Source organism: Primulina eburnea, chromosome 3, assembly GCF_022965805.1.
Source record: "Primulina eburnea isolate SZY01 chromosome 3, ASM2296580v1, whole genome shotgun sequence".
NCBI classification, from domain to species: domain Eukaryota; kingdom Viridiplantae; phylum Streptophyta; class Magnoliopsida; order Lamiales; family Gesneriaceae; genus Primulina; species Primulina eburnea.
The window spans coordinates 38,550,261-38,622,349 of NC_133103.1; the positions used below are offsets into that span (position 1 = coordinate 38,550,261).

A 72,089-nucleotide genomic window follows, 5' to 3' on the forward strand; every position below is an offset into this window, starting at 1 on the left:
ATCCTGCACAAGCACGATCGACAAACGACACAAAGTTATAAACTTTGATAAGTTTGATTTAATTTGACAAAGCTAAAACCTTGAAAAGTTGAGAGAAAAATCTCACAAGTTTGATAAAACTCAAAATAATATGTATATTGTGTGTAAATTTTCGTCCAATATATGTCTTATATCAAAAAGATAACAAGGATCTAGTTTCCTAACAAAATAAAACTCTAAATAAGGTAAATTTTCTCGGCCAAAACTCTAGGACACGGACCCCGTGCTCACCTCCGCGTACGGGTCCGTGTAGACACTGTCTTCGCCAATATAGTAGGGCATGGACCCCGTGCCTGGGTCCGTCTTCATGTCCGTGTAGGCTTTGTAGTTGCTCATCTCGGAGTGTAAAGGGCACGGACCCTGTGTGCAGGTCCGTGTCGGGGTCCGTGCAGACTCGGCCGATGCACACAATGCTTGAATCATGTTCCTTTGGCCTCCACACGCACTCCCATGCATCACGATCCCTTCATGCTTGCTCATGACTCCCTGTAGTGCCTCCTTGAACTTCTTTAGTCGTCCCCTCGTGACTGGTCCTTCCGGCAACTGCATCGGATCCCATGCTTTCCTTTGAGCTTGACCGTCCGTGTTTGCATCAAAATGGGAGAGGAAGGTTGGTGTTGGCTGATAGGAGGATTAGGTTTAGGTTAAGGTTAGCTTAGGGTGCTAATTAAATAGTTAGGAAAATGCTAATGGGCCAAGAGTTGGGTTTAAAGGGGGATAAAATGAATTTAGGATCCATTAAGCTTAAAAATAGGCTCATTAAGTCCAAACACTCCCTAAAAAATATTTCGAGTCGGCAAGTTCTTGAAAATATTATCCGAACTCTCAAAAAGTCCTCCGATTTGATAAAATTCGCGTACTGCTAAAAATTAAAATCCTGCGGGTAAAAATAACCAAAAATTCCCATTTTCGAAAAATACACTTAAAATGCTTTAAGTTAATTTATAAAAAATTAAATCGTATAATAAAATAATTTTCCTGAAAATTCTCCGGTCTCCGATCCTCGTTTGAACGTGAAATGCATCTAGAAATTCTAATGCATGAATTTCATGAATTAAATCCTATCATGCATGAATTATGCCTAAAATGCATAAAAATAATTAAACATAAATTAATGAAATAAACATGCATTTAATGCTTTAAAAACAATTAAATAAAATACCAAAGAAGTTTAATAACTTGCATGCATGCCAACTTTTTTTTAAAATATATTTACTAACATGCTAAATTACCACTTCTTAAATAAGTCTTTATTAACTTATCTCAATATTCCATCTCCGGTCCGGCCTCACTTATTTTACTGAAAAGATAACAATTAAACTACTGCGTAAAATAAATAAATTTAAAGAAAAGAATTTAAATACTCATACAATAAAAATCATTTTTAATTTTAAATTCTAGAATTATGCATGGCTTATACGCAGTCCAATTTACGAGTTCTACAATCCTTCCCCCCTTAAAAGAAATTCGTCCTCGAAATTCGCTTATCCTTGATAAACAAAAAGTTTAAACTCTTAATTCTAGTATCCTAATAATCCACGCTTCTGTTGTGCTACTCTGATAAAATAAGTGTTAACTCGTCCTTTTGTCTCTCCAATCCTAATTAAATTTGCCTACCAAAATTCTCGTTTGCGGATCGCAACTTAAAACGATCCATGGTGACTTAGTTCTATTTTTCTATAACCTCGAATTTTGACTTATCTCACAATTCCTCCTTCTAGAAATGGATGTCCAAACTTATCGCACCTTACTTTTCTTATACTATACTCGTAATATTCATCGACCTATTATATTAGCATTTATGCAGTTAGACTTAAGAAACATTTGTACCAAAATTTACTGATCGACTTCTATTCTCAGTAGAACGCTTAAAGGTTAAACCTTATTTCAACCTCATAGTAGTATTAGCCTAAGATCCTTGAATCGAATCTTTATCTTACGGCACCAAACTTACGTAACTTATTATTTATAAGTGCATCCCGGATGTGAAATTGTTGTAAATCTTAAACCTCGAATAACGTCAATTCATAAAACTCAATTATACAACATCGACCTTCTACCTGAATAACAACACTTCTAGCATCAAATACCTGCTCAAACTATTCTCTTCCCAATTACAATATTGTTGAGGCCTAGAACTCTGGACTTCCTCATTGGAACAAGTGTCTCATTCTTATGTGTCCTTAATGCTTATTTAATTCTAGCATATAAACTTAATAGGTTAGCTAATGGTAGCATTAGACTAACTTTACTAAATCAATTTCACTTATAACCCATAGAATTCTAGAATCTCCATATCAAGCTTTTAGATTTCTTACTTGGTAGAAATCTTAATATTCATCAATTGATAACTTATATTGAACACCGCTAATAATCCCTTTTATTTTTATTTCACCCAAAATTATCGTATGAACGCATATCCCCTAAATTTGAAATTCAGACTTACCTAATCCAAATAGCTTTGAATAAAATAATTCCAATACACATATCCGTTTAGTCTCAAGTTTGTTAATGACTTCCAAAATTCCTCAAGACAAGGTGTCTACCTCACCTCTTACGTGCGTCTACCAATTAAACTAACTATCATCGTACCCAACTTTCTTAAAAATTTTAATTTCTCACAAGGTATAATCTTAACTGTTAAAATCATGACTACAACTTGTGACACATCAAACTTATGTTCCCAAAAATTTACTAACTCAATGTTTATCCTTTTAACTTAACTAACCGATCAAATTTACCTTAAATCGACATCACTTTAAATTCTTAATTTGCCACAACATTATTTCACTAACGCTTAAATTTTCACGCCTAAGATTGATTCCTCCTACAATGTCTTGGGTTACCATTCATTATAACCTTATAACTCATATATCTAAATATTCTATATTTCCTTCGCGCCTAAATAACCGAAAATTCCTAAAATTTAAACCGTTCAATTCTCACTTACTACTAAATAAGTTCTTAAATTTCTTAAAATTATAAATTAATTCTTACTTTCCTCGAATATCGTCCAATTTTTCTCTAAATCTCGAAAATTTCACAATTAATCATGAGTCCTCAGTATTCTCAATTTCATTTTATAGATTTTCCCGTATCATAAGGTTCAATAGTCTTAAGTTTATTAAACCCAAAATTAATTCCCATAACACGTCTTACATTTCTATAAATACTTAAAATCCCAAGTGTTTCTCAAAAGCTCGCAATTACATCCTTAAAATTTTGAAACTTGCAATCTGGCCCTTATAGTTCTCCAAATTTACATTTTGGCCCTACAACTCTTCGAAATTTGCATCATTGTCCCCATAAAATTTTCCATCTTTACCTCATCAAAATTTTAAATTCTCGAACTCAAAATTAAATACCAAAATTTGGTAAATTCAAAAATAGTCCCTTAGAATTTTTGTTTTGCACTTAGGTCCTCAAATTATTAGTTATTACAATTAGGTCCATAAAATTCTCAATTCATGCAATTCCATCCTTAAATAGGTAGACATGTATCCTAAATAAATTCTACGTTTTATACTTTCAAATATCGTCGTAGTCTTCGAATCATTAATCCTTGCATGGAATCCTCAAAAATTTAATTCAACTAGCAACCACAAACCATCATTAATTTCTTACAACTTCTACAAGTCCCGAAAACATTCATAATTTTAAAGTTTAACTTATGGCCCAGAAGTATAACATCAGTACTACTAACCCAAAAATTAATATAGTCAAATAATTTATGACCTCTCCTAATCCCCAATAGCAAAATTCTTATTTATGTCCGGTGGGGGTGGAGGTGCATTTCCCTCTTACTTCTGATGCTCACCGTCCTCATGACGGCGCTCATCATCCCTCGCATGCTAAACAAGGCGTCTAGGAGGCATATTGTTCCATACATAACCCATACGTAACCAACATGCATAATTCCATAATTTATTTAAATTTAAATACTGAACAATAAAAATCTGGACGTAAAATATTTCATGAAAACATGCTGATAAAATAATTTATGTTTTAAATAAAATGCGTAAATGTAAAACTTACAGACCGAAGACGTGACTTTGTGAGCTTCTCGAGGTCAGTAGTAGTACAACCCTTTACAGAATCATTGCTCTGATACCACTTGTAACGCCCCAGATTTGACGACTATGCTCACTGTACCAAGACGTGTCTTTCCAGCGTGCTTATGTCCTCACTCACACGCACCCTGAGAAACTTCCCAGGAGGTCACCCATCCCAAAATTGCCCCAAGTCAAGCACGCTTAACTTTAGAGTTCTTATGTGATGAGCTACCGAAAAGAAGATGCACCTTCGTGATATGAGTAGTACCAATCAAATCTTTTAAGCCCTCTTCAACTGTACATTCCATTACATTGAATAGTCTCGGAATCCCTCTCATTCCCATGTGGGTCGGTTCATTCATGTTCCCTCCACCTAGAAACCTGCCAAGAACCGCTCATTGTCCGTGCAACTGGTGGCACCGACGATCACCCCCCGCCCTCTTCGGTCCCGAGCCTCACATGCCCACCAGCTTCCGCTTGGTTCGTCCCCGAACCACACCGTACTAAGAGAGGTCGGCTCTGATACCACTTGTAACGCCCCAGATTTTTTTGTAATGCACATGGGCTGTTCCCTGATTGGGCTTGAGTCCCCTCACGGTTATCCCATTACCCATTACTCATAGAACTTCTCCAGCCCAGGCACTGGAGCTTTTGCCTTCCCCAGGATTAGAACCCAAGACCTCCTGGACTTATATAGATCTTGGTAGCAATCCTGAAATTCAAGAGAACCTTCAAAGAACTCGTCTTTGACAATCCGAGTGAAGAACAATCGACAAACACCACAAAGTATTAAACTTTGATAAGTTTGATTTGAGAAACACACAAAGGTGTAAACAAAACCAAGCTTTGAAATTGAGAGAAAAACTCTATCAATATTATTAAACTCAATGAATAATTAATTTACAATGATCAATTTTCGAGTATATATTGTTTACAAACCCAAAAATATATCAAATCTAGTTGCAAAAATAATTAAAACTCTAAAATAGGAAAAAATCTCGCCAAAAAGTATAGGACACGGACCCCGTGTACAGGTCTGGAGTGAGGTCCTTGTAGGCACTGTAATTCGTTATTCTCAAATGTAATGGACACAGACCTCGTGTACAGGTCCATTCTCGGGTCCGTGTAGGCTCTGGATTTCTCATGCTCGAGTGTAGGGGACACGGACCCCGTGTACAGGTCCGTGTAGCCTTGGTAGTTCAAAAAAGTGCTTGAAGAATGTTCCTTTGTCCTCCAAACGTACTCCCATGCATCACAAGCCCCTCTTTCTTGATCATAAACCCTTGCAATGCATCCTTGAATCTTCTTCCAACCATTAGCATGTCATGCCCGGCTAGATTCATATCACTAGGACTTGTGTATCAGGCTGGGGAGGAGTCCACAAAAACTAGGACTCGCACCAAGCTTTTCAGTGATCGGCTGCTGTACAGGGGCTGCGGCTCAGTTTGGGGCTGGATTTGGTTGTCTGGACGATGGCTTAGAATGGTTCAAGAAGGGGTAGGAAGGGACATTGCTCGTGGTGGCTTTGGCAAGAGCCCACGCGAAGGAAACGCATGCACGCAAGGGGGGAGGGGGGACGCATAGGCTGTTGATCTCTTCAGGTTGCTTGTGCGCTGGTTCAAGGGCTTGAGCTAGGCTTGTTGGGTATGGGCGTGGTCTAGGGTTGGTTAGGGTCACGTGGGCTCAGTGGGGGCTCGGCTGGAAGTGTCCTAGGTTGGCTAGGAGTCTTGGATGAGAAGGGAACCTTGTGCGCAGGCTGCTACCTTCGTTTCTGGGGGTTCATGCGTGGGTTCAAGGGTCTAGGCTAGGCTTGGTTTGGGTCTGAGCATGGTCTAGTGTTGGTAAAGGTCATGGGTGGTCAGTGGGTAGATGGCTTGATGAGTCCTAATGTAGTAGCCCGAATTCCAAATTGGGTAATTAACGGAGTAATGGTGATTAAGAAGGTTTAAGATGTAATTTTGGCTATGGTCATGATCGGACGGACCGAAGAGGGTTCGGAAGCACCGAAGAGTTCGGACGATCCGAAGTGTAGTTCGGTGAATCCGATCATAGGTGTCAAGTGTTGATCGACACGTCATTTTCCATGCATGTTCGGACGGTCCGAAGTGTATGATCGGAGGATCCGATCATGAGCTGTCAAGAGCCAATGGACACGTAGCGTTCGGACGTTCCGAAGTGTTGTTCGGAGGATCCGAACATGGCCTATAAATAGTGCTCGGATTTCCTCATTTTGACTTGCCAATTTCTTGAGTTTTCTCTCATTTTGGAGAGTTTGGAAGGTTTCTAGGGTTAGTTGTTGGTCGAGCGATAGCCAAGAGCTGCCAGGAGTAGTAGCGTAGCGGCGCCTGAGTTTCAAGGCAATCGACATCAAAGGGCTGTCGACGGACGAAGGTAAACCCTAAACCTTTGGTAGTACTAGGGAGTACTGGTTTTGCTAGTCGAGCATGGTAGTATTGATTGAGTATGCTTTTGATGCGTAGGCTTGTGCTAAACCTGATTAGCGGTGTTGCGTAAGACTAGGCTTGCTGTGATAGAGGTACGAAAGTACTATCCGAGATATCCTGGTTGAGTATACATTCATATATGTGTTGCATGAGTATTTGCTGCATTGTTATATGTCATATGATGCATGCTATTATGTCACGAGTTATGATTCATATTGCATATCATGTTGAGCCGTATCTCCTTCGAGATAGCCTTTACTGTTGAGCTGTATCTCTTTCGAGATAAGCTATATCTTGGGGCCGCTCAGCCCTGTCTTGTGGACGCATGGACACCGAGAGTACACAGTGGCCGACGGGTCGGGAGGGCTTCGGTGGTCCGGGACATTTTAGGTCCACGTCTGTCTTGTAGTGGATGCAGTGACCCAGAGGTTGGACCGCGCGGCACTATCCACTTGGCGCCTCTAGACTGAGCATTTTGAGATCCTTTGTGATTCCTGTTTCTTGACTACCCTGGTATCATATCATAGCATGTGCATTTCATATAGGTTTGTATACTCATATTTTTGTACTGGGCGTTCTTATCGCTCACGTCCTCGGTTTTGTTTATTCTTGGACACCCCATTCCCACGGGGCAGGCCTCAGGTTGGATGGCTCAGGAGGAGCAGGAGGAGGGCGTTGAGTAGCTGGTTGGTTTAGTTTTCAGTGTTTTCCATTTGATTCGATATGGTTGTACTGGATATTTCATTTTGAGTTAGTCTAGACTTCGATTTCGATTGGGTTGTATAACTATTGTTGTTGGCCATATTTCCGCTGTTATCTCTGATTATAATTAATTAAGTTAGTTGCATGCTTATTTCTTGACTAGTAGGTGATTCTGGAACGGGTCACTACATTTATGGTATCAGAGCATGCGTATGATTTTGGGATATAGATTCTGTTTTGGGATTTCCGTTGACCATTTTACCATTTTCCCTATTCTATCTTGTAGCGATGGCTGACCATTTTGATGACGGGAGTAGTCAGGTGAGTGTAGGTCGATGGGGTGACCAGGACGATCATAGACGTCATCGTGAGCATCGTCATCGTCGGGATGGTCCTAGGCGTTTCGATATGCATCGTTTCATGCAGATGGGGCCTAAGCCTTTAGTTGGCGGTGAGACTCCCGATGATGCGGAGGATTGGTTAGAGCGCATGGAGAGTTGTTTCCGCGCATTCCAGTGCACCGATGAGCAGAAGATGGAGACCCTTAGTTTTCTTCTCGAGGGCCGTGCTCGCAGGTGGTGGCGATCGACTTCTGCGCCGATAGTTCAGTCGCAGGGTAGAGCGACTTGGGTCGATTTCCGTGCAGCGTTCATGCAGCTGTACTTTCCTCCAGCCCTTCGCCAGGCCAAGACGATTGAGCTCCTGAACCTTAAGCAGGGGAGTATGTCTGTTGATGAGTATCAGCAGAAATTCTTTGAGTTGTTACCCTTCGCTCCTCATATCAGTGGCAGTTCTGAGGCCAAGTATGATCATTTCCTCCAGGGCCTTAATCAGGAGATCTTTGATCGAGTCACTGTCTGTGATAATCCTACTTCTTATGATGGGTTAGTGAACCGGTGTCGCCAGGCAGAGATCAGTCTCCAGCGTGGTAGGGCTATTCTTTCTTCTTCTAGACCTCCGAGTACTTTGAGGCCTCGATCTCAGTCATTCAAGAAATCTGGTTCATCTTCTTCTGGATCTGGATCTCGATCTAGTGGTGTTTTCCGCTTTGGTAAGAAGAAGGAGTCTTGTGCGCATTGTGGGAAGAACCATCCATCGGAGCAATGCCGAGTAGCCGCAGGAGCTTGTTATCAGTGCGGAGAGATGGGGCATATTAAGAAGAATTGTCCTCAGTTGCGAGGTGGAGCAGGATCCGGTTCTGGATCTCAGACGACTGTTCAGCAGAGGAGGCAGGGTCAGGCAGTGGGTAGTTCGAATCTTCGACCTCGTGCCCAAGGTCAGGTTTTTGCGCTGAACCAGGATCAGGCTGCAGATGAGACGGAGAGAGTCATAGCAGGTACTTTTCATTTATGCGGTATTCCTGCTTTTGTTCTTATTGATACAGGAGCCTCTCATTCCTTCATTTCTGCACGATTTGTTAAGCGTCATAGGTTACCCTATGTTTCTCTAGACGTCATTCTTTCTGTTTCTACTCCGATGGGTCATTCGGTGTTAGCGAAGCGTCTAGTGATGAGTTGTCCCTTAGATTTTGAGGGTAACGAGTTGACTGCGAATCTTATGATCCTAGAGATGGAAGATTTTGATTGTATCTTGGGTATAGACTTATTGACTACCTACCGAGCTACTGTGGATTGTTACCAGAAGCTTGTTCAGTTTCGTACGACTGAAAGCTCTAGTTGGTTTTTCTATGGTGAGGGAGCGCGACCTCCGATGCCAGTGGTATCTGCTCTGAAAGCCTGTCGTGCTTTAGAGTCGGGCGGGGAAGGCTACCTCATCTATGCGATTGATTCATCCACAGGTAGTGTTGGTCTAGAGGATATTCCAGTGGTTTGTGAATTTCCTGATGTTTTCCCAGATGAGATTCCTGGTTTTCCTCCGGTTAGAGAGGTGGAATTTGGCATAGATTTAATGCCAGGGACTGCACCGATTTCTCGTGCCCCCTATCGTCTTGCTCCGTCAGAGATGAGAGAGCTGAAGCAGCAATTGCAGGATCTTCTTGATAAGGGTTATATTCGCCCGAGTGTTTCGCCTTGGGGAGCTCCAGTCTTGTTTGTCAAGAAGAAGGATGGATCGATGCGGTTGTGCATTGATTATCGCCAGCTGAATCGGGTGACGATCAAAAACAAGTACCCTTTACCCCGTATTGATGACTTGTTCGATCAGCTTCAGGGTACTTCTGTTTACTCCAAGATCGACTTGCGATCGGGTTATCATCAGATGAGAGTCAGAGATGATGATATTTCCAAGACTGCATTTCGTACTCGTTATGGGCATTACGAGTTTCTAGTTATGCCATTCGGATTGACGAATGCGCCAGCGGTGTTCATGGATCTGATGAACCGAGTCTTCCGAGATTTTCTGGATCAGTTTGTGGTGGTTTTCATTGACGATATCTTGATCTATTCCCACAGTGTGGAAGAGCATGCCCAACACTTGAGGATTGTGTTGCAGATTCTTCGCGAGAAGCAATTGTATGCTAAGCTGAGTAAGTGCGAGTTCTGGATTGATCATGTGGTATTCCTTGGTCATGTGATTTCCAAGGAAGGAGTTTCTGTGGATCCCAGCAAGATTGAAGCAGTGCTGAATTGGTCACGTCCGACGACGGTGGCTGAGATCCGTAGTTTTCTAGGTCTGGCAGGGTATTATCGTCGCTTCATCGTGAATTTCTCTCAGATAGCCAGACCATTGACGCAACTTACTCGGAAGGATGTTCCATTTGAGTGGTCATCCGAGTGCGAAGATAGTTTCAGAGAGCTTCGTCGACTTCTGACTTCCGCACCTGTTTTGGCGTTACCGTCAGGATCTGATGGTTTCAGTGTTTACACCGATGCCTCCACTCAAGGCTTAGGGTGTGTGTTGACGCAAAACGGTCATGTGATTGCTTATGCTTCCAGACAGCTGAAATCTCACGAGGAGAAGTATCCCACTCATGATCTGGAATTGGCAGCTATTGTGTTTGCGCTGAAGATTTGGCGTCATTATTTGTACGGTGTTCAGTTTGAAATCTTTACTGATCATAAGAGTCTGAAATATCTGTTCACTCAGGCTGAGTTGAACATGAGGCAACGTCGTTGGATGGATTTGCTGAAGGATTATGATTGCGAGATCAAGTACCATCCAGGTTCTGCGAATCTCACAGCTGATGCGCTTAGTCGCAAGGTGAGAGCCTCTGCACTTCAGACTTGTGCTATGACTAGTGCCATCCAGGATAGTTGCTCGTTGGGGTTTAACTTCAAGCATCGGAAAGGTATGGAGAGCATTCGTGTTGCTACCATTTTATCTGAGCCCAATTTGTTCACTCGGATTCGAGAAGCTCAGATGTCTGATCTCAAGACTCAGAGATTAGCTCGGTTAGTTGGTGGTGATAGTAATTTCCATTATCAGTCCAATGGTCTTCTGTGCTTATCTAATCGGGTTGTAGTACCAGAGGATGACACTTTGAGGGACGAGATATTGTCTCAGGCGCATCGAAGCAAGTTAAGTGTTCATCCAGGAAGCAACAAGATGTATAGAGACTTGAGGCTGCGGTTTTGGTGGAAAGGGATGAAGCGCAGCGTGTATCAGTTTGTCTCCAAGTGTCTAGTTTGCCAGCAGGTTAAGGCAGAGCACCGTCGACCGGGAGGATTGTTGTTGAACTTACCTATTCCAGAATGGAAGTGGGAGCATATTACGATGGATTTCATTACTCACTTGCCATTATCTTCGAGGAACAGCGATGCTATCTGGGTAGTGGTGGATCGACTCACCAAGTCTGCTCATTTTCTGCCGTATAATCGTGATTTCACTTTCGATCGTATGGCTCGATTGTACATTCAGGAGATTGTACGTTTGCATGGAGTGCCTGTCAGTATTGTTAGTGACAGAGATCCTCGTTTTACCTCACGGTTTTGGGGTAGTTTCCAGTCAGCTTTGGGTACTACACTGAGTCTGAGTACTGCTTATCATCCGGAGTCTGACGGTCAATCAGAGAGGACTATCCGTACGCTTGAGGATATGTTGCGAGCCTGTGTTATGGATTTCGGACCCGCTTGGCAGGATCATTTGCCTTTGATTGAGTTCGCGTACAACAACAGCTATCATCGTAGTATTGGTATGGCACCATTTGAGGCGTTGTACGGGCGACGTTGTCGTACTCCATTATTCTGGGATGAAGTCGGGGAACGACAGGTAGAGGGACCGGAGTTAGTCCAGCAGGCTATAGATAAGGTTGCAGTAATCAAGAAGCGGATTAAGACTGCTCAGGATCGACAGGCTAGTTATGCGAACACAAAGCGTCGACCTCTTCATTTTCAACCAGGTGAGAAGGTGTTTCTCCGAGTTTCGCCTTTTCGCAGGATTTTGAGATTTGGTCTCAAGGGTAAGCTGTCTCCGAGATTTATTGGTCCATTCGAGATACTGGAATGTGTGGGAGATTTAGCTTACAGACTTGCGTTGCCGCCGTACCTATCAAGTATTCATGATGTGTTCCACGTATCCTTGTTGAGACGTTATGTAGCAGATGAGTTGCACATCTTACATCCATCTGAAGTTCAACTTGATACGGATTTGTCTTACGTGGAGCGACCAGTTCAGATTCTAGATCGCAAAGATAAGGTGTTGCGGAATAAGATCATTCCTCTTGTCTTAGTGCAGTGGCAGCGTCGAGGCACTGAAGAAGCCACTTGGGAGTTAGAGAGTCGTATGCGTTCGGAGCATCCAGAGCTCTTTTGAGTTGTGCTTTGTATAAGTTTGTGTTTTCAGTTGTAATCATAGTATCAGTTGTATTCAACAACAATTGAGATGTATTAATGATGTTGTTATTTCGTTTTGTTCATTCTCTAAGCCTGATTTCGAGGACGAAATCTTTTAAGGGGGGGAGAATGTAGTAGCCCGAATTCCAAATTGGGTAATTAACGGAGTAATGGTGATTAAGAAGGTTTAAGATGTAATTTTGGCTATGGTCATGATCGGACGGACCGAAGAGGGTTCGGAAGCACCGAAGAGTTCGGACGATCCGAAGTGTAGTTCGGTGAATCCGATCATAGGTGTCAAGTGTTGATCGACACGTCATTTTCCATGCATGTTCGGACGGTCCGAAGTGTATGATCGGAGGATCCGATCATGAGCTGTCAAGAGCCAATGGACACGTAGCGTTCGGACGTTCCGAAGTGTTGTTCGGAGGATCCGAACATGGCCTATAAATAGTGCTCGGATTTCCTCATTTTGACTTGCCAATTTCTTGAGTTTTCTCTCATTTTGGAGAGTTTGGAAGGTTTCTAGGGTTAGTTGTTGGTCGAGCGATAGCCAAGAGCTGCCAGGAGTAGTAGCGTAGCGGCGCCTGAGTTTCAAGGCAATCGACATCAAAGGGCTGTCGACGGACGAAGGTAAACCCTAAACCTTTGGTAGTACTAGGGAGTACTGGTTTTGCTAGTCGAGCATGGTAGTATTGATTGAGTATGCTTTTGATGCGTAGGCTTGTGCTAAACCTGATTAGCGGTGTTGCGTAAGGCTAGGCTTGCTGTGATAGAGGTACGAAAGTACTATCCGAGATATCCTGGTTGAGTATACATTCATATATGTGTTGCATGAGTATTTGCTGCATTGTTATATGTCATATGATGCATGCTATTATGTCACGAGTTATGATGCATATTGCATATCATGTTGAGCCGTATCTCCTTCGAGATAGCCTTTACTGTTGAGCTGTATCTCTTTCGAGATAAGCTATATCTTGGGGCCGCTCAGCCCTGTCTTGTGGACGCATGGACACCGAGAGTACACAGTGGCCGACGGGTCGGGAGGGCTTCGGTGGTCCGGGACATTTTAGGTCCACGTCTGTCTTGTAGTGGATGCAGTGACCCAGAGGTTGGACCGCGCGGCACTATCCACTTGGCGCCTCTAGACTGAGCATTTTGAGATCCTTTGTGATTCCTGTTTCTTGACTACCCTGGTATCATATCATAGCATGTGCATTTCATATAGGTTTGTATACTCATATTTTTGTACTGGGCGTTCTTATCGCTCACGTCCTCGGTTTTGTTTATTCTTGGACACCCCATTCCCACGGGGCAGGCCTCAGGTTGGATGGCTCAGGAGGAGCAGGAGGAGGACGTTGAGTAGCTGGTTGGTTTAGTTTTCAGTGTTTTCCATTTGATTCGATATGGTTGTACTGGATATTTCATTTTGAGTTAGTCTAGACTTCGATTTCGATTGGGTTGTATAACTATTGTTGTTGGCCATATTTCCGCTGTTATCTCTGATTATAATTAATTAAGTTAGTTGCATGCTTATTTCTTGACTAGTAGGTGATTCTGGAACGGGTCACTACACCTAAGGCAACTAGGAAACCCAAAACAACTAGGACACCGACACACGCACACAAGCATGCACTCGGGTCCAGGGTGCAGAAGCTCTAACGTGGTTCTAATAGCTGGTCAAGGGCTTGGGCTCGGTAGATGGGTTGGCTTGGAATTGGCTCGAGGTGACTCGGGCGTGCCTCGAGTAAATAGGGAGATGGCTCAGTGGGTTCGGTTTAGGGTCATATTTCGAGATTTGATAAGAAAAATTGGAATCAGGGGTCCACGGGTGTGGTTCATGGCTCAAAGGGTAGAATAAGTAGTAAAAATGTTATGTTTAAATTTTGGGAAGAAAATAATGAGTTTTAAATTTTTCCAAAATTTAATCGCCGCACGAAACGTTAATTAAAGAATTAATTGAAACGCCTAGTTTTAATGCGGAATAAAATTATGAAAAATTATATTTAAGCTTAAAAAATTATTTAGAATAAGCTCATGTCATTAAAAACGAAAAAAATATAAAATCGAGAATTTTTACGTCTAGGGGCAAAACGGTAATTTTACACTTATGAAAATACGTAAAAGTTTGGCAGCGTCCCGAAGGATAATAATGCATGTTAAATGATATTTTATTATTTAAAATAATTTTTTTATGATAATATGATATTTTATTATTTATTGTAAAGCTGTGCAATTTCTAATGTTTAAAATTCTATTTTTGAAAAGTTATGCTATTTTATGATTTTTAAAGAAAATGAAAAAAAATTTGAAGGGTGTGAATTGACTCTGACAAATGATATATGATTTTGTGGAGATAAAATGATGGCCAAGGCCCAGAGGGAACCCATATTTGGGCCAAGACACCAGAGGGACCCCTTTTACGGGCCAAGGCCTAGAGGGACCCCGTCTTTTAGAAAAGGCCTCAGAGGGACCTCGACGATCGTATTTCCATGGTGGAGCCTAGTGCCAACCCTCATGGACCATGTGGAGCTGAAGACTGATCAGTTGACCGAAGGATAAATGCTAGTCACTTTCAAGGATCAAACTTCACCTAAAATGATATATGATTGAAAGTTTTACGATTAAAATGATTTTATGATATATGATTTAATATGCTCTAAATCTATTTTTAAAATGATTCATTTATGTTCAAAATTTATTTTAAATGGTTTTACGATTTATGATTTAATTATGCTTAAAATTATTTTAAATGGTTTATTATTGTTCAAAAGCTATTTTAAATAAAATTATGCTTTTTAAATGCATGTGATTGTATATATGTATTATTTGGTACTCATGTTTAGAACGTGATTTGTCATTAGACTTACTAGGTTTGTATGATGCAGGATTTGATGATTTTATGGGAGGCGCTGATGATTGAGTGGATCAAGTGCAATAATACACTCCCGAGGGACCTTTATGTTTAAAAAAATTTTAGATATAAGTTTTAAAAGATTTATGTTAATGATTTTATTAGAGATATTTTATGCTTTAATTTTGTGTTAGTTGATCTTTTTAAAGGTCGAAATAGGATTTTTGGTTAACCGACGATTTAGATATTTATTTCATGAACTTGAGATTTTATATGTTGAATTATTATGATTTATGAAAATGTTAAGTTATTTATTTTAGAATTTTTGAGTTATGATTTATAATTAGAAAAAAAGAAAAAAAATCGAGGTCGTTTCAAATATGATATGATATGATTGGGGATATCGTGAGGGAAAAGCCCAGAGGGAGCCCATTTACAGGAGAAGGCCCCAAAGGAATCCTGAAGATCGTATTTTCATATATGACGACGGCCTAGTGACGAAAGTTGTTGACGCCCCGCCCCCATATACTTGGTGAGCTAAGACTGATCAGTCGACCACATGATGATACAATTATAGCTAGTCACTTCAAAGATCAAACTTCACCCAAATGATATACAATGATGGAAAGTTTTACGATTTAATGATTTATGATTTATTTAAGCTTACAAATTTATGCTTGTTATTTTAAATAAAATTATGATTTCAATGCATGTGTCTGTATATGTATTATTTGATACATATGGTTAGAACATGCTGAGCCATTAGACTCACTAGATTTGGATGGTTGCAGGTGAGGACGATTTTGAGGGAGACGCTAACGCTTGAGTGGATAGAGTTCGATAGTACACTCTCAAGGGACTTTATTTTACGCACTTATTTAGTATTTAAAGTTTTTACTTAAAGATTTTGAGAATTATTTATTTAGAGATTTTAAGCTTTATTTTAATGTCTAGTTTTGGATTATTTTAAAAGTGGACGTACAATATTTGTGATTGACGATTTATGAATTTTTACGCATTTAAGATTTTTAAAAGTTGAGTTGTTTTAAATGAGTATTTTGAATGATTAAAAAAATTAATAGGATTTTAAAGTTAAAAATCAAGGGACGTTTCAGTTTTAGCAACAAGTGAAGATCCTTCCTCTCCGCGTGTCTCGAGCATCACCCTTCTACGGCACCTCTTCTGCCCAAATGGTAGAGATTGTTTCATTTAATGAAGGTAAATCTGTCTTTCCTAAAATTTGCGCTCTGACTACATCGAACTCCATGTTGAGGACAACTAGAAATTCATAAAACAGCTTTAAGACTATAGCATCTGATGCACAAGTCATATTAATGCACTGGTATTGTTCCAGCTCTTGCCATACTCCTTGTAAGAGATTAGCATACTCTGTTGTGGTATGATTTCCTTTCTTTGTTGTTGGGATCTTTGGCTTAACTTCGTAAATCTGGGTTGTGTCATTAGCCTGGAGTAAGTCTGTCGCATGGACTCACAAATTTCTTTGGCCGATCCAAGGAACATGCGCGTATTGCTAATCTCAAGCATCATCAAGTTCCATAGCCATGATAGTACCATGGAATCTTGTTCATCCCAAGATGCAAATTTTGGATCTTTCTCTGAAGGTCCAGTACCTGTTAAATGATCCAGCCGTCCTCCACCTTTCAATGTTCATCGGTTACTATTCAAGCGCTTCGACGCTAGAATAATAGCCATATTAACTTATGGTTAATGAGGCGACAAGAACACTCTGATGCTTATATAGAGTTTATTATTATATCAAAATGATGATATTGATCTGACTAACCTCTTGAAGGCGACAAATCATTTAATGTCTGTTATGGCATGAACACTCTATATAAGCGCACCATAGTCCTGGGATTGTAGAACACAGCACCCCACCTCAAGAGGTTAGTCGGTGGATGTTGCTGGGGGATTCTCTTCCCTTAGGTACCCTATCACCAGATGATTCACTTGATCTTGAGATTTATTGATAGCCCACAGCTTCTGATCATGCATTGCATTATATTGCGTCTTTATGAACTTCATATGAATTATTTGTAAATTTTAATTCTCATATGTTATTGATTGTATCATACTGGGTTTATACTCACCGGCACGTCGGCTACCTCTTGTTTTCATGTGCTTGACGGTAGATGAGGCGAGGCTTCGGATGCCAGAGTCCAGCTCCAGGCGAGGAGATACGAGTTAGAGTGGGACTCTCGGGTCTTAGGAGCTATTTGATGAAGTTTGGATTACTTTGGCTCACTAGTTTATCTTGACATGTTAAAACTTATATTTCATTCATTTGAGACATTTAAATTATTTTGACGATGTTTATGTGGATTTGTGAACCACGGATTATGTGTTTTATTAAATCATTTGTTTTGTTACAATTATAATTATTAGTATTAGATATCGGACCCGAGGTCCCACATTAGGTATTGCTCCCCTCTAAAAATAGATTTGTCCTCGAAATAAAATCATCAATTTCAAGTCTACGACGTAATGATCAATACTGAAAGTAAGACCGAGAAATAGAAGCATACTTCATTTTAATAACTCTGGATATTTATGTCTCATATTGTCTTCTAATTCCCAAGTTGCCTCCTTGATACCATGTCTGTTCCACTGTACTTTAATCAACGGTATCAATTAATTTCAGAGTTGCTTATCTTTTCTGTCTAGAATTTGAATCGGTCTCTCAATATAACTCAAAGTCTGATCTAACTCAACCTCGTCAGGTGGAATCACATGAGAATGATCTAGATGATATTTCCTCAACATGGACACATGAAAAACATCATGAACACCTGATAAAGTAGGAGGAAGAGCTAATCTATAAGCCAAATCAGCAACACGTTCCAAATTCTCATACGGACCTATGAATCTTGGTGATAATTTACCTTTCTTTCCAAATCTAACTGTACCACGGAAAGGAGATATTTTCAGAAAAACTCTGTCACCTTTCTCAAAAATCAACGGTCGTGTCCTGATATTTGCATACTTAGCCTGCCTATCCTGAGCAGCTAGCATACGACTCTGAATCAATTTCACCTTCTCTGTCATATCTCTTATCATATCAGGTCCTACAATTGGCGCTTCAGATAAATCGTCCCAATGCAAAAGAGATCGACACTTCCTGTCATATAGTGCTTCAAATGGTAACATTACAATGCTCATTTGATAACTGTTGTTATAAGAAAACTCGACATGTGGTAACGAATCCTGCCAACCAATACCAAAATCCATCACTACAGCTCTCAGCATATCCTCTAATGTCTGAATAGTACATTCTGACTGTCCGTCTACCTGAGGATGATATGCGGTACTCAAATGCAAACGAGTACCAAGGGCCTCTTGTAAACTCTACCAAAAATGAGAAGAAAATCTGGGATCACGTCATGATATAATGGACACAGGCACACCATGCAATCTCAAAACTTCTCTGATGTACAATCTGGCCATCTGATCATGCCTATATGTCATCTGATAAGGAATGAAACACGAAAACTTGGTTCATCTGTCAACGATAACCCAAATTGCATCACAACCCCTCGACGACCTCGGCAATTTCGTGACGAATTCCATGGTGATATGGTCCCACTTCCATTCTTGAACCTTAAGGGTATGAAAAGACGCTTCTTTTCTGCTTTCACTTGTTGACAATTCAAACAACGAGATACAAATTCTGCTATGTCAGATTTCATTCTTTTCCACCAAAATTGTTTCTTCAAAACATTGTACATCTTTTTACTTCCAGGTTGTACACTGAACTTACTGCAATGAGCATTACGCAAAATCTGTATCCTCAATTCTGAAATATTAGGAACTACAATACGATCATTCACAAACAACATACCCTCATTATTGACCTGAAATTCTGATCGATGTCCTGATCTGACGAGTTCAACTGATTTTTGAATGCTTTGATCTAACCTTTGGGCCTCTCTAATTTTGACAAACAACTCTGGCCCTGCCTGAATCATAAATACTTTTACAGGTTGAGTATCTACCACAAAATCCAAACCAGAAAGACAACATTCTTCTACTAGATCAGATACACTGCTAGTGATCAAGGACATATTGAATACTTTTCTACTCAAAGCATCGGCTGCTGCATTAAACTTGCTTGGATAATATTTCATTTTGCAATCATAGTCTTTCAACAAATCTAACCAACGACCCTGTCTCATGTTCAGCTCTGTTTGTGAAAAGAGATATTTCAAACTCTTGTGATCAATGAATATCTCAAATTTCTCCCCATACAAGTAGTGACGCCAAATCTTTAGGGCAAAAACCACTGCTACTAGTTCCAAGTCATGCACTGGGTATTTAGACTCATGTGGCTTCAACTGTCGTGAAGCATAGGCAACCACATGGCCATGCTGCATTAATACACAACCCAGTCCTTGATGTGAAGCATCAGTGTGCAATGTAAATCCTCTTACACCTGATGGAATAGTCAGAATTGGAGCACTAGTCAATCTCTGCTTAAGTTCAACAAAACTAGCACCACATGCTTGCGACCAAATAAATGATGCATTCTTTTGTGTCAGCTGGGTAATTGGCCTCACAATCTGTGAGAATCCTTCAATAAATCTACGATAATATCCTGTCAAATCCATAAAACTACGCACCTCATGAACTAATGTCGGTCTAGACCAATTGATGATTGCCTCAACTTTACTCGGATCAAATGATATACCAGCACTTGAAATCACATGTCCAAGGAAAACCACTCTATCCAACCAAAACTCGCATTTGGAAAATTTAGCATACAACTTTTCATTTCTCAAAATCAGCAAAACATCTCTCAAATGCTCGGAATGCTCAAATTCAGATTTTGAATAAATAAACTATCATAAATGAATATCACAACAAATTGATCTATATACCTTTGAAACACACGGTTCATCAAATCCATAAATATTGCAGGTGAATTGGTCAACCCGAAAGGCATAACCAAAATTTCAAAATGCCCATACCTGGTACGAAAAGAAGTTTTAGGAACATCTGCCTCTCTAAATCTTAACTAGTGATATCCGGATCTTAAATCAATCTTAGACTATACTGAAAAACCCTGAAACTGGTCAAAGAGATCATCAATCCTTGGCAAAGGATACTTATTTTTTTATTGTGGCTTTATTCAACTGTCTATAATCGACACAAAGTCTCATAGACCAGTCTTTCTTCTTCACGAATAAAACCGGAGCACCCCAAGGTGAAACACTTGGTATTATATATCATTTAGCCAGTAGATACTCAAGTTTTTCCTTTAGTTCCTTCAATTCAATTGGCGTCATTCTATAAGGAGCTCTAGAAATAGGCTGTGTACCTGGCATCAACTCAATGTTGAACTCAATCTCTCGGACTGGAGGAAATAATGGAATTTCATCTGGAAATACATCTGAAAATTCACTAACAATTGGAATATCTGCCAATTTAGGTACTGACCTTGAAATATCAATTGCATAAACCAAGAAACATTCTGCTCCTTTCTGCAACAAATGAGTCATGGACAAAACAGATATCAAAGGAATCTTAGCTCGAGAACCCTTACCATAGAACGTCCAGTGATCTGTCATATCAGGCCTAAACATAACTACCTTCTGAAAACAATCTACAGTGGCCTTGTATCTTGTCAACATGTCAATGCCAACTACGCAGTCAAAATCAGATATCTCCAATACAATACAATCAAGTTCAATGACATTAACCTCATAACAAAATTCACAACCACTTATCATTTCAACTGACCTCATCACTTTGCCCAATGGAGTAGAAATAGATAATATAGACGATAATGGCATAGAATTCAACTAATGCAATGTGACAAAGTGCTCAGCTATGAAAGTATGTGATACACTTGTATCCATCAAAACATAAGCAGGATAACTTGAGAGAAGACAATTACCTGCAATGACATTATCTGGAGCATTATGTGCCTCATCCTCAGTGAGTGCAAAAACTCGGGCCTGCTGTCTAGGTGGTTGTCCTCCCTTGTGGCTACCACTGTGAGGCCCAATAACAATAAGTAAGCCCAGCCCATTTCCCTTTTTATTTAATATTAACCCAAACCCATTTGAGAAATCAGAATCGCTCAATTCCAGAAATCTCTTCCCCCAGCTTTGCAACTCGTCGCTCCTCTCTTGGTTCTGCTTCAGTCGCGCAGCGCCACCGTTGGTCGGAGAATAGTGCAGCAGCTTAGCAAACTTTCTTCCTCCATTCTATTAGCTTCTTTCTTGCTATGAATTGGAAGGTATTGAGCTCGATCATCATGATTTCCAGCAGCTAGGTGCGTGACTTCGATTCGGTTTTAGGTAAGGTTTTAGCTTCGATTTTTGGTTGTTCTTGGTGTATTAGTTTATAAAAGTGAAGAATTGAGCTTTTCCCCTAATTTCCAGCTAGGTTTCGGGCGTGAACAGTGTTTCCGGTGACTTTTTCCGGCGAGCCATTTTCGCAAAATTTCCGTTGTGCATTCTAGCTTCGTTTCTTGAGGTATTAAGCTTGGAATTTCAGAATTTGTATGAGTTTATTTGGCTGCCCAGAATTCGACTTTTAACCGAGACGATTTATTTTGGTTTAGTCGTTTGGTATGCATTGTATTGAAGTGTATAGCGAATTTATATTGTAGGTTATATCATTGGACGAGTTCATTCGATATTCCTTAAGATTTTCTGTGGTATTGTAAGTTGCAATTGAGGTACGCTCAAACATATATCATTATGACGCTTATATTGGAGTTAAAGAATATTAGGTGAATGTTGTTTGCTATTATGTGCATTGAATGTTTATTTTGATGCATTCATGCATTAATTATGTTGGCATAACATATTGAGCCTTGACTCCTTTGATGGCTATTTATGTTGATTCTGTTGAGATATTGAATCATCAGAGGGACGAGTGGGTTAGGATTAGCCACATTCCCAGATGACAGCTAGGGACGAGCGACTTAGCTACTCGCATTCTCGATGCTACGTGCATGGACGAGCGGTGATTTGATGCTGCATTCCAGGCACGGGTGGCCATTGTTACTGTTGATGATGCTATTCGTTTGGACTCCTTTTGGTATCCATTGTTCCGTTGTTACCATTCATGCATCTCATAGCATTGCATTTACTTGGTATTATTTTATGTCTTTTATATACTTCATGATTTTACTGGTTTGTCGTACTGGGGTCCGACCCCTGTTTTATTTTGATGTTGTGGTTGTTTTTGATGACGTAACAGGTCATTCCAGGGGTTTTGACGCGTCTGGTGGAGCGTCAGCGAGTGGTACCCAGTAGTCAGTCGGTTTGTGTCAGAGTTCCCAGATATTTATATATATTATTCTAGTTTGATACATTTGCGAGGGAGATGCCCTGTGTAGCTGTATGGTTATGTTTTAATGTTGTTTGGATTTTATTTGTGGTATGTTGTGTCTAGTCCTGGCTAGTGCGGCTGTAGGATGTTGGTGTGGTTGATTGTGAAACTGATGTTATTTTCGAGCGTATATTGTTATTATTGTGTTTTGGAATTTTTGGGATGTCCTACTTGCGGGGAAGTCATGCCGAATTTTCTGTAGGCCCAAATGAACGTTTTAAACTCGTTTTCGCTGTTTACACCATTTAATCCTTGTTGTTTGGTAATTAAATATCAATTAAAAGCACGGGCCCTGACAGTTTGGTATCAGAGCGTAACTGGGATACGCTCGAAATAGAGTCTAGGACACTCGAGTTTAGGCACAAATAAAATGATTGTGCATGTGTTTGATTATTTGCTCTTACTTGTGTATATGTTTTGAATTGATTGTATCAGTATGACTAGAGCGTATTATTTTAAGTTTATGCTTTTATACTCAGCCGATTATTTTTCTGCCTGTGGATTAAATCCTTGTGTATTGTTGATGGCACCGGGACGTAAGGGTAGAAAAGGAAAGGAAGTTGTTCAGGAGTCTGAAGCTCCAAATGTTAGAGGACTTAACGAGACTGATTGGGGAAGACGAGGTTGTCGTCCTCGTGGTGAAGCACGAAATGTCAACGTCGTGCATGAAGTGGATCAGTTGACCAGAGGAATGGGTGAAATGGAACTAGTCATATCCCGATTTCAGAACATGCGTCCTCCTCGATTCTTTGGGAATGAAGATGGTGAGAAAGCTATTGCATGGCTAAAAAGTATGAAGCGTTTGTTCAATATGTTGATGTACACCCCTGAATTGCAGCTTAAGTTGGTCATTTGTCAATTAAAAGACCGAGCCCAGTTATGGTGGGAAACTACCGAGGAAGCTTTGAAAGAGTCAGGTGAAAGAGTTACTTGGGATGTGTTTTGTGCACAGTTTGCTCGAGAGTATTCACCACCTTCGTATTGTTCGGCCAAGGAAGCTGAATTTAATAGATTGGCTCAAGGTAACATGACTGTAGTGGAATATGCCTCTCAATTCTCAGCGCTTCTTGCATATGTCCCTCATGTTGCTAGCAGTGATCGGAACAAGCTATCGCATTTTATGCAAGGATTGAATCGAACCATTTGCACTTTAGTAGTAGCTGGAGCACCTGTTAATTATGCCGATGCTGTTGAGAAAGCCAAGAATGTGGAGGCAAGTTTACTTTTGACAGACCCACAGTCAGTTCAATCAGGTTTTCCTCAGAGTTTCGGGGGCAATGTGCCGATGCCAGTTGGTGCACCACTATACCGACCTTTATTGTCGTATCAGCCTTCGCAGTCTTATCAGCAACCAAAGCAGCAAAACTTTAAGGCCAAAGGAAAACAGTTCAAGAAACAGACTCGTAGTAGTTCTTCTAGTTCCGGCAGTCAGCGTGAAAGTTCAGTTGGGTCACCAGTTGGAGTATTTTGTGATCGTTGTGGTGGTAAGAATTTCAGCACTCAGTGTACGGGAGTTCATGGATCTTGTAATATCTGTGGGCAAGTTGTACATTATGCTAGGGCATGTCCGAATGCAGTAAGACAACAATTTCAGCAACTTCAGTTTGGTCAGGATTTTAGAGGACCAGCAACTAGACCTTTTGTTCCGACTCAGTCTTTTCAGCAGTCTAGCTATCCTCAGCCTAGAGGTTTGGTTCAGCTGCGTTTCCCAGGGCCACAGCAAGCTCGAGTTCATGCTTTAACACAGGATCAAGTTCAAGATGCACTGGGCGGAGATATTGTAGGTATCTGCCTTATTTTTAATCATCCTGCTCGTATACTGATAGATACATGAGCATCTCATTCATTTGTATCTGCTATATTTGTTGATGGGCATGAAATTGCTACTGTTCCGTTGATAGATACTGTGTCAGTCTCTACTCCTGTCGGTGTATGTTTGATGTCTCATGAGAAAATTCTGAATTTTGTGATTAGATTCGATGATAATATTATGATAACTAATCTCATCAAGCTAGATATGTCTGACTTCGACTGTATTCTGGGAATGGATACTCTGTCTAATTATCGAGCTACCGTTGATTGTTTCCATGGAGTCGTCAGATTCAGACTGTATTATGGCAGTAAATGGAATTTTTACGGTAGTGATTCACAATCACGTATTCCATTAGTGTCAGCAATGGAAATGTTTAGAATCTTGTCGACAAGAAATGAAGGATTCATGATCTATGCAGTTGATACAACACAGGGAAAAAGATTTGAAGTTTCTGATATTCCTGTTGTCAAGGAATTCCTTGATGTATTTTTCGATGAAATTCCTGGATTTCCACCCCAGAGGGAAATCGATTTTAGCATTGAGTTGGTGTCCGGGACAAATCCTATTTCGAGAGCACCATACCGTTTGGCTCCAGCGGAATTGAAAGAACTGAAAGAGCAATTACAGGACTTATTGGAAAAAGGCTATATTAGACCAAGTATGTCACCTTGGGGAGCTCCGGTATTGTTTGTCAAGAAGAAAGATGGAACGATGAGAATGTGCATTGATTACAGACAGTTGAACAAAGCTACTATGAAGAATAAGTATCCTCTGCCGCGTATCGATGACTTGTTTGATCAGTTGCAGGATACGTCAGTGTATTCAAAGATCGATCTTCGTTCTGGCTACCATCAGCTTCGAGTTCGAGAGGAAGATGTTCCGATGACAGCATTTAGAACGCGTTATGGGCATTATGAATTTCTAGTTATGCCTTTTGGATTGACTAATGCTCCTGCAGTTTTTATGGATTTGATGAATCGTGTTTTTCAAGAATTTATAGACAGATTTGTTATTGTCTTCATAGATGACATTCTGATTTATTCGAAAACAAAGAAGGAACATCGAGAACATTTAAGGTTGGCCCTCCAGACACTCAGAGCAGCACAATTGTATATAAAGTTTTCTAAATGTGAATTCTGGATGGACAGAGTTGTATTTTTGGGTCATGTTATATCAGCTCAAGGAGTATCAGTAGATCCTAGTAAAGTGGAAGTTGTTATCAATTGGCCAACACCGACGAATATTTTCGATATTCGCAGTTTCTTGGGATTGGCAGGATATTATAGGCGTTTCATTGAAGGATTTTATATTATAGCAAGGCCTATGACCCAATTAACGCAAAAAGATCGACGTTTTGTATGGACTGATGAATGTGAGTCAAGTTTTCAGACTTTGAAGGAAAAGTTGACAACAGCTCCAGTGCTAGCTTTGCCATCAGGCTCAGGTGGATATGTTGTTTGTTCAGATGCATCTCTAAATGGACTTGGATGTGTTCTAATGCAAAATGGGCGAGTGATTGCATATGCTTCTCGTCAGTTGAAGCCGCATGAGACCCGATATCCAGTGCATGACTTAGAGTTGGCTGCCATTGTGTTTGCATTGAAGTTATGGCGTCATTATCTGTACGGTGAGCAGTTTGTGATTTATTAGGATCACAAGAGTCTTAAATATCTTTTCTCACAGCCTGACTTGAACATGAGACAACGTCGATGGATGGAATTACTTAAAGACTTTGATTGTGAGATTCAGTATCAACCAGGTCGAATGAATCTTGTTGCAGATGCTCTCAGCAGGAAAGTTCAGAATGCTATGCTGACATCTTTGACTATCTCTAAAGTTCACGAGCACTTGGGAACTCAGGATGGACTTATCAGATCAGTGGAGACTACTTTATAGTGTCATCTATTCAAGTCGAGCCACAGATTTTATCCAGAATCAAAGCAGCACAGAAGACCGATCCGCATATTCATAGATTGAAAGAATTGTCTCGAACATATCAGACAGAAAAGTTTAGTGTTATCTCAGATGGCAGTCTACGCTTTAATGGTAGACGTGTGGTTCCAAATTTGATAGATCTGAAAGAAGCCATACTAAAGAAAGCACATTGTAGTCGGCACAGTATTCATTCAGGAATTCGAAAAATGTATCCTACCTTTAGAGCTTATTATTGGTGGGAAGGTATGAAGAAAGATATTTCTCATTTTGTGGCTAAATGTTTAATGTGTCAACAAGTTAAAGCTGAGAGGATGAGACCTGGTGGAATGTTACATAGTCTTGAAGTACCGCAGTGGAACTGGGAGCACATTGCTATGGATTTTGTGACTCATTTGCCTCGTTCTAATCGTGGTTGTGATGCGATTTGGGTGATTGTTGATAAATTGTCTAAATCATCTCATTTTATTTCGTATGATCGTATTTGCACTTATTTGAAAATGGCGAAACTGTACATTGATCATATAGTGAGATTGCATGGTGTGCCAGTAACCATAGTATCTGATCGTGATCCAAGATTTGCTTCGAAGTTTTGGAGAAGTTTGCAATCAGCTTTGGGTGCAAAGTTGGCTATGAGCACTGCCTATCACCCGTAGATAGATGGTTAGTCAGAAAGAACCATCCAGACTCTAGAGGATATGTTACGAGCAGTAGTGATGGATTTCAATGGTGGTTGGCAAGAATCATTGTCTTTGGTTGAATTCTCTTACAATAATAGTCTCCAAGCAACGATCGGTATGGCACCATTTGAAGCTTTGTATGGAAGAAAGTGCAGATCGTCGATATGTTGGGAAGATGTAGGAGAAAGACAGATGTCAAAACCAGAATTTATTCAAGAAATGAAAGATAAAGTTGAATTGATCAAGAAAAGGATGAAAGCAGCCCAAGATCGTCAAGCCAGCTATGCTAATAAAAGGCGTAGACCTTTAGAGTTCCAAGAGGGCGATTATGTTTTCTTGAAAGTATCACCATTCCGGGGTACTATGAGATTTGGACATAAAGGGAAGTTAGTTCCACGTTATATTGGTCCGTATATGATTGCTGAGAGGATTGGCACATTGGCGTACCGTTTGGATTTGCCGCCGAGTTTGTCTTTGATACATAATGTGTTTCATGTATCTATGTTGCGGAAGTATGAGCCAGATCAGTCTCATATCTTGAATGTCGAGGATGTGGAGTTGGACAGTTCTCTTAGCTATGTTGAACATCCTATGCAAATTTTGGACCGTAAGGAAAGACAGCTCAGGAACAAGACGATTCCACTAGTTTTGGTGCAATGGAGTAGGCATGGATAGAAGAATCTACATGGGAATTAGAAGCAAAGATGCGACAAGAATGGCCTCATTTGTTTGAGAATGTAATGAATTACGCGATGTATTCTAAATTTCCTATGTATTATCAGATGTAATGTTGTGGATATCAGTGTTGTGTTTGTTAGATTTCGAGGACGAAATATTTTATTAGTGGGGGAGATTGTGAGGCCCAATAACAATAAGTAAGCCCAGCCCATTTCCCTTTTTATTTAATATTAACCCAAACCCATTTGAGAAATCAGAATCGCTCAATTCCAGAAATCTCTTCCCCCAGCTTTGCAACTCGTCGCTCCTCTCTTGGTTTTGCTTCAGTCGCGCAGCGCCACCGTTGGTCGGAGAATAGTGCAGCAGCTTAGCAAACTTTCTTCCTCCATTCTATTAGCTTCTTTCTTTCTATGAATTGGAAGGTATTGAGCTCGATCATCATGATTTCCAGCAGCTAGGTGCGTGACTTCGATTCAGTTTTAGGTAAGGTTTTAGATTCGATTTTTGGTTGTTCTTGGTGTATTAGTTTATAAAAGTGAAGAATTGAGCTTTTCCCCTAATTTCCAGCTAGGTTTCGGGAGTGAATAGTGTTTCCGGTGACTTTTTCCGGCGAGCCATTTTCGTAAAATTTCCGTTGTGCATTCTAGCTTCATTTCTTGCGGTATTAAGCTTGGAATTTCAGAATTTGTATGAGTTTATTAGGCTGCCCGGAATTCGACTTTTAACCGAGACGATTTATTTTGGTTTAGTCGTTTGGTATGCGTTGTATTGAAGTGTATACCGAATTTATATTGTAGGTTATATCGTTGGACGAGTTCATTCGATATTCCTTAAGATTTTCTGTGGTATTGTAAGTTGCAATTGAGTTACGCTCAAACCTATATCATTATGACGCTTATATTGGCGTTTAAGAATATTCGGTGAATGTTGTTTGCTATTATGTGCGTTGAATGTTTATTTTGATGCATTCATGCATTAATTATGTTGGCATAACATATTGAGCCTTGACTCCTTTGACGGCTATTTATGTTGATTCTGTCGAGATATTGAGTCATCAGAGGGACGAGTGGGTTAGGATTAGCCACATTCCCAAATGACAGCTAGGGACGAGCGACTTAGCTACTCGCATTCCCGATGCTACGTGCATGGACGAGCGGCGATTTGATGCTGCATTCCTGGCATGGGTGGCCACTGTTACTGTTGATGATGCTATTCGTTTGGACTCCTTTTGGTATCCATTGTTCCGTTGTTACCATTCATGCATCTCACAACATTGCATTTACTTGGTATTATTACATGTCTTTTATATACGTCGTGATTTTACTGGTTTGTCATACTGGGGTCCGACCCCTGTTTTCTTTTGATGTCGTGGTTGTTTTTGATGACTTAACAGGTCATTCCAGGGGTTTTGACGCGTCTGGTGGAGCGTCAGCGAGTGGTACCCAGTAGTCAGTCGGTTTGTGTCAGAGTTCCCAGATATTTATATATATTATTCTGGTTTCATACATTTGCCAGGGAGATGCCCTGTGTAGCTGTATGGTTATGTTTTAATGTTGTTTGGATTTTATTTGTGGTATGTCGTGTCTAGTCCTGGCTAGTGCGGCTGTAGGATATTGGTGTGGTTGATTTTGAAACTGATGTTATTTTCAAGCGTATATTGTTATTGTTGTGTTTTGGAATTTTTGGGATGTCCTACTTGCGGGGAGGTCATGCCGAAATTTCTGTAGGCCCAAATGAACGTTTTAAACTCGTTTTCGCTGTTTACACCATTTAATCCTTGTTGTGTGGTAATTAAATATCAATTAAAAGCACGGGCCCTGACAACCACTCTTTTTGTTCCGATCTGACTGGTTTTACTGCTGATAGGAATGAACTGTAGGGTCTGGCAGTTCTGGTGAGGTGTCTGTCTTGATGATCCCCCACTCTGAGATATATCACTGCCACGGTTAGGACACACTTGAGCATAGTGTCCCATCTGGTTACACAATTGGCAAGTTCCCGAGACTCCCCTACACTGATCGGTATAATGTCTACCACCACAGTGACCACAAGTTGGGCCTGAATAACCAGTACTCTGAATTGAACCAGACTGTCTCGATCCACTAGAACTCGAAAAATTACCGCCATGCTTCTTAAATTGCTTGCCTCTAGCCCGAAAATGCTCTCTTATGTTGCCACTGTTACTACCACTATTACCCTGTCTGAACTGCTGTCGGAACTATGGCTGTTGGGTTCGTTGCATATACTGAGAACCTTTTTGTCTAATGATTTCGGTTTAAGCTCCCTTGGCTCGATCAAGAGCCTCATCAAAAGTATTAGGCCTTCCACTATTTACCAAGGTAAAGATATCAGGGTTAAGATCATTTATGAAGTGATCGGCCTTAGCTTCTTCATCGAATGCTACATAAGGAACAAATCTCAGTAAATTCAAGAAATTAGCAACAGAGTCCTCAATATTCAGATTTCCCAGCTTTAAATTTTCAAACTCGGCTCCCTTATCTTTTATGTAAGAGGTAGGAAAGAAACACTGATAAAATTCAGATTTTAAAATATCCTAGGTAACAATCGTACATCGACCCTTTAAAGCTTTCTTAGTCGTAAGCCACAACTCTTAGCAACATCCAATAACTGATGATTAACTAATTTGATTCTACGATCATCTGGATACTCAAGAGATTCAAATAATTGATCCATATTCTCCAACCAGTTCTCACACTCTAACGCATTCTCTGTACCCTTCAACATCGGTGGGTGCAAAGACTGAAATCTGGCTAACAGTATCTCCATCGGAGTCGGAGTTATATCCATCTGAGTATGAGTAGCACTGCCCTGATCTTGTGCCACTGGTATGTTCTGTCTAGGTCTACCACGACCTCTACCTCGAGTATCCATGTCTGATACACAATAGATCAAACAAAGATAAAATCACAATATCACAATCATCTCAATCTTTTATCAATCATCTCTGGCTCTCGAGACTCAATAATCTCAAAAATTTCGAAATAAAGCTCAACAATATAATATTTAATTATAATCATGTATTTCATATTATGCCACAATGAAAATGCTAGCAAAAATATCACATGATCAAGAAATTTGAACTGACTCAATCTCCCCTCTTCCCAAATATCTTACGCTTTGATACCACCTAATGTGGGGTCCCGGGTCCAATATCTAATACTAATAATTATAATTGTAACAAACCAAATGATTTAATATAACACATAATTTGTGGTTCACAAATCCATATAAACATCGTCAAAATAATTTAGATGTCTCAAATGTTTGAAATATAAGTTTTCACAAGCCAAAATAAACTAGTGAGCTAAAGTAATCCAAAATTAATCAAATAGCTCCTAAGACACGAGAATCCCACCATAACTCGTATCTCCTCGCCTGGAGCTGGACTCTGGCATCCCAAACCTCGCCTCACCTACTGTCAAGCACATGAAAACAAGAGGTAGCCAACGTGCCGGTGAGTATAAACCCAATATGATACAATCAATAAAATAGGAGAATTAAAATTTACAAATAGTTCATATGAAATTCATAAAGACGCAATATAATGCAATGCATGATCAAAAGCTGTGGGCTATCAATAAATCTCAAGATCAAGTAAATCATCTGGTCATAGGGTACCCAAGGGGAGAGAATCCCCAGCAACGTCCACCGACTCATTCGCTCGAGCTGGGGTGCTGTGTTCTACAATCTCAGGACTATGGTGCGCCTATAGAGAGTGTTCATGCCATAACAGCTACCTCCGCATATACTATGCCAACTCAAATAAAGCCCCATACGTCCAACAAATCAATAAATCAAGGCGACCTCTGCCATATCAAATCTGAATCGACCAGTGGCTCAATATGCAATGTAATGATGCAAATCAATATCATCATTTTGATATAATAATAAACTCATCTCAAGACCACAATCATCATCAAATCACAAGTAGTTCATCGTGCCATTGAATTTTCAATTTAAAATAAAAATGATACTTTTACCTCGTATGTTACCGACAGTAACATACCTTTCGAATATTACCGAAAAGAGATCAAAATATATGGTTGAGAAGTCTTGAACCCTCGCAGTCTACTCGATTCGCTATCAACCAACCTAAAGTAAATAATCTTGAGCCAACCCAAATCAATACTTCAACCGAATCTTCAATATATAACTCAAGAACTCAGATTATTTATCAACACAAAGCAATTTTCGTTAAAAATTATTAATTAATTCGATACTGCTTTAAATCGAGATCTGTAAATTGGATATGCAAGAAAACTCAATGTCCAACAATTCTTCTTCACAAACTTTTGTCAAATAAAGTAATTTACTTAGTCGTTCATAAGCTGAAACATACAACATAATTCCCACGAATTCTGCGTCAATACATTTCTGGCACACTTTAGTATTTTGTGCATAACTTCATGATATCCAATGGTATCAATCCAATTTGGTATCATTTCGAAGACATGACAATGTTCTATAACTTTCATTTGGACACCAAATTCCAAATCCCAACCAATAAATCCCAGAATTCGGCTAAACAGAAGGCATGTACACAAATCTGCACTAACTCGGATTTCTAGACTAGTTTTAGTAAAGTTCACATATATCTCTCATTTCTTCATGGAATTGAGTGATTCAAGAAATAAATCGAGGCTAACTTGATTATCTACAAGTTTGATGAAGACCATAACATCAAAATCCAACTAAAATCGTCCCATATACCCGAAGTACAGTAGGCATAAAAACTGATCTTGTACGGAAACAAGAAACCATGTTCATATCCATTCTAAATTCAAACCAACACAAACACGACATCTCCAACATCTCAATATCTTAAATATCAATTTACATATCAATTCTAAATTTCAACCCATTTCCAAACTTGAATAAAAATGGGAAATATTTACATCCTCGTGAAGCCCGTGATGAGAGGATCACAAATCTACCTTCATTTTATAATTTTCTTGAGCATATCTCGCATAAAATTAGAAAGAAGTTTGAAAATAGAGAGGAAATGGATGAGGGTTTGCGTCGAGGAGGACGAAAATGATTGGTAGAGGTGAAAGTGGACTTAGATATTGATTTTTCGTGTCCGTAGCGCCTCAACGCCACTTTTCAGCGCATCAACGACAAATTTGCACAAAACTAGCGCCTAGGCGCTACTATTCTAGCGCCGCAGCGCTTGAATAGTAACCGATGAGCAGTAATTTTTTTTTAAAATTCGGGCATTACATATCTTAGTCCGGGGAGGAAAACTTAAGAGAGAGATAATAATGCTAAGTGAACAAGAGAACATGCGTGTTAATAACGTGACATTTACATGATATTTATAGAAGCATGTGATGTTAGTTACCTTGTTGGAACATGATTCTTGTTGGAGTAGAATCTTACATGAGATAAGAAACATCAGACAATAGGACTTTTTAACCATGATGGCTAAGACTCTTGATCGCGACTATGAATTTTGTAATGCCCAAGAATTGTCGTAGAATTAATCAGACAAAATTAATGTAATGCCCCAAGACTTGTAGAATTAATCAGATAAGATTATGAGATGTTACAAGGATTAAAAATGTGTATTTTTAGAAAATGCAGGACTGCACCCGCGGTCTGGGAGACACCGCACCCGCGGTGTAAGTCCAGTAGGGTAGGGATTTTGGGCGAAGCAAGACCGCACCCGCGGTCTTGCATACACTGCACCTGCGGCCAAGACACCGCACCCGCGGTCTGGAATGTACCGCACCCGCGGTCTTGAATTTCGAGAAATGGAATGATAAATATTGCACGAGCGCACCCGCGGTGCAGTACATGACCGCACCCGCGGTCATGCGTACAGCAAGGAAGATGTGACACGTTGCTTAACTTGCATGTTATATATATACACGTGTACAAACGTGTCTTATTCAGATTTTCAGAGGAAATCGAGAGCTTGGAGAGAGAATTTCACTTTTTGAATTTAGAATTTGATTTACGAAGAATCCGTGCATCAGAATTCAAATCCGAAAGCAGTATCGTGTTCCTCTGGATTAGAGCTACACAAAGACGTAAGTCTTGTTACGTTTTGGAGATGTTTTGGAAATATGATGTTGTCAGAACTATATATGATTCAGATATGGTAGTATTCTTGATTGAAGAATGAATAGATGAGCATTCTTGTATGTTTGGTTAGATTATTCAATAGATATGTGAAGTCAGATCGAAGAAAGAATATCGTATGTCTGTGTTTTGTATTTCAGCATCTCGGAAGATGTATTTGTTATATATTCATATGCTGGAATAGAGTGATCAGATTCAGATATGATTTAGATTATATCGTGATATTGTTGATATGATCAGATTGTGTTTTGTTCAGATTGATCAGAGTATGTACTGAGTTGAGTATTGATCAGAACAGATTGTGAATTGAGCTATACATTGATACAGTGTATTTGATTTTGTCATTTCAGATCGGATATGGACAGACTGGACTTCGAGACTTCATCTTCCTCAGACGGGGACGACAAAGGTATAATTCATGTGATATTCGGGAAGAAACAACTCAATTGAGATCACTACTTGAGTTGCCCAATAAATCACATACTATATTCTTGTGTATGTTTTATATGATTATGCTTTGTTTACTGATTGTATTCATGCATTTAAGATAGGACAGTTTGGAGATCAGCCAGACTGCTAGACGTTCGGCGATATCACAGCTTAGGAGAAGATCACCTCTCCTATTGTAGATGCGGATACAGATCAGACCGAAGTCTAGGAATAAGACGTACAGCACCTCGATTGGAGGGTAGGTGACAGCCAGTGACGTCTTATTCACAACGGGATCCCTAGAGTTATAGATCGAGTCGAGTCTAGACATGATTTGATTAGGACTTTATGCTTATATGGATGTGGCTCTTAGATCATGGGACCCATCGTTATAGCTTCCAGTTGTGCTAGCATGTTTTTATGATTTTGATTGTTTATATGCATGTTTATCTGATTTGAGTTGCATGCTTAATTTTATAGATTATGAAATATATTGTGTTTATACATGACGGCATGTTTTATGAATTAGTTTAATTATATCAATGCTTACCATGTTTTATACTAGGATTTATTCTCACCGGAGTTATCCGGCTGTTGTCTTGTTTTGTATGTGTGCATGACAACAGGTGGGGAAGGATCGGTGTCAAGATGACGATGAGAGAAGACGAGTATAGCGTAGTGATTCCGGACTTACAGTAGATTGGATTTTTACTACTAGAACTTTAGTAGTGAACCTTAGATTAGCATATTGTACATTATTGTATTCTTAATACGGAATTGTATTTTTATATACAGACATGTATAGTATTTAGATTCCATTACCTTCCGCAGTTATATAATTTAAAAAGAAAAATTTTAGACCCGGTTTATCAGAACAGATAATTAAATCCCAACGATGATTAAGAAGTTGATTAGCGTCCGGGTCCCCACAACAGGTGGTATCAGAGTGAGGTTTGTTCTTTTAGAGCTGATAGTTTCTTTAGCTATAGATCCTTTAGCGATAGATCTTTTCGATTGAATTAGATTGAGATAGAAGAAAATGAGCGGGGTTTATGAATTTTCTTTCCTTGCATGTGTGTGCTAGCATGAGATTGATTTAATGTTGATTGACATTATGTGCTAGCAGGAGACTATGTGTTACTGCTTTAAGATACATGTTTACCTGATTATGTGATTGGAATTGGTATTATGTATTCTTAAGTATGAATCAGATCGGATTCTTGATCAGCAGTAAGATGATCAGGGAAAGATGGGCACAGATTGTAGTATTGGGTTACTAATGTTTTTGGTAATCAGATGTACCGCCCAGAAGAATTCCAGAAAGAGGCAGTACTTCATATGATCAGACATGTAGGTCAGAACCTCAGATAGACGTGTCAGAGATTCAGATGGAAACACAGTTACAGAGGTTCCAGTCGTTTCAGCCGCCGGTTCTGAAGGGAAATGAGACGTCAGCAGATTGTGAGAAGTGGCTTGAGGAGACATAAATGTTATTTGAATTCCTAGATTTCACAGATGAGTGTAGAATTAGGCTTATTGAGAACCAGTTGCACGAGACTGCAAGAAGATGGTGGTTACTAACCAAAGGAGTTCTAGAACAGAATCGTTCATTGATTTCGTGGAACATTTTCAAGGTTGAATTTTATCAAAGATTTTTCCCCGTATCATATAGAGAGGACAGAAGTGCAGAGTTCACGAACCTAAGACAAGGACAGATGAGTATTGATGAGTATTTGGCACAATTCTTCACCTTGCTACGTTTTGCCCCTCTCATGGCTAGAAACGATTATGCTATATCTAGTCAGTTCATTCAGGGATTAAATCCAGAAATACGTACATTGGTGAATGTGAAGCAATCGAGTAGTTTTGCTGATACCTTGAACAGGGCCAAAAGAGCAGAAACGGTCCTGATAGGACAATAGGGAGTCTCGTATGATCTTCCAACATCAAATCCACAGCAACTGCCTTCTAGAGTTGAGATTGGCAGCAGCAGTGATAGGAAGAAAGAACCATTGAAGATTCAAAAGAAACTGTTCAAGAAGTTCGGAAGTGATTCCTCTAGTTCTAGCAGTCCTAGTCCGAGCTATACCGGAGTGTATTGCAGGACGTGTGGAGGGCGACATTCTACAGAACAATGCCAAGGAGTTCTTGGTAAGTGCAATATCTGTAAGCAGACGGGACACTTTGCTAAAGTTTGTCTTCAGAGACATTTTTGAAGATCTTAAAGAGCAGGGTCATTGGTGGTAATGACTGAAGAACAGACTCAGAATTCACAACAGGTACTATTTCTTGTATGATTATATGCATAGGTATTGATATGTACTAATGCATTATTTATGAGTATCTGTGATTGAGTAGCATGGAGATATGCTATATCTGTTGGATCTGTGTATACTGTAGTATTGATTCCTTGGTTGTTGAGGAATATGTTGATATCAGAAATTTCTGTGACATATGATATACTACGGTTAGATAAGAATGAGATTGAACTAGATTGTGATGTACTTGTGTTATATGATTCTGATTGCATTATTGACATGTATATGCTAAACAAGTACAGAAATATCGTAGAATGTGTGCCAGAAACGGTAAGATTCAGACCAAATCTGGCTGATAAACGGAGATTTTCCGGTAAGGATTCTAGATCCAGAATTCCTTAGATCGTTGTACTGTTTATGACTCGATTATTACAAAAAGGAACAGATGGCATCCTTATGTATTCAGTAGATCCATTGAAATCGAGTCTAGCAGTGATAGATTTGCCAGAAATATAATAGTTGCCGGGGGTTTGCCTAGATAAGATGTCAGATGTGTTTTATATCAGCAAGAATTGGCAGATTCACGTATGGGCTGAAGAATCCAGTTGACTGAGTATGTCTCTTGAAGACCTTTCCGTTCTGTTTCTAAATTGATAGATTTTATGTTCAGAGGTATTCTGAAAATTATGCTTGGTATATCTATGATTTATTGATATATTGCAGCATTTGATTGATTATATTGAATATTCGAAGAATGTGTTAAATATTCAGAGAACTATGATCATTGTATACAGAAATGGGTCAGGTATGAATCCAGTATGCAGTTATGGATACAGTGTTTATTCAGAATATGCAGTATCTGAAAATCGATTGATTTAGATAGTTAAGACAGAAAGATCAGGAATTCCAGAAATGTCAGAAATTATTATCTGCAGATTATCTTATTCTGATTATCTTATTCTCTTATTGTTACATATATCTGCTGAGTATTGTTATTGTTCTACATCAGTATTTGCGATATCTTATGTTGTTGGGAGCATATTTTATTTGCAGATAAGATATAGCAGTTGATCTGGGCAGTATGAGGATTGGTCAGATAGCCAGAATTTACAGTTGCTTGATTTTGTTATTTTATGAGTTTTCTTAAACTCATTAGATCTGTATAGGTTCTTTCCATCCTAAATCTGATGTAATATTACTGTTATTGTGAATCAGTGTTGGTACAGTTTATTGTAACCAGTTGAGTGTACATCAGTTCAGGAATCAGAGGGTTCAGAATTGTATTTTGCTAATCAGAACAGAACATCAATCAGATTAACAGATATGTGATTTTGTGTTGTATGGGACTGATTATTTTATGATATCAAAATGTTTCAGAATTGTTTACAGATTTTGATATTGATAGTCAGAGCCGAATACCAGGTAGGTATTTCTTCTTTAATTTATGTTATTAACTGATTGTTTATACAGAATGGTTCAACTCTGAATTCACAGATAACGTCAGAACCGAACAGTTATGGATTCAGTTTTCATTCAGATAGTTGAGAATGTATGATTTTCGAATAGACAGTCGTGATATAAACAGATTAGATCGGTTATAACAGAATGTGTACAGAAATGTTGGCAGAAATTGTACTGACAAGTCTGAATTGCTAACAGAAGAAGACAAAAAGATAGAAATCAGAAGATTATTACAGATTTTGTATAGTTCTGGATAGCAATGGGAGTGCATTTCTATAGCTTTTGTAATAAAATTATGTCCATTTTCTTCAGAGTATGATAGGATATGATTATGATTGATAGATCACTCAATCTATATCTATCAGTTTGTACCAGATTACGTACAAACAGAACCAGATGACAGAGATCAATGTCAAAGAAATGGTCAGATTGACTAGAATGCAGGAATTAGATGATATCGGATTGTGATTTTGATGGAGTTGTACTTGTGATAGAATATTTCATAAGCTTTCTATGGCAGATTGTTCACAGATTGACAAGTAGTCAGAGTGTATTATTCAGATATTGGAAGATATTAGTAGAGCTTTAGTACTGGACGTTAGCACTAGTTGTTGGGACTATTGTCATGATATGATTGACTGTTTGACAGTAACTATCAAGATAATTCAGAATGGACAGATTTAAGAAACCAACGTCGGATAATGACGATTGGTATTTGAAGATAAAGACTGCATATGTCCTGGATTGGGATAAGCAAATATGATAACAACTACAGGTAGTATTGTTTTGTTATAACTTACATGTTGGTATATACGGATGGTGTATAACCAATATTGTGAGATGAATTCAGTCAGAAGGATTGTGAGAAGTATTGTGATAGGATACTTCTTGACTTTGTATTCCTGATTAGAATCAAGGATGTATACAAGGGAGATATTGCCGAATGATGTTATTAAAAGGAGTTTGGATGGTAAACTCTGTTATACATTTCCTCTATTAGATTGGGATTGATTGGTTGCGAGTTCGAGGACGAACTCAGATCTAAGAGGGGGAGAAATGTAATGCCCAAGAATTGTCGTAGAATTAATCAGACAAAATTAATGTAATGCCCCAAGACTTGTAGAATTAATCAGATAAGATTATGAGATGTTACAAGGATTAAAAATGTGGATTTTTAGAAAATGCAGGACTGCACCCGCGGTCTGGGAGACACCGCACCCGCGGTGTAAGTCCAGTAGGGTAGGGATTTTGGGCGAAGCAAGACCGCACCCGCGGTCTTGCATACACCGCACCTGCGGTCAAGACACCGCACCCGCGGTCTGGAATGTACTGCACCCGCGGTCTTGAATTTCGAGAAATGGAATGATAAATATTGCACGAGCGCACCCGCGATGCAGTACATGACCGCACCCGCGGTCATGCGTGCAGCAAGGAAGATGTAACACGTTGCTTAACTTGCATGTTGTATATATACATGTGTCCAAACGTGTCTTATTCAGATTTTCAGAGGAAATCTGTTAGCGGACCGGTTACGGGGGCCGGAAACGCAACAGAAGCGAAAAATTAAAATTTTATCAAGAAAATTTCGGCCCCTTCTTATATTTTGTGCAATATTTACAAAACAATGAAAACCATACATAGGGTGTTCAAGTGATTTACCTATCAACTCCTTAGAGTTGATGAATGGCACCAACTAAAGTATAAATACTTTAGCTCTTCTTGGTTGAAAGATCTACAAGCTCCTTCTTTTCCCTTCAAGAATAAGGCCCACCACTTGGCTATGTAAATCCCCTCTTACTTTGCACTAGAAAAGCAAGAGGATTTTTCAAAGAGAATGTTTTTGCTCCAAGAAAATGAAGAACAAAAGAGAAGAAAAATTGAGAGAATTTCTTCCCCTAGTTTCGGCCAAGAGGTGAGAGTGTGTGTGGGAAGATTAGCCTTGGGTGTTACAAAAGTTGTTCCCTCAAAAGTTGCATGCCTTTTGAATATTTTAATAAAAAGTAATCAAGGCTCTTCACCTCCCAAGCATGCAATCCCTACATGTCTCACTTATATAATATATGGTTTTTAACACATTAAAAACCATAGACTAAATTTTATTATCTCAAACACATTTGAGATAAATTAAATATTACTTGATTTTACTCAAGTCCCACTAGTTAAATAATTATTTAAATTGAGCTCTACAAGACTCAATATTATTTAATTAATTCAACCCTTGAATTAATTTAATTATTTAGACTCTACTAGGTCCACTAGTGTTTAATTAATTCAACACTTGAATTAATTTAATTTAGTCCACAACAATGTTTATGAAAATCACAATTTTCAACTACATTATTTACTTGGCCAAATTTTAATCTTAGGAACACTTCCATAAATTAAAATTTATATTTCTCTCATAGAAGTCATACTTCTAATTTTCTTTACGCTTATAAACACATTTATAAGCCGTTCAACACATTGAACTATTTTACTTCTCTTCGGGATTTACTCAGCAAGTACTTGTGTGGCCCTCAATGGTTCATTGATACAACTAGCCGTGGGTTCACATCTCAATGTGATTCGGACTAAACATGTCCTTATACGAGCATACCCCAATTGCTCCATTCTTACTTATCAACTCCTTGATAGTAAGAACGTCAGAACTCAAGTCTGATAGTACCCAACCAATCACGTTAAACGCCTAGCAGCATCGCTTACGTGATTCCCTAGGTATCACATGATAGTGCCTGCAAGAACCATTCAATTATGGTTAGCGTACAGTACGGTCCCTTCAGCTCATATATCCCGACCGATTCGACAACTATTGGTTTATCGAGAGTTGTCAATGAATCGATACTATGTGTCATGTCGTGGTTGCATCGATGGTGTAATCTATGAAACCCCTTTCATAATTACCACCATACTCTGATCAGAGATTTCAACCCACACATACATGAAAAACACATAGGATATCCATACCCGTAGGTAAGCGGTGAATCCCCGACTACAATGCATCGACTCCTATATGTTTCGCCGTAACACCCAATCTTGCCACCTAATGACCCCATAAGAGTCGGTAAACAAGTCAAAGTGAAACGCTAGCACATAGAGTCTCAATGTTGTCCCGGGTCATAAGGACTAATGGTGTACAACCATAAACCAGGACTTTTCCACTCGATAAGTGAGAACCACTTGGAAAGTCCTTTTATGGAGGGTTGTTCAGTGCACTCTACCAGGAGCACCTATCTGCATGCTCGGACATCACAATGTCCCCTACCAATGAAACATGGTACTCACATCGCAGATACTAGTCTCTAACTCGAGCGGCCTTTATCCTTCTTAGTGGCGGCTGAATCGACTAGGAACGGTTTAGAATATACAGTATTACAAATATGAGTTTCATGATACTCATCATATGAGCATCTCATATTCTTTCTACTATTTGTATATTCAAGGGCTTTATCTATGCAGCTAGCATGGGTATAAAGATAAAGATGCGCCAAATTAATAAATTCAAATATTATTAAAATAAAGATCGTTTATACAAAGAGTTTCATTGTGAACAGTCGGCCAACACTTGGCTCGACGTGCACCTACTCTAACAATCTCCCACTTGCACTAGAGCCAACTACCTATATTCTTTAGACCCATTGATTCGCGATGCTTCTCGAATGATGGTCCTGGTAAAGGCTTAGTTAGTGGATCAGCAACATTATCTGCGGAGCCGACTTTGTCAATCGTGACATCTCCTCTTTCCACGATCTCTCTGAGGATGTGGTACTTTCTCAATACATGTTTGGACTTCTGATGAGACCTTGGCTCCTTCGCCTGAGCTATGGCTCCCGTGTTGTCGCACATCACCGGGATAGGAGCAACTCCATTTGGAATGACGCCCAACTCTTGGACGAAATTCCTAATCCAAACAGCCTCCTTTGCTGCAGCCGATGCAGCAATGTATTCTGCCTCAGTGGTGGAATCCGCAGTACTGTCTTGCTTGGAACTCTTCCAAGAGACAGCACCACCATTGAGCATGAATATGAATCCGGAGGTTGACTTCGAGTCATCAACATCGCTTTGGAAGCTAGAGTCGGTATAGCCTTCCTGTTACGCCTTAAACGCATACAAATCTCGAGGATGAGATTAATGTTTTTAATGCTGTAACATATCCCAAAGTTTTTGTTTTGATGATACCAAAACTTGGCTTAAAAATGTACTAATGTTTTATATTGAGGCATGCAGGAAATTAAGAACAGTTTACGTTCGGAAGATCCGAAATGTTGTTCGGACGGTCCGAAATTGTGCAATTCGGAAGCAAAATAGAAGCTGTTCGGAAGCTGCGATGAGAGCGTTCGGACGTTCCGAAGACGTGATCGGACGTTCCGAACACAAGCAATCAAATCACTTCAATGCGGAGACAAATTGATATGACTGATTGATCGAGTAAGATTTCGGACGCTACGAAGACTCTTCGGACGCTACGAAGTGTTGAAGATTTCAAATCTCCGGAAACGCGGGAATGTTCGGACGGTACGAACTGGAGTTCGGACCTTCCGAAGCTGTGCATAGACGGTCTGAAAGAACTGTTCGGAAGATACGAAGTTTGATCGGTCCCTCCGAAGCACATGTTCGGACCCTACGAAGTCAAGAACGGACGATCCGAAGTCATCCCAAAATTACGCAAATTGATTTCAATCAGATCGGACGTTCCGAAGCATAAACAGAAGATCCGAACCTTGGCGTCCAAGTCTAGTATAAATAGGCCTTTGAGGATGCATTTTCAATCATTCGATCCCACTCCACTCTCTTGTCTCTTACAAAGCTTTCTACTATCTCTTGTGTGCGTTGATTAAAAGAGTTGTAATATCAAAAGAGTTGTAGAAAAAGAGTGAAAGTAATACTCTCGAGTGGGTTGTAAAGTTCGTGGCTATCCTTGGAGCCCTCAAGGCCAAGTAGACGCATCGAGGCGTGGTTGTAAAAGCTAGCTTGGAGCTCCTAAAGCCAAGTCGATATAGTGATACCTCGATCCTCATCGAGAAGGGGAGACGTAGACGATTCTTCGTCGAACTTCCATAAACATCTCTATCCCTCTTTACTTTACGCATTTACTTTACTACGCATTTATTTTACGCACTTACTTTACGCATTCACTTTATTTGTGATTGTCCCTCAAGTCTTCCGCTTGCAATTTTTGCAAACTCGTTTTAAAAACGCTAAAGGGCCTAAAAGAACCTATTCACCCCCCCTTTAGGTTCTTCAAGTGGTATCAGAGCAAGGTTTTTCAAAATCTTTTAAAATGGCCAATCTAGCAAGCGAGTATGCCCAAGGACAATCCACAAATCGTCCCCCTCTTTTCAATGGTACAAATTACGGATATTGGAAAAATAGAATATCTCTATACATCCAATCCGTCGATTACGACCTTTGGAAAATAACGGTGAAAGGTCCCTATATCCCCATGAAAACGGTGGATAATAAGGAAATTCCTAAGGGAATGGATGACTTCACCAAGGACGATATGAAACTTATCTCTCAAAATGCTAAAGCTATGAATATTCTTCATTGTTCTCTAGATATGAATGAATACAACCGAATCTCGGCTTGCACCTCCGCCAAAGAGATTTGGGACAAATTGGAGATTTGCCACGAGGGAACCAATCAAGTCAAAGAAACGAAGATAGACCTTCTCCAACTCAAGTACGAGACCTTTGAGATGGAACCCAAGGAGGATATCGACACCATGTTCCGGCGGCTCACCCAAATCATCAATGAGCTTGCCCAACTTGGTGAGAACTACCCAACTAAACAAGTGTGGAGGAGAGCCCTTCGAGCATTACCGGCGGAATGGGATGCAAAGCGCACGGCTATCATTGAATCCAACAAGGGAGATGCGGCATCCTACGACCTTGATCAACTTCATGGGACCCTAAAGACCCATGAACTTGAAGTATCTACCCGGAAGGAGACAAAGAAAGATGACGATAAAGTAAAGGCGAAAGGGATCGCCTTGACCAGTCAACTTGAAGATAGCGACGATGAAGAAATGGCTCTCCTCACTAGAAAGTTCAAAAGATTCATGCGGAGTTCCAACTTCAACAAGAAAGACAAAAAGTTTGAGAAGGAAGTGACCTGCTACAACTGTCAACAAAAGGGTCACTATGCAAACGAGTGTCCCTCCAAGAAGAAGGCCGGAAAAGACAAGAAAAAGGCCCTTCTAGCCACGTGGAGCGACAGCGACAACGAAGAGGAGTCTACCCTATGCTTCATGGCGAAGGAAGATCATCTGACCGACTCGGATGACGACGAGGTACCCTCTTACGATGAATTACTCTCCGCTTACACTAGTATGTACAATAAGGCTAAGTCACTTAGAAATGAGAATAAGCAACTTAAAACTGAACTAGAAGCTAGGATGCATGACAACACTAAGCTCAAGACAAATCTAAGAGACTTAGAGAAAGCCTTCAACAAGTTCAATGTGAGTAGCGGTAAACTAGAAAACCTCTTGAGCATGCAAAGGTGTAACTTCGACAAAGGAGGTCTAGGATATGAAAAGAAATCAGTCAACTTCGCTAGTCTTATCGCAAAGGCAAAACCAAGAACACCACCAACATGCACTTACTGTTGTAAGATAGGCCACATAAGACCTAAATGCAAGAAACTTAGACACCAACACAACAAAAATAGTTATTGGAAATGGATCCCCAAATCCCCAACTACTACTAACCCCAAAGGACCCAAAGAAACGGGTACCAACTATCAAACTGTATCTCAACCTTGTAGGGACAAAGGGGAGACAAGTCATCGAGCACTTGGTATCTTGACAGTGGATGCTCTCGACACATGACGGGAGAAAAGAAGCTGCTACAATCCATTCGACCAAAAGAAAAAGGATCGGTGACCTTCGGAGACAACAGCAAAGGGATCATAGAAGGCATCGGCTCAATAGGTATATCTAACTCTACTATTATTGATGATGTACTTCTTGTGAAAGGGCTTAAACATAACCTCCTAAGCATTAGTCAATTGTGCGATAGGGGTTATGAAGTCAAATTCACACCACACGATTGCACTGTATCACTCACAACTGACAAAACCATTAGTTTCAAAGGTTATAGAAGTGAAAATGTTTACAAGGTCGATTTAAAGATTTCATCTTTTTCAAAAATAAAAAGCCTTGTAACATTAAATGTTGATGACAACATTCTTTGGCATAGACGACTTGGTCATGTTGGGATGAGCACCATAGAAAAACTTTTAAAACTTGACCTAGTTTTCGGAATGCCAAAGCTGAATTTAAAATTAGATTCTTTTTGTGATGCTTGTCAACTTGGTAAACACACAAAGGAATCTTTCAAAAATTAAAAATTTTATATCCACTTCTATGCCCCTTGAATTACTTCACCTAGATTTATGTGGTCCCTCGAGGACAACTAGTCTAGGAGGAAATCCTTATGCTTTTGTCATTGTAGATGATTTTTCACGTTTTACTTGGACATTGTTTTTAGCCCACAAAAATGATGCCTTTGATCATTTCAAAATTTTTGTCAAAAAGGTTGAAAATGAGAAAAATCTTTTGATCAAACAAATCCGTAGTGACCACGGAACGGAATTTCAAAATGAAAATTTTTCAATTTTTTGTCAAAGCAAAGGCATTGGTCACAACTTTTCTTGTCCTAGAACTCCTCAACAAAACGGTGTCGTTGAGAGGAAGAATAGGACCCTAGTAGAGATTGCAAGGACCATGCTATGTGAGCATTCTCTACCAAAATATTTTTGGGCTGAAGCAATGAGTTCTGCTTGTTACATCATCAATCGCGTATCAATAAGGCCAATTCTCAAGAAAACTCCATACGAACTATGGAGAGGGAGAAAGCCTAACATTTCTTACTTCCGCGCTTTTGGATCAAAATGCTTCATCCACAACAATGGTAAGGACAACCTGGGTAAGTTCGATGCTAAATCGGACAAAGGTATCTTTCTTGGTTACTCTACTTCTAGCAAAGCATATAGAGTCTTTAATAAACGTACTTTACTAGTTGAAGAATCTATTCATGTCATATTTGATGAAACTAACTCTTGCTTGCCTAGAACTGTTGTTTCTGATGATGATGATATAGATATCCTTGGCGAAAAGTTGGAGTCCACAAGCCTAGATGATGTTCCTAAAGATCAAGAGGACGCACCTCTTCCGAAGGAGTGGACTACACACAAGGATCATCCCATGGACCTCATCATTGGTAGCCCATCGAAGGGAGTATCTACTCGCTATTCTAATATGTGCAATTATCTTGCTTTTCTTTCTCACATAGAGCCTAAGAACATAGAAGAAGCTTTACTTGATGATTCTTGGATTATTGCTATGCAAGATGAACTAAATGAATTTAGAAGGAATAAAGTTTGGAATCTTGTACCTAGACCCACTGATAGACCTGTCATAGGAACTAAATGGGTATTTAGGAACAAGTTAGATGAGCATGGTACAATCACTAGAAATAAAGCTAGGCTAGTAGCTAAAGGATATAGTCAAGAAGAGGGAATTGATTATGATGAGACTTATGCCCCTGTTGCTAGACTAGAATCCATTCGCATGCTACTTGCTTTTGCTTGCTCTAGAGACTTTAAATTGTTTCAAATGGATGTTAAAAGTGCTTTTCTTAATGGTGATTTGAAAGAAGAAGTGTATGTTGAGCAACCTATTGGTTTTGAAGATGTGCACTTATCTGATTATGTGTATAAACTTGATAAGGCTTTGTATGGTTTGAAACAAGCTCCTAGAGCTTGGTATGAGAAATTATATACCTTTTTGCTGTCTAATGGTTTTTGTAGAGGTAAAGTTGATATTACCTTATTTACCTTGACTAAAAATAATGATTTGCTGATAGTACAAATATATGTAGATGATATTATTTTTGGTGCTACTAATGAACACTTGTGTAGAGATTTTTCTAAGCTTATGCAGGATCACTTTGAGATGAGCATGATGGGCGAGCTCAACTACTTCCTTGGTCTCCAAATCAAGCAATGCAAGGATGGTTTCTTTGTCAACCAAGGAAAGTACATCAAGGAGATGCTAAAAAAGTTTGGGATGGAGTCTTCCAAAGCCTCATCCACACCTATGAGCACGACAGTCAGACTCGACAAAGATGAGGGAGGTAAACCTGTTGACCAAAAGTTATTTCGTAGCATGATTGGCTCCCTACTCTATGCGACTGCTAGTAGACCTGACATTATGTTTAGTGTTTGCTTGTGTGCACGATTTCAATCATGTCCAAAGGAATCACACTTATTCGCCTTAAAACGCATTTTCAAATATCTTTCAAATACTCCAAATCTCGGATTATGGTATTCTAAGAACTCATTTTTCGATTTAAAAGCTTACTGTGATGCCGACTTTGGAGGATATAAGGTGGATAGAAAGAGCACTAGTGGAACTTGTTTCTTTTTGGGAAATTGCTTGGTGTCATGGTTTTCTAAAAAGCAAAACTGTGTTGCACTTTCAACGACCGAGGCCGAGTATATGGCTGCCGGTAGTTGTTGTGCACAAATTCTTTGGATGAAGTATCAATTACTCGACTATGGTGTTACTTTTTCAAAAATTCCAATCTTTTGTGATAATACAAGCACCATATGTCTAACAAAGAATCCAGTTCAACATTCTCGTACTAAACATATTGACATTCGACATCATTTCATTCGTGATCACATTGAGCAAAATGATGTTGAACTTCACTATGTTGACACCAAGAATCAAATTGCTGATATTTTTACAAAACCACTAGATGAATCTACTTTTACTCGTTTGCGTGGTGAACTTGGCATGATTGAGTTGTAAACACTAGTCTAATACTCTCGTACATATTTGTTAAATTGAGGGGGAGTATTATTAATGTGAGCATTATAATGTCGGATAATACAAATTAATTGTATTTATCCATAATTATGGCTCAACATTCATTTATGTGCTAAATATTTTAAATTTTAGGTGTTCCTCATCTTGGCTACTTCGGAATCACCGCTCCTATTCGGATGCTCCGTTTTACCTCGGATCCACCGAACGTGTTCGGATCGTCCGAACCTGACCATAGGTTCCAGAACCTCCGATTCCCTCTTCGGACCATCCGAACAAACATCGGATCGTCCGAACTCCTTCCGATGTCATTTAATGTTCGCGCCTTCCAATGCCTGATTGTCAGACTTCGGACCCTCCGTTTACGCTTCGTAGCCTCCGTTCTAGGATCGGATCGTCCGAGTATTAATCGGATCGTCCGAACCTCCTGCCAGCTAACCGTTCCGTTCAAATTCCGGACCTTCCGAACTCTTGTTCGGACCGTCCGAACATGGCCTATAAATAGGCGTTCGGATCCTCTGATTTATTTGCCAATTCACATCTTCTTTCTTTCCCCACACAAAACACTCACTACTCACTATGCCTCCGCGCCGTAACGTAGTTGGCCGAAATGTTCGCCCTCGTCACGGTGCCTTTCACCATGATCTTACCCAACCACCCAACCCTCGTCCTACCCCACCTGAATTCGAAACCCGTAACATTCTGCCTGGTCGTACCCTTCACACCGATTATCTTCGTGCAAATTTCTTTACGTTGATTACTCTTATTGAGTCTCAACGTTGGGGAAACTTCTTTCTACCTTCCGTACCCGATCTCATCTACCCCTCTCTCATACATCAGTTCTATGCGAACTTTTCCTTAGTTCTTGGTGGTGATGACACTCGTGTTGTTACCATTGTTCAGGGTCGGTTCATTTCTTTTTCTACCGCCGACCTCTCCACTTGGTTCGATCTTCCTCGAGACGGACCGAGTGAGTTCTTTTCTCAGTCTTGGACTGAGAATGACCCTACTTTTGATCGAGTCACTGCCTTGACCACCATCTTCGGTCGTCCGCCTACTCCTGCCGATGACCGTCCTCATGCGAAGGACCTTTCTCCTCAGCTTCAGCTTGTTCTGAAGCTCATCACTTCTTCTATTGTTCCTCGCAGTGGAGACCTCTCCACTTGCAAATATCTCGATCTGTACATTCTCTATTATTTAGTCTCCCAGCGTCCTTTTAACCTTCCCCGTTTTCTTATGTACGCCATGGAGTACGCGGCTTCTTCTACTCGCGTCTCTTTTCCATTTGGCCGGTTCATTAACCGGATTCTAGCCCATCTGGGCATTGACTTTATAGATGAAGAATCCTTATCTATTTCTCCTCGCGAGACTATCGACCATGATACTGTTGTTAAGATGGGACTCTCTTGGAATCCCGTCTTATCCTCTTGGGTCATCGACAAGGATCGCATCTTTGCGTCCTATCGTCCGACCGAACACTTTCATGTTCCCTTCGGTCTCCTTCCTCCTCACGTTCAGACGAGAGGATTTCCCGCTGGTCCTCCTACTACGGGTACCACTCCTACTCCTTCGGTTGATATTCCCTCTTCATCCCATCAGCGTGTTCCCGACCCTATTAGCACTCCTTTGATGACCATGGATGACCTTCCTCATGGCTTCACTCCGCCTGCTCCCTCTGGACCCTACGATCGGATTTTCGAGTATCTCGAGCGATTGGAGACTCGTTTCGACACTCGTTTTTCTCTTTTAGAGTCTACCTTAGAGCGCCATCATACCGAGACTTCTTCGCGTCTGGATTCCATCGAGGCTGAGATGAGGAGACATAGAGAGTCGCGGGATGCGGATTCTTAGCTTATGTTTTTGTTTATTTTATCTTTATGCATCATTGTATAAAAGACTTGCATTTATTAGTGGATATTTTACCTGTTTATTTGTCTCTCTTTATACTTATGTCTTTTTGCTTATCACAAAAAGGGGGAGAATTTATTTGGTTAAAATTGCTATTAATTGGTTATTAAATTCGCCTTAATTCAACCTCTTAGACTTGTTATTTGATTAAGGGGGAGTTATTTAATAACCATTTCGATTATGTTGATTATTGTTATCTCAATTTTTAACCAAGTTTTGTGATCATCAAAAAGGGGGAGATTGTTACGCCTTAAACGCATACAAATCTCGAGGATGAGATTAATGTTTTTAATGCTGTAACATATCCCAAAGTTTTTGTTTTGATGATACCAAAACTTGGCTTAAAAATGTACTAATGTTTTATATTGAGGCATGCAGGAAATTAAGAACAGTTTACGTTCGGAAGATCCGAAATGTTGTTCGGACGGTCCGAAATTGTGCAATTCGGAAGCAAAATAGAAGCTGTTCGGAAGCTGCGATGAGAGCGTTCGGACGTTCCGAAGACGTGATCGGACGTTCCGAACACAAGCAATCAAATCACTTCAATGCGGAGACAAATTGATATGACTGATTGATCGAGTAAGATTTCGGACGCTACGAAGACTCTTCGGACGCTACGAAGTGTTGAAGATTTCAAATCTCCGGAAACGCGGGAATGTTCGGACGGTACGAACTGGAGTTCGGACCTTCCGAAGCTGTGCATAGACGGTCTGAAAGAACTGTTCGGAAGATACGAAGTTTGATCGGTCCCTCCGAAGCACATGTTCGGACCCTACGAAGTCAAGAACGGACGATCCGAAGTCATCCCAAAATTACGCAAATTGATTTCAATCAGATCGGACGTTCCGAAGCATAAACAGAAGATCCGAACCTTGGCGTCCAAGTCTAGTATAAATAGGCCTTTGAGGATGCATTTTCAATCATTCGATCCCACTCCACTCTCTTGTCTCTTACAAAGCTTTCTACTATCTCTTGTGTGCGTTGATTAAAAGAGTTGTAATATCAAAAGAGTTGTAGAAAAAGAGTGAAAGTAATACTCTCGAGTGGGTTGTAAAGTTCGTGGCTATCCTTGGAGCCCTCAAGGCCAAGTAGACGCATCGAGGCGTGGTTGTAAAAGCTAGCTTGGAGCTCCTAAAGCCAAGTCGATATAGTGATACCTCGATCCTCATCGAGAAGGGGAGACGTAGACGATTCTTCGTCGAACTTCCATAAACATCTCTATCCCTCTTTACTTTACGCATTTACTTTACTACGCATTTATTTTACGCACTTACTTTACGCATTCACTTTATTTGTGATTGTCCCTCAAGTCTTCCGCTTGCAATTTTTGCAAACTCGTTTTAAAAACGCTAAAGGGCCTAAAAGAACCTATTCACCCCCCCTTTAGGTTCTTCACTTCCAATTTCAGTTCTCCACCCCCATAGACCAAGAACAGCTTATTGGTCCTTCTCAAATACTTGAGGATGTCTTTCACAGCTTTCCAGTGTGGAAGACCGGGGTTGGATTGATATCTACTCACTACACTTAGTGCAAATGCCACGTCAGGACGTGTAGATATCATCCCATACATGATACTACCAATAGCCGAAGCATACGGAATTCGTGTCATCGCCGCTATCTCTGCATCAGTCTTGGGAGACATAGACTTGGATAGGGACACGCCATGACACATTGGTAGATGTCCTCTCTTGGACTCATCCATCGAGAACCGCTTCACGATGGTATCAATGTATGTGGACTGGGTGAGACCAAGCAATCTTTTTGATCTATCTCTATAGATCTGTATTCCCAATACAAAAGATGCTTCACCCAAGTCCTGCATTGAGAACTTACTTGCTAACCATATCTTTGTTGATTGCAACATTCCTACATCATTCCCAATGAGTAGAATGTCATCAACATAAAGAACAAGGAATGTCACAGCACTCCCACTGACCTTCTTATACACACAGGGTTCCTCAGGATTCTTAGTAAAACCAAACTCTTTGATTGTACTATCGAATCTGAGGTTCCAGCTCCTAGATGCCTGCTTAAGACCATAAATAGATCTTTGAAGTTTGCATACCATATGCTCACTTCCGATAGATGTAAACCCTTCAGGTTGAGACATGTAAATCTCTTCCTTAATATCCCCATTAAGGAAGGCAGTCTTGACATCCATCTGCCATATCTCATAGTCATACCATGCAGCTATGGCTAGCAAAATCCTAATGGACTTGAACATCGCAACTGGAGAAAAGGTTTCCTCATAGTCAACACCTTGCCTTTGAGTATACCCTTTTGCTACCAGTCGCGCCTTGAAGGTCAATACCTTCCCATCCGCCCCAAGTTTCCTCTTGTAAATCCATTTACACCCTATGGGAACAATTCCCTCAGGTGGATCCACGAGATTCCACACTTGGTTCGAATGCATGGAATTCATCTCAGATTCCATTGCTTCAAGCCATTTGGATGAATCGGCATCAGATAACGCTTCCTTGAAGGTCCTTGGATCACATCCAAGATTAGGCTCATCATGGCCCTCTTCAAGAAGCAGACCATACCTCACAGGTGGTCTCGAGACTCTCTCGGTTCTTCTAGGAGCTTGTATCTCCTCACTTGGCTTCTCGGGTGTGGGTTCTACAACTGTGGGTGTCTCTCGAACCTCTTCGAGTTCTATCATCTCGCTTTTTCTATCCAATAGAAATTCCTTTTCCAAAAAGGTTGCGTTCCTAGAAACAAACACCTTTGTTTCTTGGGGATGATAGAAGTAATATCCAATTGAATTCTTTGGATATCCCACAAAGTAGCATAAAATGGATCGACTATCCAATTTATCTCCCACAGTCTGCTTCACATAAGCAGGACACCCCCATATTCTTAGATAAGAATACTTGGGAGGCTTACCCATCCATATCTCATATGGAGTCTTGTCAACTGCCTTTGTATGGACATTGTTCAACAACATTGCCGCTGTTTCAAGCGCATATCCCCAAAAGGATGGCGGCAACTCTGTGAACCCCATCATAGACCGAACCATGTCCATCAAAGTCCGGTTACGACGCTCCGAAACACCATTCAACTGCGGTGTAGCGGGCGGAGTCCACTGCGAGAGAATCCCATTCTCTCTAAGATACTCTTGGAACTCGGCACTCAAGTACTCACCACCTCGATCCGATCGAAGTGTCTTGATGCTTCGTCCCAATTGCTTCTCTACTTCACTTCTGAATTCTTTGAACCTTTCAAAGGCTTCAGACTTGTATTTCATTAAATACACATACCCATACCTCGAATGGTCATCGGTAAAGGTGATGAAGTAGGCATGTCCATGCTTAGTGGTGATGCTAAGCGGACCGCACACATCGGTATGGATCAAATCCAATAACCCTTTGGCTCGCTCCGCATAGCCCTTAAAGGGAATTTTGGTCATCTTTCCTTTCAGACAGGATTCACAAGTCGTGAGAGCGTTAATATCAGACATATCAAACATGCCAACTCCCACTAGCTTGTTCATCCTTCTTGAGGAAATATGACCTAATCGAGCATGCCATAATTGTGCCGAATTAAGAGTATCTTGTTTGCGCTTATTTGTTGTTGTTATCGTTTGGACATTGTTAAGTGGAATATCTTTTAAGTTTAAGGTGTAGAGATTATTTTCAAGTTCACCCGTACCAACTAAACATTCATTCTTGTAAATATTGCAAACACCTTTGCCAAATAAACAAGAAAATCCATCGATATCAAGCATAGGAATGGAAATAATGTTTTTGATCAAGTCTGGTACAAATAAAACATCTCTCAAAACCAAATTAAAATCATTGTTCAAACATAAATAAACATCTCCTACGGCTTTGGCAGCAACCCTTGCTCCATTGCCCATCCTCAGGAAGGTCTCACCCTCTCGGAGCCTCCTACTTCTTCCCATCACCTGCAAATCATTACAGAGATGTGAGCCACAGCCGGTATCCAATACCCAAGAAGTAGAGTTAATAGAGATATTCACTTCAATGTAGAACATACCTTTGCCAGAACCCTTCTGCGCAAGATATTCCCTGCAATTACGCCTCCAATGTCCAGGCTTCTTGCAGTGGTGACAGATGTCAACAGTCTTTTCAGCCTTGGCTGGCGCGGCTGCCACTATGGGACTCGGAGTCTGCCTCTTCAAGGGCTCGCTCTTCTTGGGACGCTTGAAAGAACGCTTCTTTCCTTTCCCAGGTGGACCGGTCTTCGTGCCAGATGAAGAGCCCACATAAAGAACCGGCTTCTCCTTCTTGATCGTGGACTCAAAGGTCACAAGCATGTTCACCAACTCTTCAAGGCTGGGCTCGAGCTTGTTCATATTGAAGTTCACGACAAAAGGATCGAAAGAGCTAGGCAGTGACAACAGTAGCACATCCGTGGTCAACTCGGATGGCAAGATCAAATCCATGCCCACGAGCTTGTCCACGAGCCCAATCAACTTTAGGCCATGCTCATGGACCGAAGTCCCATCTCGCATGCGTAAAGTGATGAGCTCCTTTACTGTGGCATGCCTCAAAGGCCGAGTCTGCTCACCGAAGAGCTCCTTGAGGTGCATATGAATGTCAGCAGCATTCTTAGCATCCTCGAATCGCCTTTGCAGCTCATCGTTCATCGAAGCCTGCATATAACACTTCGCCTTCAAGTCATGGTCACACCATTCCTTGTAGGTCTGCAATTCCTCAGGAGTGCAGCCTATAGGAGCCTCAGCAGGGGGCGCCTCAGTAAGTGTATATGCGATCTTCTCCGAGTTTAGGACAATCTTTAAATTTCTTAGCCAAGTGATATAGTTTGGTCCGGTTAGAACGTGTTTTTCGAGAATGACGGAAAACGGGTTGCGAATTGATGACATGTCAAAGATTGTACTGAAAAGTAAAACAGATAAATGTTAATGACTATTTTAAAATATTTAATAAGATATAAAGTTTGGACTTTTACTTTATAAATAATCGCTCCCACTGTTTTGACATTTTCACTACCCTCTAGTGAAAACGGGAAACACTTTCCTCAGAAGGTACGTAAGGTCCAATTAGCGAATTGTGATCCCGAATAATATCGGCCATCACAATTCCTAAAAGGTAGTTTCCAATTGCATCGCCATGCAACCCTCTACGTATACTTTTGTCTCACGTTTGATTAGGACCCAATAATATGACGTCGTTCATCTTTACGTGTCAAGCCTAACCCATCGATATTGAACCTTAATGGACGGTCGCCATGAGTTCCCTCAATAATATGAGCCGAAATCATGGGAGTTCCACGTAGTTCACATCACAATGTCAATGGATGTCACAGCTTTCCGGCACCCAAGGCTCCCCAATAATATGAGCCGAGCCCCGAGTACGGGTAGCGTTCATCATGCATCCATTGTCGATGGAAGACAAGGAAATTATAAACAAATTTATAATTCCCCTTTTCGGACTTGATATTAATTTTGAATCTTATTCAAAATGAGGGTTTTTAATTTTGAAAGGTCTCATCATTAATTTTATTTTAAAAGCTCGCCATGTTTGATCGTATGTTTGCCGGATTCATGCAACTTTGTTATTATAATAATAATAACGCACATACTCATTATTTATAACATATCATGCATATATTATAAATAGAAAACAGTACAAGGATGATCAATTGCCCCAACACTAATGGCCCGTGTGAGCCAAACACGGGCCTAGGTCCAATCCTAGGGTAAATGCATGGGATGCAATGCAACTATACTATTACATTAGCATCCTATATTACATGTCTTCGATCTTCATAATCACCAAGGCCACCATCTTCCAATCTTGATCTTCTCCCATTCTAATATTTACAATTAAATATCCATGGCACATAGGGATACATCTCATGGGGTGGGAACGGGCCATAAACCAAGCCCACTTTATAAATTGATAATTATTACAATCATTCAACACAAATATCCTAGCATACACCTAGCAAATTGGGCTTGGGCTTTTGATCATCCTTCATGCATAATATCACATATCATACACCATCAATTAATTATTACTATAATTAATTGATCCAATATTATATATCTTGATCCAATCACTAACCGCCACAATTATAAATTAAATTAACAAAGTATACAAACACCTTTGTTTACTTTCAAATTAATTTATTTATAATCGAATTTCTTGTAAATCACAATTTACTATAAATAATTAAAGTCTCACTTCAACTATTTATTTTATGAGAAAATATGTGCAACAATTGTAAATTTAAACTTAAGGGCTCAAAACTCATTTTCACAAAAATACTTTGGCCCATTTAAAATTTACAAAATATGTTGTCCATCCAATGGCCCAACATCTCAAGGCCCATGACACTAAGATTATCCAAAACATCTTTTGGAAACCCTAGCCGTCATCGCCGTCGCCGGAGCTCCGTCGCCGGATTCCGGCAACAAAAAAATTTTTTTTTTTTATTAAAAACTGGAAGTTTCGGGCAGCCCCCTCGGGCTGCCCTTTGCTGCCCGAAATTTCCGGGCAGCTCGGGCAGCCCTCGGGCAGCAACATGCTGCCCGAAAATTTTTTTTTTTTTTTTGTTTTTGACATAAAATTTTCGGCCCTCTTGAATCTATGCACAAAAAATTCTCAAGCGGTTAGAAATCGATCTCAATACAATATTACGTAAATATAGCACAAAAACCGCAACCTTAGCTCTGATACCACTTGTTAGCGGACCGGTTACGGGGGCCGGAAACGCAACGGAAGCGAAAAATTAAAATTTTATCAAGAAAATTTCGGCCCCTTCTTATATTTTGTGCAATATTTACAAAACAATGAAAACCATACATAGGGTGTTCAAGTGATTTACCTATCAACTCCTTAGAGTTGATGAATGGCACCAACTAAAGTATAAATACTTTAGCTCTTCTTGGTTGAAAGATCTACAAGCTCCTTCTTTTCCCTTCAAGAATAAGGCCCACCACTTGGCTATGTAAATCCCCTCTTACTTTGCACTAGAAAAGCAAGAGGATTTTTCAAAGAGAATGTTTTTGCTCCAAGAAAATGAAGAACAAAAGAGAAGAAAAATTGAGAGAATTTCTTCCCCTAGTTTCGGCCAAGAGGTGAGAGTGTGTGTGGGAAGATTAGCCTTGGGTGTTACAAAAGTTGTTCCCTCAAAAGTTGCATGCCTTTTGAATATTTTAATAAAAAGTAATCAAGGCTCTTCACCTCCCAAGCATGCAATCCCTACATGTCTCACTTATATAATATATGGTTTTTAACACATTAAAAACCATAGACTAAATTTTATTATCTCAAACACATTTGAGATAAATTAAATATTACTTGATTTTACTCAAGTCCCACTAGTTAAATAATTATTTAAATTGAGCTCTACAAGACTCAATATTATTTAATTAATTCAACACTTGAATTAATTTAATTATTTAGACTCTACTAGGTCCACTAGTGTTTAATTAATTCAACACTTGAATTAATTTAATTTAGTCCACAACAATGTTTATGAAAATCACAATTTTCAACTACATTATTTACTTGGCCAAATTTTAATCTTAGGAACACTTCCATAAATTAAAATTTATATTTCTCTCATAGAAGTCATACTTCTAATTTTCTTTACGCTTATAAACACATTTATAAGCCGTTCAACACATTGAACTATTTTACTTCTCTTCGGGATTTACTAAGCAAGTACTTGTGTGGCCCTCAATGGTTCATTGATACAACTAGCCGTGGGTTCACATCTCAATGTGATTCGGACTAAACATGTCCTTATACGAGCATACCCCAATTGCTCCATTCTTACTTATCAACTCCTTGATAGTAAGAACGTCAGAACTCAAGTCTGATAGTACCCAACCAATCACGTTAAACGCCTAGCAGCATCGCTTACGTGATTCCCTAGGTATCACATGATAGTGCCTGCAAGAACCATTCAATTATGGTTAGCGTACAGTACGGTCCCTTCAGCTCATATATCCCGACCGATTCGACAACTATTGGTTTATCGAGAGTTGTCAATGAATCGATACTATGTGTCATGTCGTGGTTGCATCGATGGTGTAATCTATGAAACCCCTTTCATAATTACCACCATACTCTGATCAGAGATTTCAACCCACACATACATGAAAAACACATAGGATATCCATACCCGTAGGTAAGCGGTGAATCCCCGACTACAATGCATCGACTCCTATATGTTTCGCCGTAACACCCAATCTTGCCACCTAATGACCCCATAAGAGTCGGTAAACAAGTCAAAGTGAAACGCTAGCACATAGAGTCTCAATGTTGTCCCGGGTCATAAGGACTAATGGTGTACAACCATAAACCAGGACTTTTCCACTCGATAAGTGAGAACCACTTGGAAAGTCCTTTTATGGAGGGTTGTTCAGTGCACTCTACCAGGAGCACCTATCTGCATGCTCGGACATCACAATGTCCCCTACCAATGAAACATGGTACTCACATCGCAGATACTAGTCTCTAACTCGAGCGGCCTTTATCCTTCTTAGTGGCGGCTGAATCGACTAGGAACGGTTTAGAATATACAGTATTACAAATATGAGTTTCATGATACTCATCATATGAACATCTCATATTCTTTCTACTATTTGTATATTCAAGGGCTTTATCTATGCAGCTAGCATGGGTATAAAGATAAAGATGCGCCAAATTAATAAATTCAAATATTATTAAAATAAAGATCGTTTATACAAAGAGTTTCATTGTGAACAGTCGGCCAACACTTGGCTCGACGTGCACCTACTCTAACAAAATCGAGAGCTTGGAGAGAGAATTTCACTTTTTGAATTTAGAATTTGATTTACGAAGAATCCGTGCATCAGAATTCAAATCCGAAAGCAGTATCGTGTTCCTCTGGATTAGAGCTACACAAAGACGTAAGTCTTGTTACGTTTTGGAGATGTTTTGGAAATATGATGTTGTCAGAACTATATATGATTCAGATATGGTAGTATTCTTGATTGAAGAATGAATAGATGAGCATTCTTGTATGTTTGGTTAGATTATTCAGTAGATATGTGAAGTCAGATCGAAGAAAGAATATCGTATGTCTGTGTTTTGTATTTCAGCATCTCGGAAGATGTATTTGTTAGATATTCATATGCTGGAATAGAGTGATCAGATTCAGATATGATTTAGATTATTTCGTGATATTGTTGATATGATCAGATTGTGTTTTGTTCAGATTGATCAGAGTATGTACTGAGTTGAGTATTGATCAGAACAGATTGTGAATTGAGCTACACATTGATACAGTGTATTTGATTTTGTCATTTCAGATCGGATATGGACAGATTGGACTTCGAGACTTCGTCTTCCTCAGACGGGGATGACAAAGGTATAATTCATGTGATATTCGGGAAGAAACAACTCAATTGAGATCACTACTTGAGTTGCCCAATAAATCATATACTATATTCTTGTGTATGTTCTATATGATTATGCTTTGTTTACTGATTGTATTCATGCATTTAAGATAGGACAGTTTGGAGATCAGCCAGACTGCTAGACGTTCGGCGATATCACAGCTTAGGAGAAGATCACCTCTCCTATTGTAGATGCGGATACAGATCAGGCCGAAGTCTAGGAATAAGACGTACAACACCTCGATTGGGAGGGTAGGTGACAGCCAGTGACGTCTTATTCACAACGGGATCTCTAGAGTTATAGATCGAGTCGAGTCTAGACATGATTTGATTAGGACTTTATGCTTATATGGATGTGGCTCTTAGATCATGGGACCCATCGTTATTGCTTCCAGTTGTGCTAGCATGTTTTTATGATTTAGATTGTTTATATGCATGTTTATCTGATTTGAGTTGCATGCTTAATTTCATAGATTATGAAATATATTGTGTTTATACATGACGGCATGTTTTATGAATTAGTTTAATTATATCCATGCTTACCATGTTTTATACTGGGATTTATTCTCACCGGAGTTATCCGGCTGTTGTCTTGTTTTGTATGTGTGCATGACAACAGGTGGGGAAGGATCGAGGTCAAGATGACGATGAGAGAAGACGAGTATAGCGTGGTGATTCCGGACTTACAGTAGATTGGATTTTTACTACTAGAACTTTAGTAGTGAACCTTAGATTAGCATATTGTACATTATTGTATTCTTAATACGGAATTGTATTTTTATATACAGACATGTATAGTATTTAGATTCCATTACCTTCCGCAGTTATTTAATTTAAAAAGAAAAATTTTAGACCTGGTTTATCAGAACAGATAATTAAATCCCAACGATGATTAAGAAGTTGATTAGCGTCCGGGTCCCCACAAATTTTGTGTTATATCGATGAGATTTGATCGAATCCGTATTTATCGGGACCTCGTTATTTATTAACGAGAATGTCATCACATTCCCTAACTGCGTTAGGACTCAGATTTCCCGGCCTCCTTGGTGGGCTCAGACTTTTAGTAAACAAGGTTGAGGAGATCAGCCCAAATGGAGATTCATGGGCTCGGACACATGAGTTCAGGCTACTTATTATATGATTGCGCTCGATATCCACGCCCTTTATCTTCAACAATGAGGTCTGGCCTTAAAGGATTAAGGTTAATTTTAAAATAAACTTGAATTCGCCCATATATATCAATTTTAGGTGCATCAAAGTTGTTCATAGTTTGTGAGTGCTGAAATTTATGCATCTTAGTGGAACTTTCTGTATCTGGAATGAAATTGGTGTGGAGACAAGTTTCCAAATTTATCAAAATATTTTTTGAAATCAAGTTTACTGCATTTTGCGATTTTCACTTAGGTTTTAATTTATTATTTTTTTTCAAAAATATAGAGTAAATTAATATTTACAAATGACAAAAATTTGTGTGAGACCGTCTCACGGGTCGTACTTTTTGAGACAGATATCTATTTGGGTCATTAATGAAAAAATATTACATTTGATGTTAAAAATATTACTTTTTATTTTGAATATCGGTAGGGTTGGCTCGTCTCATCGATAAAGATCCGTGAGACATCTAACAAAAAACCTACTCTTACAAAATTATGTTGGCAACCGTATTACACTAAAATATCAAAGATTCGAAGACCTTGTGGTAGCTCAAAAAAAAATCGGTGTAAAGAAGCACTAGTTGGCTCGAGATGGTTGGGTAGATCCGCCAACTTGTCCGAAGAACGGAGTTTTCCAAACTGTACGTGATACGGATACGCTTGTCACATAAACGACGTCGTAACGCAGTACTACCAGACCTAAAGTAAACGAAAAAGGCAAGCTTTAGCCTTCCCCATTACCATGGGCAAGGTAGCTGGAACCGCCGCAGCCACGGCGGAGCTGAAGCTGAAGAAGAGGAAGAAGAAAGGACGCCCTCCCAAAGCTTCTTATCTCCCTTCTACCCCTACGAAACCAATTAATTATGTGGCCACTCCATCCAGCGACCGCCGATCCGCTCGCCGGAGTCAAAGTTTGGACAATTCGAATGAATTCTCTGACGAGGATGAAGACGAGAGGAAGGAGAAGAAAATCAAGCTGGTAGTTCGTTTGCCTGAATCCAATGAGGAGGACATTGATCAGAAGCAACAGAATAACAGGCGCCGTCCGCGAGATTATGTTTCGGGTTCTGGGTCGGATTTCGACCCGAATTCTGATGATCAGGAAGGGTCGGATAAGAAACGAAAGATTAATACCGTGGATCGTGGATCTAACCATGCCGATTCCATGCAGGTCCGTTTTTTATTTTTTCTTTTTTATTAGAAATGAAAATTAAAGGAAAATTTAACATGGGATTGAAGATCTGAAGCGGGCGCTTTTATTTTGACTCGGTCAAGTCTGAATCTTTGTGTGCTGGAAAAAAAGGAAACACTTATTTAATTCAATTTCCGTTTGCGTGAAATCTGGTTTTGTTTTCCACGTTCCTAGCTTTTAAATGTTTCACATATCATGATAGATTTATTTCTATTTATGTATTTCTAGAGCATTTTTCCTCGAAGAAAGTTGGATTTTTATTCACTTTGATAAATTGGTTTGATCATCAATAATCTTCTTCCTCGTTTAATTGCAAGTATGTTATGGAGATCATTGATTTAGTAAAGGGTAGTCGTTTTTAAAACAAATTACGTGTATATTACCTATAACTAGCTGGTGCTTCAGTTTTATTTACTTATTCTCCCCAAGTCCTTCTCTCCTTGACTTTCATTGATGTCTTTTCTTGTTATTTGTTCAATTTTACCACTTTGCTGGCTTCGAAGTAATCGTGCTTTTGTTGATTGTTGCAGGAAAAAAAGGTTTCGACAGTGACGGAAACTCTACATGGTTTTAATCACATCCACACCCTTTCTTGATTGCGTCTGTGTTTGGATTATCTGATTGTGAGCTTTCATTTTCATCGACAGGTTCACCAATGGATTATTGTCCCACAACTCCTTTGCCAGACAGAACAATGTTGGTCTTCATTCTTGACAGGCTCCAAAAGTAAGTGCTTTCTTGTCTACCTGTTCTGCTTGCTTAGAAACTTGTTTCTTCTTTATATCGCACTTTTCTTTTTTCCAATGTTCAGTTTGTCAGTGTTGGTTGATTGGATGGATTTACTGCAGGAAAGATATTTACCGGGTGTTTTCTGAGCCCGTGGATCCCAATGAGGTGACGGTACATTCAAAGATTGATTAAAATTCTGGGTTTCTGGAGGGGCTGATATGGAATGAATTTTCTTGCAGCTACCTGATTATGGTGAAATAATTGAGCACCCTATGGACTTTGGAACTGTGAGGAACAAACTTGCCGGTGGAGCTTATAAGAATTTGGAAGAATTAGAGGTTGGTTTTGATTTAGTTGAGCCAATTTCTTTTTGGACGTGCCATGAATAATCTTTTGATCTACAGATGAATTTTACTTGTTATATGAGTTGGTTGGAAGTATTGATGTGAAATATGCTGAAATTTGCTTAGAATACATGTCTACTACAAAAAGCAAATACAACTGATTTTAGTTATTTCAAAAAATTTGTTTTTGGGCCAGAGGACCCTAAATTCTATTTCTTGGTTATCACCTTTTTATGGATATTGCTTGATGAAGCGATAAGACTTAACAGCTTACTTGATATTATCATTTGACACAAGGCTAATGTGTTGACTTAAATAATCAAAGTATCATTTAAGATTTTTGTGAAGAAGCTCGATAATAGTATCAGACATCTTGAGCATTTGATGGTGGCTGTGTTTTTGCATTGTACTTGCTAAGCTCTGTCTCTGTCATGAAATGATTCTGGTTGATGAACATAATCAATGTGAATGTACATATCCCAGGATAATGAGAAAAACTATGCTGTCATGGACGATTAGTTAACAACGGAATCCCGACCTTTTATCATCTTTTGGACCTATATTAGGCAATAACATGTTTGGACTAATAAATTTGAGGCCAGGGATGTGAATGATTTTACCAAGATTGTTGGAATCAAAGAACATACTACATGTGATAGTGCAGCTGCATGGTAATGCGAACCAATTGCGACAATCTTGCCATTTGCTTTGTTCCACTGATAACCCTTTTTTCCTCAGTTTATTGTTAACTAACTATTGCATCACTGTCTTCTTCAAAAAAATAAATAAATAAATAAAAGAAAAAGTTATCGTATCACTTGTACATTTTATCTTTTAATTTTTTTGATTTTATGGGGATTCAGATAATAGTGCCTGACTTATTCATATTCTATATCTCCCCTCAGTTTGTTGTTTTCCTTGGAAGTTGTAACAAGTATGTAATTTTGTTATTCTTGGTCTATCTATCAAACATTGATATCTTAGAATTCTACGTGGAGATAAATCACTGCAATTGATGGTGAATTTCCCCTGCATTTGCAGACCGATGTATTTCTGATATGTTCGAATGCCATGACGTATAATGCTCCAGACACCATCTATTATCGGCAGGTTTGCTGAGTCTTCATCAAGCTTTGTTTGTTTCTTCTGCATAATTATCATGCTTTATATCTGAATCATGAAATACATTAGGCACGATCTATCCAAGAACTTGCGAAGAGGGACTTTGAAAATCTGAAGCATGAAGGTGATGATGGTGAACTACAGCCCAAAGTAGTGCGGAGAGGAAGGCCACCAAGCAAGAACCAGAAAAAGCCTGTTGATGCATCTCCAGTAGATCGTGTTAGTCCTGATCCTTCTTCCGTTGCCCTTCTTGGTTGCGCAGAAGAAAAAATAGTTGGGTCGAACTCTTACAATTTGAGAAAGGTACCGACACCTCAGAGATTTCGATATACCGCAGATCCTTCAAATTTCCGCTCTAGAAATGGTGAAAATAGCTCGGAATGGTTATCTGATTGGAGTGACTTTCCAGGTTCACATTTATATATGTGATTTTGTCTGATCGTAGTTGCACGATTAGTTGATTCTGTTGGGAATGATTAATTCTTCTTTCTGAATTTGTATTGCAGCCTCCATCTTACGGGCTGACATGAAGTACGGTAACAAACAGTTTACAGTGGATGAGAACAGACGTGATACCTACAGGAAATTTCATCCACTGTCTTCGGAAAATAAACTGCCTGTTTTGTCCAACACCTTTGGAGAGTTGAAGCAGTTGGTGCCGGTATGTATCTCAAAAATTTATAATTTTAGTGTCTTCTAATTGGCAATCTCTTGGAGATGGGAGACACTTCTATGTCAACAGTTTTCCTTGTATCTAGGTTTTCTTCATGCATGGCTGAGGGACGAAACTAAGAGAGCCCCATTTGGAGCCTCAGCTTCTTAATTTATGATGTACTCAGTTAATGCATTTGTCGCTATGAAACTTGTGACATTTGACTAATGAGTACATAGGAATTTCTCACTACATATGCTCTAGTAAAAAATTAAAACAGTTATGCACATCTTCTCCATCGACCTTTTCTATTCTACCTTGAAGCTCCCTGATTTCCCTGATGAACTTGTAGGTGGGCCTGCACGAACCACTTGCTTATGCGAGAAGCCTGGCTAAGTATGCTGCAAATCTTGGGCCTGTGGCCTGGATAATCGCATCAAAGAAAATAGAATCTGTGTTACCTTCTGGGATGCAATATGGTCCTGGTTGGGTTAATGAGAAGATAACACCTTCACAACCACTGTGTCCTTCATCCGAGAAGGAAAAATCATTGAGTAATGCAGCCAGTTATTTCAACTCTAGTAAACCTGCGACACACTCAACTCGTGCAGTAATTTCGGCTGTTGAATCCTGTGCTTCTGAAGGAAAGCTTGAAGCTGCGAGTAAACCAAAGAGCCAGAACGAGCTAGTTGTGCTGGGTAAAAACGTTTCTATAAAAACAGAGTTGCAGACTCCCGAAAACCCAATGTATCAATCCCACAGAAATGGCTTCCATGGAATGTTCGGATATGATCTATCTGCAGTGACAAATCCAAAACTAGGGATGTATCCTACTCAAATGTTTGAAACAGAGTCAAGAAACGAACCTTGTTCAACTCATTCATCATCTACGAATCATGTCATTTTAGAGGCGGCTAAATTAACTGAAAATAGGAATACTTCAGCAGTAGTTAGTCAAACGGCACAAGGTATAATCAGACAAACTGTTTCGATTCCACCGGACTTGACCGTGAAAGTTGCAGCAGGTTCGCCTAATTCTAGCTTACAGATTAATTCGCCCCAGCAACCCGATTTGGCATTGCAACTCTGAGTATTGGATTTACCATTTTTGGAAGATGCTGCTCCTTGTATTGTTAGCGGTTGGAGCCCGACGAGGGGTTCGTTCGTGGCTGGGGGTGGATATAGTTTTATTAGTTGAAATCATGTAAGTCTTACTTAGACGACTTGAAGGAGAGAATATTTATCTGCTTATATCATGTATGTTATTTTATATTAATCGAAAGCAATTCCATATATTCTTTTGTTCCCGACAATCATAGGTGTCTAACGAATCAACTAATGATTTAGTTTTTATTCATTTTTTATGTAAAAACAATTTTTATTTTAATAATATTTTACGATGTAATCTAATTATAATATTTATTTTATTTGTATACTCATGCAATCTTAATAGATAAAGTCATTGAATATATAATATGTATAATAAAGTCTGTTTATCAACGTAAGATTATAAAACTCATTAGGAAGTGTATTGTATATTGTAATTTGGTTCTTAGTCGATTCAGCCGCCTAAAATAAGGATGAATGTTATTCGGGCTTGAGACTACCATCTGTAATGTAACGCCATGTTTCACTGATAATGACATGAAGATGTTCATTCATATAAATAAGTGCTCATTTGATGAAGCATTAAACAATCATTCTTCAGACGTTCCAAATTGTTATCACTTATAAAGTTAAATATTATGTAGTTATGATTGTATAAAATTAATCCTTTGAACCAGGACAAAGTAGAGGCTCTCCATACTATAATGAACTTTGATCCGTTTACAGATTCTATTGAGGTTCATTATGTGGCGATGTTGGATGTAATTTCAAAATACGTAGGAGTTAATGCATTGTAGTCGGAGATTCACCACTCACCCACGGATGGAGATTTCATATGTGATCTGATGAGTTACAAGTACAAGGAATCTCTGGTCAAAGTAAGATATGTGTATTTTGGAAAGAGGTTTACTCAATTTCACATACTATGTCACTATTATTACTTAAAGATACACCACATCGTTATCGAATTCCTTTGCAACTCTCGATATACTAATGCTTGCAGATTCGATAGGATATATGAGCTGAGAAGACCGTATTGTATGTTATCCTTAACTTAAGATTATTTCAAGCACTATCAGTGATACCGAAAAGATCATGAGGCGATGCTAATAGATGCTCTTATCATGATCTTATGGGTGCAATTAGACTTGAATTCTGACGTTCTTGATCAAGTGGTTGATAAAAAGAATGCGGCTAATTAGGGTAAGCCACACTAGAAACAAATGTTGTTCTGAATCACATGAAGTTGTTAACCTACGACTAGCTATATCTTGAACCTTTGAGGGTCATATAAATATTTGATTCTGTGTTTCCATTGAGATAGTCAAATTGAAGGAGTTGAATTTGGCGACTATAGTTTGATGAAAATTAAATAGATTGCTTATAAAGTAGTTCATAAGTTGATTCCATGTAATAAAAGTTGTGAAAGTTAGCTTAATGGCTAATTAAGTAAAGATAGTGAAATCGTTTATTTTAGCGAAGGAGATTACAAAATTGGCAATTGCCAAAAATTGATCAATGAGAAATTTTTTCCATCTAAATTTTCATTTTTCATTATGTGAACGAGATTTGTACGCTAGATAAATAGACACTATTTGATTATCAATCAGAGTTATGATGAGTTTACGTTTATTTATTTAATAAATTTGAAATATACTAATTAATAGCAAATTAGTAGTAGTGACTACACATATGCAAAATTCTCGTTGAACATTCTAGAATAGTCTATAATGGATTAATTAATTAATAACTAATTGAATAATTAAATAAAAATATATTTAATCTAAAAAATATTTATATATATATATATATATATATATATATATATATATATGAGTGTATATGTATATATATTGTATTAAAAGTGGAAAATAATTTAATGATACTTGATATTTTAAAGGTTGGGAAAATTATAAATGAGATTTTTTGAATAAAGAAATTACAATATATTGATATAAGAAGAGTCTTGATTAGATCAATAATTAAAATTAATAAATATTTCATTAAAATTTATATGAAATAACATAACTTTTACTATTCTAAAATGCGATGACGTAATTCAACTGAATGTAAATTTTAGAAAAATAAAAAATATTTAATTAAATTATTTTAATTGCATTAGTTAAATGCGGTAGACATGTTTACATGTTTAAAATATGGTTTTCTATTAGAATGCATAAAACAGTGTTTTCAAGTGTTATTCGAGACGTGACCGAGAAACGGATACCGAAGATCGTGAACGAAAAATATTTTTATTAAATGATTATTTTTTATTATTTAATATATGGTATACTTATGGTGTATTTTTGAAAATGTTGTCTTTTGAGTCATTTTTATATGTCGAGTAATATTTTAAACCAGTAATCGATTTTTGACGAGAACAAAGACTTTTTGGAGGCTCGGTTAATGTTTTCGAAAATTTTCCTAAACGAAATATTTTTCCTACTTTCTAGTGGGCCTATTATACTAAAGTTATTGGGCTCATTTGTCTACCTTATTACTTATAACCAAAGTTGGTATTCCCAAGCCCTAATCCCTCAATCACATGCCTCAAGCATAAGAAACCTAAGGTTTCTCCCCCAGCAACTGAACACGCACCCACCACTCACGTTCAAGGCTTCACCCACCACTCACGTTTAAGGCTTCTTCTTCACGTGGAATTTTGGAAGAAAAACACAGCAAAGGTCTCCCCAGTCTCTCCGGCAATGTTTCCTTGCGTCAAGACTCATATATTCGTGCGTGAAACACGTAAAGGCATGCCTTATTCCTTCTTTTCTCATCATTCATGCCATAATACGAGTGATTATAATTGTTTGCATGAAAATCTGATGTCCCCTCTTATATTTTCGTTTTTGTGGCTTATACATGGAAAATTTGCATTCTTTTGACATGAAACTCATTGTATTGATTATGCACAAGGAGCTGTCACCTTAGGGATGATAGGGGCTCGATTTAGGGGCTGTTGAGGGGTCCTACATGTGGTTGTCAAGGGCTGGAAAAGAAGGGAAGAGGGATGAACGAAAATTGGGTTCTAAGGGAACCTGGGTTTCGATTTTTGGTTCTTGAAAGGTGCAGGCATGAAACGTCTGCCCTTTTTTTATTGCTTTAAAAATACTAGAATTTTTTTTTACTCATTTTCGGCCATGTGCACATAAAATATTTTACCCTTTAAAATAAAATATCAACTAACTAGTATTTTAAAGATCAAGGGAAATAATCATAAAAATGAAATCGTCGCATGTTTTACCAAACCTAAAAATCAATAAATTTGAAAAGTATAGCACATACTAAATCTCTAAAAAATCTCTCAAAACATAAATAAATAGTCTTAAAATATTTAACGTAAATCATGAATCATAAATCGTAAATGCGGAAAAGTAGAAGCGCTGGTCCTCGGGTTGTGTGCACCTTCATTCCAGTCAAATCATCCATCAAGACCTCTCTCAAACTCACCTGCATCCATCACACCTAGTGAGTCTAAAGACTCAACAAACTATAATCTTTATAACAAGTAATACGTATAAAACCACATGCAACAGTGAAAATACTTTTAAGTAAAAATAACTTTTCATGACATGCATAAATAAACATTAACTTTTTCCTTTTTCCTCAACATGACATAACACAAAACCTTTTTAACATCATCATAACAATTTTCCCTTTCATTTTCTTTTGTTTAATTCAGATCGTTAATTGTGACTTTCCTCAACCTCAAAAGTCGATGGATCCATCTACATGTAACCACAGTACTGGGCGGCGGGGACATCAACGACACTCTCACCGGTCAACTGAGCCTTGGCCTATCCTCATCGAATGGAAATACGATCAGTTGGGGCTCCTCTGGGGCCTTCTCCCCTAACGATATTCTCATTCTTACCTCAAACCTCATATCCTCAATGGTGTCACTGGAAATACAATCGTCGGGCTCCCACCAGGACCATAACCCTCACGATATCTCCAACGTAACATCATTATAGTCACAACTACTTCACTTCCTTCAATGTTTTACATTTTCATCACTTTATAAAATCATGCATAACATAACATTTTTTGTTTTTGAAACAAAGCATGCAACATGTCTTTTAAATGTCTTCCTTAAATCATAAAAATCCCATAGACATTTAAAAATCATAATATAATCATGACATTCCATAAACATTTAAAAATAATCATAATATCATAAAAACAGCATTTAGAGCACTGCCATGATATTTACTAATTTTTTAGGTGTAAAAAGACCGTTTTATCCTTGGATTTAAAATTCTTCAATTATGACTTTTTCTTGAATTCATTGACTCTAACATGTCCCAAATAATTATCTAAGTCTAAATTAATTTTTCCATAATTTTATTTGGCTTAAACATTAAAATTTTTCATTTATCTTTAATTAATTGTTTTGACGGTGTTTTAATCCCGAAAAATCCCAAACTTTAATATAAAATTCCTAAATTCAAAATTTAGTCTTTTATATTATTTTAGCCCTTATGAACCATGATTGACCCCCGTGAGCCGTTTTTCATTTTTTTTGTTTAAAAACCCTAATATGACACATAAACTTCGACCCCGAGCCATCTTTCGATTTTCTCGAGTCACCCCCGAACCAAGTTGATCCAAACCTTGACCAACACCCTAGAGTACCCTACTGGACCCTTAGATCCGTTAGAACCCATACCAAACGCAGAAACAAAAGCCCCCACTCCCCACCTATGCTGGCCGAGAGTTGCAACAAGCAAGGACTCTAGTTTCTTGTGTCTAGGACCTATCTAACGAGCCCAACCCCTGAACCAACACATTTTGCACTTCCCTAGGACCCTTAGGACTCGCCCCAGTCCAGCCCCTGAGCCCTGGACCGAGCCCTCATTCCCCTGCAAGTCGCGCGCCTTGCACGATTCTGTGCAGAATCTCGGGTAGGAGTCCTTGTGTATCAGGACTCCTCCAAGCCCTCAAACCCGAGTCATAGCTTGGCTAGGACTCTACTCTAGACTCAACCAAGCCCCTAGCCAGCCCTGAACCCAAGCCAAGGCTAACCCTCCCCCTTATTCATGAAACTCGAACACTTAAACCCCTTGACAGCAAATCGATTTTCCCTTGCTTCCTTTGTGTTTGACTTGAGTTGCATGTGTGCGTGGGGCTCTAATACATATAAGAACTTTTCTTGATCATCACTTAATATCATGGCAGTCCCTTCACGCAAAAGAACAAGATTTCGAACCACACTTCATGAGTACAAATCATGCATGGATAATATTTCGAAAATATCAACATAAACATCATGCTTTCCATAATAAAAATGTTTAAAACAATATTATGATGTGATGGACGAGAAAAGGAAGAATTATGGCGTGCCTTTGCATTTTATACGCACGAATTAACGTTGACGACGAAGAACGGCGATACGGAGGACCCAAACTCGATTTCCCTTGAAGCTTTCTTGAAAATTTCCTCTTCAAGTATTGAATGCGTGTGCTGTTTGGTTGAAGAGTTTTGGAAGAATAATATTCAGAAAAGAGGCATGAATATGAGTAGGGTTTTAGGTGATTAACATTTTAAATAGCTAATTAAATTACTAACTAGGCTTAGGCCTATTAACCCACTAAATTAAGCGCATTAGTGTTAATTAGGATTTAGTAAAATATTATCAAAGTTTTTGTTTAAATAAATTTGTGAATTTATAATCCGGGTTGACAAAAAGCTCACATTTTTATTGAAAAACCCACACCGATAAAATTTACGTCCCGACGTATAAAATCACCTCAAAACCCCTTATTTTCAAAAATATGAAAAACCATCAACTATATTTTAAACAATTAAAAATAATTATTTAATAAAAACATTTTACGTTTTTCACCCTCAGTCGTTCCTCGATCGCAACATGAATATTCCTTAAAAATACAATTTTATGCATGATGATAATAAAATCCTATTTTACAATTCCTCCCCCACTTAAATAAAATTTCGTCCTCGAAATTAGAACTTACCGAATAATTTTGGATATCGACCCTTCAAGTCCCTCTCGGTTTCCCAAGTAGCTTCCTCTTCCGAGTGATTCAGCCTCTTGACCTTGACCATTGGAATGACTTTGTTTCGTAATCTTCTTTCTTGCCTTGCTAAGATCTGGACAGGTCTTTCTTCATATGTCATATTTGGAGTTAATTGAAGACGTTCGTAATTTAGTACATGTGACGGATTCGACATGTACTTCCGCAACATCGAAATATGGAACACATTATTATCTCCAGAAAGTGTTGGTGGCAATGCCACTCTATAAGCTAGATGTCTCAATCCTCTCCAGAATCTCAAACGGACCTATAAATCCTGGACGAAGCTTGTCTTTCTTGCCAAAGCGCATAACCCCCTTCATAGGTGCTATTTTCACATATACGTGGTCGTCTACTTCAAACTCTAAATCCCTTCGTATTTTGTCCGCATAACTCTTTTGTCAGCTTTGTGCAGTCTTCATTCTCTCACAAATTTTGACTACAAGCTCGGCAGTCTCTTCAATCTCATCCGGACCAATATCTCTTCTATCCCCAACCTCGTCCCAATGAATAGGAAATCTGAATTTGCTTCCATAAAGTGCCTCAAAAGGAGCCATCCCGATTAATGATTGGAAACTATTATTGTAGGTGAACTCCATTAGAAGTAACTTTGGTTCCCAACTGCCTTGGAAATCAATAACACATGCTCGCAGTAGATCTTCCAAAATCTGTATCACTCTTTCAGACTCACCATAGGTTTGAGGATGGAATACTGTACTGAATAATAACTTGGTCCCCATCACTGATGCAGACGTTTCCAAAACAATGATGTGTGAGGGGACCGAGACGCTAATTCATTTCTTAATCATCTTTAGTAATAAATGGATCAATTAAATAAACTGGGTCCAATTTTTTTTTTAAATACATAAGTGCGGAATATATGATACTCAATCTTATATAGACATCAAGAGTAAAAGTACAAGTCTTATACAAAATACATTCATATCAAACTAAGGTTCAACAACTACATATCCAGTGCTAAAACCAATTCTACTTCTGGGTCCGGATCTCCACGCTAAACTTGATCTCTCATTCTCTTCTTGACCACGATCTTGTCCCACCTATTGTCATGCACACATACAAACACAACAACAGCCGGATAACTCCG

At 39.2% G+C, this 72,089-nt stretch overlaps 3 protein-coding genes and 1 long non-coding RNA gene across 4 annotated transcripts; 3 read left to right on the forward strand and 1 right to left on the reverse strand.

Annotated features, from left to right (window-relative positions):
- Positions 1-17,482: 17,482 nt before the first annotated feature.
- LOC140827342 (uncharacterized) lies at positions 17,483-20,873 on the reverse strand. The gene is made up of 6 exons (XM_073189994.1): positions 20,739-20,873; positions 20,385-20,643; positions 20,160-20,258; positions 19,123-19,436; positions 18,562-19,008; positions 17,483-18,049 (listed from the first exon to the last, which is right to left on the reverse strand). Exons 1-6 carry the CDS (start codon positions 20,871-20,873, stop codon positions 17,483-17,485), a joined length of 1,821 nt encoding a protein of 606 aa, XP_073046095.1.
- A 114-nt stretch (positions 20,874-20,987) lies between these two features.
- On the forward strand, positions 20,988-22,983 carry LOC140828490 (uncharacterized). The gene is made up of 3 exons (XR_012117236.1): positions 20,988-21,322; positions 21,459-21,527; positions 22,055-22,983. It is a non-coding gene; the product is annotated as an uncharacterized lncRNA (long non-coding RNA).
- Positions 22,984-22,997: 14 nt separating this feature from the next.
- LOC140827343 (uncharacterized) lies at positions 22,998-25,895 on the forward strand. The gene is made up of 5 exons (XM_073189995.1): positions 22,998-23,970; positions 24,088-24,680; positions 24,801-24,923; positions 25,389-25,562; positions 25,683-25,895. The coding sequence occupies exons 1-5, from the start codon at positions 22,998-23,000 to the stop codon at positions 25,893-25,895; spliced, it is 2,076 nt and encodes a 691-aa protein (XP_073046096.1).
- A 34,491-nt stretch (positions 25,896-60,386) lies between these two features.
- On the forward strand, positions 60,387-65,084 carry LOC140827581 (uncharacterized). Its single transcript, XM_073190307.1, has 9 exons — positions 60,387-60,968; positions 61,520-61,556; positions 61,637-61,715; positions 61,838-61,883; positions 61,958-62,056; positions 63,104-63,172; positions 63,254-63,593; positions 63,691-63,845; positions 64,189-65,084. The coding sequence occupies exons 1-9, from the start codon at positions 60,540-60,542 to the stop codon at positions 64,924-64,926; spliced, it is 1,992 nt and encodes a 663-aa protein (XP_073046408.1). The 5' UTR covers positions 60,387-60,539; the 3' UTR covers positions 64,927-65,084.
- Positions 65,085-72,089: the final 7,005 nt, after the last annotated feature.

Bases quoted from the DNA above. Each gene is read 5' to 3' on its own strand.
- LOC140827342 (XM_073189994.1), bottom strand. From the start codon at position 20,873: ATGGGCTGGGCTTACTTATTGTTATTGGGCCTCACAGTGGTAGCCACA. The intron at 20,644-20,738 runs GTAATTGTCTTC...ACATTGCATTAG, and splicing joins TCCAGATAATGTCATTGCAG to TTGAATTCTATGCCATTATC. The intron at 19,009-19,122 runs GTTTTTGCCCTA...AACATGAGACAG, and splicing joins ACTTGGAACTAGTAGCAGTG to GGTCGTTGGTTAGATTTGTT.
- LOC140827343 (XM_073189995.1), top strand. From the start codon at position 22,998: ATGTTGATGTACACCCCTGAATTGCAGCTTAAGTTGGTCATTTGTCAA. The intron at 23,971-24,087 runs GTATCTGCCTTA...TTCCGTTGATAG, and splicing joins ACTGGGCGGAGATATTGTAG to ATACTGTGTCAGTCTCTACT. The intron at 24,681-24,800 runs GTATTGTTTGTC...TTGTTTGATCAG, and splicing joins TGTCACCTTGGGGAGCTCCG to TTGCAGGATACGTCAGTGTA.
- LOC140827581 (XM_073190307.1), top strand. From the start codon at position 60,540: ATGGGCAAGGTAGCTGGAACCGCCGCAGCCACGGCGGAGCTGAAGCTG. The intron at 61,557-61,636 runs GTTTTAATCACA...TTTCATCGACAG, and splicing joins AGTGACGGAAACTCTACATG to GTTCACCAATGGATTATTGT. The intron at 63,846-64,188 runs GTATGTATCTCA...ATGAACTTGTAG, and splicing joins AGTTGAAGCAGTTGGTGCCG to GTGGGCCTGCACGAACCACT.